Source organism: Lactuca saligna, chromosome 4, assembly GCF_052625555.1.
Source record: "Lactuca saligna cultivar CGN05327 chromosome 4, ASM5262555v1, whole genome shotgun sequence".
In the NCBI taxonomy this organism is placed as follows: Eukaryota; Viridiplantae; Streptophyta; class Magnoliopsida; order Asterales; family Asteraceae; genus Lactuca; species Lactuca saligna.
This window is the reverse complement of record NC_136420.1, coordinates 104,673,888-104,745,976: the sequence shown is the minus strand read 5'-3', so window position 1 is coordinate 104,745,976 and position 72,089 is coordinate 104,673,888. Positions and strand designations below refer to the sequence as shown.

General features: G+C 37.4%; 2 protein-coding genes, 1 long non-coding RNA gene and 1 pseudogene across 3 annotated transcripts; 2 read left to right on the top strand and 2 right to left on the bottom strand.

The window, feature by feature from the left end:
* The first annotated feature begins 21,199 nt into the window (after positions 1-21,199).
* Positions 21,200-24,740, top strand: LOC145042558 (AMP-dependent synthetase and ligase family protein). The gene is made up of 6 exons (XM_078991002.1): positions 21,200-22,284; positions 23,497-23,686; positions 23,840-23,985; positions 24,087-24,154; positions 24,264-24,366; positions 24,458-24,740. Exons 1-6 carry the CDS (start codon positions 21,259-21,261, stop codon positions 24,581-24,583), a joined length of 1,659 nt encoding a protein of 552 aa, XP_078847128.1. The 5' UTR covers positions 21,200-21,258; the 3' UTR covers positions 24,584-24,740.
* Positions 24,741-57,657: 32,917 nt separating this feature from the next.
* LOC145042557 (uncharacterized) lies at positions 57,658-62,647 on the bottom strand. Its single transcript, XR_013680687.1, has 3 exons — positions 62,533-62,647; positions 58,941-60,103; positions 57,658-58,827 (listed from the first exon to the last, which is right to left on the bottom strand). It is a non-coding gene; the product is annotated as an uncharacterized LOC145042557 (long non-coding RNA).
* LOC145042556 (uncharacterized) lies at positions 57,923-59,711 on the top strand. The gene is made up of 4 exons (XM_078991001.1): positions 57,923-58,348; positions 58,443-58,874; positions 58,965-59,244; positions 59,318-59,711. Exons 1-4 carry the CDS (start codon positions 57,923-57,925, stop codon positions 59,458-59,460), a joined length of 1,281 nt encoding a protein of 426 aa, XP_078847127.1. The 3' UTR covers positions 59,461-59,711.
* Positions 60,282-62,533, bottom strand: LOC145042555 (uncharacterized; annotated as a pseudogene).
* Positions 62,648-72,089: the final 9,442 nt, after the last annotated feature.

Here is a 72,089-nt window from a genome sequence, read left to right as displayed (position 1 = left end):
TTATGTTCCGGGTTGCGGCCCGATGCAGTATGCAGTATGTTTGTTATGATATGCTATGCTATGCTCAGTCAGTTCCGGGCTCCGGTCCGATGCAGGGGACACGGTCCCAGTCAGTTCCGGACTTCGGTCCGATGCAGTCAGTACTGGACTTCGGTCCGATGCAGCCAGTTCCGGACTCTGGTCCGATGCAGTTAGTTCCGGACTTTGGTCCGATGCAGGGGACAAGGTCCCAGTCAGTTCCGGACTTCAGTCCGATGCAGTTTCCGGGCCCCGGCCCGATGCAGTGGGCAAGGCCCAATATGTGTTTATATGTTGTTGTATGGTATGTGGTAAGTTGGGGGAGCTCACTAAGCTTCGTGCTTACAGTTTCAGTTTTGGTTTCAGGTACTTCCGCAAGCAAAGGGAAGAGCTCTGGGTGACGGCATCGCACACACCACCGTTTCAGCTTTAGTCCGGATTTGATTTAGTTGTTGTTTTTGGATATAGTATGTTACAGTTTCCGCACAGTACTTTATTATATTTTGGGGCATATCACGCATGGTTTATTTATATGATACTCTGATTATAGTTTTGATGGTATTAAAAACGAAATTTTTGGGTCGTATTTTTGGGTCGTTTCAAAGCCAAATCCAATAAGACATGAACATCATTTACAAAGCCTACGAGTCATCCATAGAAGCCAGTGAGAAGAAGGAAAGTGAATTAAGTCATCTTAGATTATGTATTGAGGATAAGAAGTTAAATGGAGTCTTTAGTACGAGAGCTTGTAATGTCACAAGATGAATATATCATTCTTAAAGACAAATGTGAAATCACTTATTCTGAATGAAATGTTTTAATTTCCAACAACAAACATCTCAATGCTAATTTATATATATATATATATATATATATATATATATATATATATATATATATATATATATATATATATATATATATTGCACAATTCTATTGACATTCTTGAAGCAACTGAACGGATGACTCACAACTTTCGTCATCCTTGGTCAAAAGATCCTGGTCTCAGAAGCGAGTTTCTGAAACCAATTGTCAGTTCCTTAAGGGATTTAAATAAATCTAAGTTTTCTGGGAGACGTTCCGAACATTAAACATTAGGACACCCCTGTCTCGCCATTGTCACCCTTCCTGAGACTCCTGACCAATTTTCTTCATTAATTCCTGAGTTTCAGCCTATAGTTTTCAAGTGTCCCGATTCCACGCACTTTCCACCTCTTACAAACCTGGGCCTGAATCGGACATTGGAACCCTACTCTAGTATTCCAAACCCCATCGTTCAAAATCTGAACCATAGCCTTCCTAACAACTATATTATTGAGGAAATTTTTCTGGAGACAACTGGACCTGAATTCTATGAGTGTGTTTGGGCATCTTTACATAGTGAAGTCGATGATTCATCAATCTCATGTGAGTCTGAACCCCAAGTGATTTCCAAAACAAAACTAGTTCCAATTTGTCACACCCCCAAACCAGTACGGTGGAAACCTTCGGGGGCGGAGGACGTCGTATTTAGTATCATAACAGTTCATAGTAAGGAAAGTACATACTACCATATATATAAAGGTTTCAAAATGTTTACATAATTGAATTCGTTACATGTTCAAATGATAAATACACAAAAATCTTTCAAAAGAAGTAATTAACGTCAGAGCGTTAATCCCCAAAAGTTGGTTTCCAAACCTGCTTAGCGGTTTCCTGAGAATACAAGTTATTTCAAAGAAAAAGTGTCAATAATTAAGTTGGTGAGTTCATAAGCGGTTTTGAGAAAATGTGTACCTTTCCAAAGTTCCTGCGTTTTCCAAGAAAATCCCTTATTTTCTTAATAAAGTATGAAATGCATATGAATGTTCGTGTTGGGAATTGTAAATAGTTGTACCAGGAAAATCCCTTATTTTCCTAAGGTAACAGGCAGTCTCTAATGTCCAAGACCGAAAATCGCAAGCAACCGACATGCTTAAAAAGGTTGAGACATAGTTTTAATTAATAAATCTATAAGAAGATCGCACATGTTAGATGAATGATAGCTTTAATAGCTTTTCATTCATAAAAGCAGGATACCATAATAATTGTCCATCCGGTGAGTTTTATAACCATACTAAACATAATATGCTTGTGGCGACGGTCTTTAGGCGTCGAAACGTTATGATAAACTGTCACCCAAAGGACTATCGCTAACAGTCAGGACGCGGGATCTTCACTTCCCGTATAGATCTATACACATTTGACACGCTCTCCAAACGGGAGACTCTGGTTATAATAGACAGGACTTTAGGTAGTACCTTTTAACAAAAAAGTAGCATTGAAGATGTAATCGTCTCACGCATTCTCAACTAAGTTTGTATTAAAATAATAGTTTTGTATGCAATGTTTATCCTCTTTCACAATGTTTGAAAAAGCATAAATCATAAGTTCCTTGAATGCATAAAATGGTTTAACAAGGATGGCTACCCTGGATACTATGCATTTTGTATAAATCTAATGCATGCAAAGTATAACAAGAGTTTTCATGTTTTCACTCGGGATCAACCATGTGTTTACTTGTATTCTCCCCCGAAATGTATTGAAAGTACATTATAAAGTATTTGAATGTGTATAAAAAGGGGTATGAACTCACTTGATTGAAGTGGTAGCTTGAAGAATTAAGACAAACAATCGAACAAAACTTCAACTAGAGAAAGCTGAATTCTCTGGAATTCTCGGGATCCTCGGGAGCATAAGACTTCCTTTTGATCTTGAGTATAAAAACCGGGGCTTCGGTAAGGCTTTGAGATGTATAAACGCAGAGCAACGACACTTAGATGGAAAGAAATGAGCATTAAACCCGGCACCCCTATGCTTCTATTTATAGGGAGGGTTTTGGGGTCTCACGTCATGAATATAACCTTGTTCACGTCGTAAGGTTGAGTCAGCCCTATCCCCTTCGACGATTTGATGTGGCTGACACTCTGGAACCCATCAATCACAGTCTCACGTCGTGAATATGGAGCTGTTCACGTCGTGAGGCTGAGTCAGCCTTGGGTTTTGTGTCCCGAACTTGTAAAATCTGTAACTTTTGCGTACAAGCTCCGATTTCGACGTTCTTTATATGCACCCATAGGTGTGAGAATGCTCTACAATTCTCGTTTAGACTTCGTCGGCTAGTTTTGACTTTATTTTTATTATATTATTTTTAGTAGGCCGGGTCAAGAAAATTCCGTTTAAATTGCATAACTTCTTCATCTGATGTCCATTTTTGTCAGTCTTTTTACCGTTGTATTCCTATGGTCAGGGTCTTCAACTTTCGTTTAGGTTGTGTTAGTTAAAGATCGCTCGATCTCTAATTCGAGTCTTTAGCTATCTATTGCTACGTCAGAAACTTTGTAAAATCATAACTTCCTCATACGAAGTCAGATTTGGGTGTTCCTTTTATGTATGTTCGCGGTTTAATGATATCTACAACTTTCATTTAGATACCTAAGGCTAAAAAGTATTTTATTGAAATTTCTCGTTTTATGCTTAACAACGCTTTATCGGTAGTGTTACGAATCTTTGATTGGTCATAATTCCTTCGTTATAACTCGGATTTTAGTGTTATTTATATTTTTGGAATCCTTATCATGATATCTACCACATAATATGCTCAAATAGAGTTTTTTGAACATTTCATTTTTGATGATATTCTTATTACTTCACAAAGAGATTACAAGACTCAACTTTTAGACATTATATTGACCTGAAATAACGAGTTGTTACACAATTAAGCATGTGTTCAGCAACCCTTTGGTAGGACAAACCTACAAATCTTTGCCTCATTCCAAAAGAAAACACATGTTGAATAGGAAAGATATTATCGATCCTAAGGTAGAAGCCCAGAATGCACACAAAAAGGAAGCTAAGTCTAGACAAAATTCTAGATTCCTTGACAACTTCAAAAAGAGTGTAGAACAAAAGAAAGCAGCCAGTCCCACTCATTAAGATCCTCAAGAGACCTTCAAATCCTTCCAGTCCTGTAGAACAAAAGAAAACCGCCAGTCCCACTCAAAATAAGCCTATCATAAGCACTACATCTGTTAGAGCCAACTCTCCTCAAACTGTTTTATCCGTTTTTATAGCAAAAGTGTAACAACAAAATTTTTCAAAACAATTTTTCATTTTTCAACACAGTAAAAATCAGAATAATATTCTCAAATCTCATGTTATCAATGATGGGTTTTGGTCATATGAACATTCCTATGTGCACATACAAACCCTAATACTTGGATATATGTTTCTGTAATTAAACATGCATTGAATCCAAGACTTCTAATGACTAGTTAGGTATAAGAACAATACAAAACCAGAGTTAGAAGCTTACCTTGAAACACTTGTTTGATCTTCTTGTTCTTGGAGCTTTAGAGTCACAATTATCACTCCTCTAATGGCTTACAAACACCAACTAGCAAAGAGAATGATTTGAGAGAGAGAGGAGAGAGGAGGAAATCGGCCAGGGTTTCCTTGCTGTAGAGGAGGTGTCGATTTCCCTATCCCAAGGGGTCTATTTATGCTTGTAAGGCTCCTAGGGTTTCACCCTTAAACCCTAATTGGATAACTTAGACTTTAAGCAATCCTAATCCTTTCCTTAGATATGCCTTGGACGAATTTGAGGCTACCCCAAGCCCTAGAATCCGTCCAACCTCTATCCTTTAAGGATTTATAGCCCAAAGTGTAACTATCAAACAATTGACAGTTTATACCCTCTTATTTAATTAATCTCTTTAAGTCACCAAATTAATACTATTTAATCTATGACTTATATTAATCAAATAACAATATTATTATTCCTTATATTATTCTCATAAGATATTAATAATATCTATTCTCTCATAATAAATAATCCTGCCAAGTTGCTATGGTGAAGGCAACCCAAAAGGACCATGCACAATCGGGTCAAATATTTGCCTAATATAGTTGCAGCCTTAGACACCATTCCAACAGTCTCCCACTTGGATAAGTCTAGTAACTATACGCACAAGTACAATTTGATTTGCAATCGTAGCTCTCAAAGACGCTGTCAAACTCTGATTTAATCAATCATGTCCTTTAGATAAGGGATCGTACAGTCCTTTGTTAAATATCATGCTGACAATTTTATGGAATAATTAGTCTAGCATTTGGTTTCTCGATCTCCGATTTATTTGACATAGAACTTAATCGAACACATCAATTCAGTTCTGACTGGGCCCGGCACATAAGTCAAATCAAATCATCGAGCGGCCGAGATATCGCTTTTTCCTTCTTAGGATAAAAGTCACAAATAAACTTCAACTTATATGCATTTACTTATTAATTAATCAACTATACACGACAATGCGTTTTATAACATCGAGTTACCAATGTGTTTTCGCATTATCAATGTACAATCAATTAACAAATAACAAACCATATATCTAGGTTTTAAGACTATATGATATTATCGTCTTGCGATCACCCTTTTTATCACATTCCATAAGGTGATTCTAGCAAGTGCGGGTTTGTTCCAATGCTCAAAACTAGTTCATAAGCACTCATGAACGTTGTCGCAATCTTTTGCTATGTCTAATACCATTTAGACAATCTACACACCTATTCATGACGATCTTCATTCATATCTACTTCCGACATATGAACGATTGTGGACAATTTGAATATTTCGATTGTTCTTAATAAACTCAATTATTCTGGAAGTCAAAACATGCAAAGTGAAACAATAGTTAAACAATCAACATAAGACAGTAACATTACTTATAAATAAAACTCCTTTATTTAATCATCAATTGTTAATTACATTTATCTATTACACGTTTCTAATACTATCTAATCTATGCTAATATCATCCTTTAGCCCAATACTCCTAGCATGCTGCAAGTGCTTAACCCTACTTAGTCCCTTCGTAAGCGGATCTGCTGGGTTATCTTCTGATGATATCCTCTTAACTACGAGTTGTCCTTCTTCTACACGATGTCTAATAAAGTGATATTGTCATGATCTACCATGATGTCTCAGTTCCTTGGTCAAGGCAACCGCTCCTTCATTATCACAGAAAATCTCCATGGGCTCCTTTATGGCAGGTACAACTCCAAGATCACCAATGAAGTTCTTCAGCCATATTGCCTCCTTCGACGCTTCGCTCGCTGCATTGTACTCTGATTCGCACGTTGAATCAGCTACGGTTTCCTACTTGGAACTTTTCCAAGTTACTGCTCCTCCATTCAGGGTAAAGACCCAGCCTGACTGCGAATGGTAGTTGTCCCTGTCAGTTTGAAAATTGGCATCACTATACCCTCGCACCTTCAAGTCATCACTCCCTACGAGGACTAAGAACCATTCCTTCATCCTCCGAAGTAACTTAAGGATATTCTTCACCGAAATCCAATGGACTCTGCCAGGGTTCCCTTGATATCTACTAAGCATGCTCAAAGCAAAGGCTACATCAGGGCGAGTACAAGTCATAGCATACATGATTGAGCCAACTGCGGAAGCGTATGGAACTCGGCTCATTTCAGCTATCTCAGCTTCGGTACTTGGACTTTGAGTCTTACTCAACTTAGCATTACTTTGTATCGGTAATTCTCCCTTCTTCGAGTTTTCCATACTAAAACATTTTAGTACCTTCTCTAAGTAAGTGTTCTGACTAAGTCTTATTAGTCTCTTACTTCTCTCTCTTACTGTGACATCCCCAAAATCACGGCCAGAAAAGACCGATTTTGTTTATGCTTTATAAAAATCAGAGTACTTCATTTTATAAAAAGGTTGCGGAATTTGTTCCCAGAAAAACATGGTAAATACGTTATTAAAACATTTTCGAAGAAACGTATTTATTTCATTTTAAAACATTTGGGATGTCATCGTTAATACAGGAACATAAGCATAAACAGAACTTACAATTATTCACACTAGTGGTCTACATCTCTTTAAATCTCTCAGTGTAATGTCACTTCATATCAACACCTGTGGTATAAATAAACTGAGTGGGTCAGGTTGGGAAACCTGGTGAGCACATAGGGATTTCAATCCCACAATGTTATACCATATATATAGTTTAAAATTCACAAAATATACAATTTCACCATACATATATATAAACAACTCTTATCCCACCCCGTCGATCCTCGCAACGAGGCTATCCATACTCTCGGACCTAAGATTAGTCGTTTTACCTACTCCATACTCTCGGATCAGAAATGAACGAATTTACCAAATCCATACTCTCGGACTAGGGACGAATGACTAATCCATACTCTCGGATTAAAGATGAATGATTATGCCTAATCCATACTCTCGGACTAGGGACAATAGCTAATCCATACTCTCGGATTAACGACGAATGATTATGCCTAATCCATATTCTCGGACTAGGGACAATGACTATGTCTAATCCATACTCCCGGATAAGTGACATATACTAACTTCTATTCTCTGAGTTTAACTCACTTGTACTCGTAAGAATATACTACCCAATATTCCTCATATTTAATTTAGGTCTACTCTTTATCCTAAATTATCAAATATAATCAGGTATGTTCTTTAACACGAATTTTAAGCAACATCAATTAACTCGCACATAAACATATAATTAATACTTCAATCAATAATTTTAAGCAACATCAATTAACTATGCACTCACCTGAGAAGGTGGTGACTCGGTACTCGGACAACGCTTCGTTTACTTTAAAATAATTTCCTTCGACGAAACCTAGTATTATCACCAATAGATTTTAGTTTATTATTCGCCGAGACTAATTAATAGTCTAGCTATTATTACTATTATATAAGCGTTAAAAAAATACTTATATAACCCATAATAATAACCCAAGTATTTATTATATGTTCTTAATAAGGTTCATATAATTAAATAAAAACTATATTAAAAATAGCGTAGACGTAGCTCACTTACAGCGGGTTTTATAGAAAACCAGGCTTTGCTTGGAGCAGCGTTTCCGAGCCGAAAATCTCTTCTTCTCGGAGCCATCGAGCACTCCGGGGCTTCCGCCTCGTGCTAGGGAGGTTCCCTAGGCTTTTCGGGGGATTTCGGGGCTAGAGAGAGGTTCTAGAGAGAGAGTAAAGAGAAGAAAGAATGGGAAAGGTGTGAAGAAAATGAGGGTGGGAGAGGTGGTATTTATAGGGTGAAAATGGCTGAACTTGGTGCCACATGTCACCATCTAGTGGCAAGACTTGGGGAGAAAGCAATGGCCAAGATTGTGCCACATCACCCATTTTCGCACAACACACTTCCGACTTCTAAAATCCGTAACTTTCACATACGACCTCCGTTTTTGACGTTCTTTATATCCACGCGTAGGTAAAAATAATATCTACAACTTTCATTTTGACTCCGTCGGCTAATTCTCGACCGATCTTAAATTTAACAGTACGAGGCGTTTAGACTGTTAAATGACCGCAAAGAATTCGTAACTCCTTCATACGGACTCCGTTTTCGTCTGTCTTTTTACCGTTGAGTTCCTATTAATGAGATCTTCAACTCTCATTTATTTCACGTAAGCCAAAAACCGCTCGAACTAAAATTCGAATTTCGGGTTGTACACTGCTAAGCCGAATCTTAGAAAAATCATAACTTCCTCATACAAAGTCAGATTTGGGCGTTCTTTTTATCGACGCTCTTAGTTTAACATATTCTACGACTTTTTTTTAGATTGCTAAGGCTAAAAAGTCTTCTATCGTAAATTCACTATTTACGTCTTCCGGTGCTATGCCGGTTTTGCCGTAAAACTTCGGCGGGCCATAACTTCTTCGTTATAACTCAGATTTCGGCGTTCTTTATATGTACAGAAACCTTGTGACATATTCTAAAACTTGGTTAAGACTATTCATTCTAAATAATCTTTTGTCGAAAAGACATTTTTGACCCCTATTGCCTCTAAATTGACTAGCCCGGATCTGCGGGCGTTACACTTACTATCCTTATTCCCAAAATATAGGAAGCCTCTCCGAGGTCCTTCATAGCGAAGCACTTCCCGAGCCAGGACTTAACCTCCTGCAGAGTCGGGACGTCATTTCCTATAAGTAATATGTCATCGACATATAGAACAAGGAAGCTTACTACACTCCTACTGGCTTTGACATATACACACGATTCATCTTCGCTTCGTACAAATCCAAACTCTTTGACTTTCTCATCTAAGCAAAGATTCCATCTGCGAGATGCTTGCTTAAGTCCATAAATGGACTTCTCAAGCTTACAAACTCTATCCGGATGCTTCGGATCCACAAACCCCTATGGATGAGCCATGTAAGCATCCTCAGCCAACTTCCTGTTAAGGAAAGAGGTCTTGACATCCATTTGCCAAATTTTATAATCATGAAATGCGGCAATAGCTAGCATCACTCTAATAGACTTTCGCAACTGGTGAGAAGGTCTCATCATAGTCAACTCCGGGAGTTTGAGTAAAGCCCTTCGCAACCAATCGCGCCTTATACGTGTGTACTTTTCCATCCACATCGGTCTTCTTCTTGAAGATCCATTTGCACCCAACGATCTTACGTCCTGGTACATTATCAACCAAATTCCAAACTTGGTTATCATACATGGATTGGATCTCGCTATCCATTGCCTCTTTCCATTTATCAGACTCTGGGCCTGCCATGGCTTCCTTATAGCTATTAGGTTCATCAAGGTTTATTAGTGTACTATCACTAATATACGTGTCCCCTTCGGTACTAATATGAAAACCATACAACTGGGGTTGAACTCTAACTCTTTCGTAACGTCTAAGAGGTAATGATACGTCAATTGGTTCAACCAGAGTTTCCTCCTCGGGTTGAGTGCCAGCGGCAGAGGTTCCTTCATTTATCGATTCTTGAATCTCTTCAAGCTCGATTTGCCTCCCACTGTCTCCTTAGCCTATGATTTCTCGCTCTCAAAAAACTCCTCTCCTCGTAACAAAGACAACATTGTCCTTCGGTCTATAGAAGAGATATCCAAAGGATTTCTGTGGGTAGCCGATGAAAATACATCGCTCACTATAAGGTTCGAGCTTGTTGTGAGTATCTCTTCTTACAAAATCCTTGCAACCCCAAACCTTGATATGTGCTAACGAAGGAGCTTTCCCCGTCCACATCTCGTGAGGTGTTTTGGCAACCTTCTTAGTAGGGACTCGGTAAAGGATATGGGCGGCAGTCTCTAAGGCATACCCCCAAAAAGAGATAGATAGTGAAGCATGACTCATCATAGAGCGAACCATGTCCAACAAGGTTCGATTACACCTTTCTGCCACACCATTCAATTGCGGTGTCCTAGGTGGAGTCAACTGTGAAACTATTCCACACTCCTTGAGATAATCGTGGAATTCAAGACTTAGGTACTCTCCTCCTCGATCGGATCGAAGCATCTTGATCTTCCTGCCCAATTGATTCTCCACTTCATTCTTGAACTCTTTGAACTTTTCAAAAGTTTCTGACTTTTGCTTGATTAAGTAGATATACCCATATCTACTATAGTCATCGGTAAAAGTCACGTAGAAGTTGTTTCCATCCTTCATGGTAGATCTAAACAGTCCACACACATCGGTATGTATGAGGTCTAATAGACCCTCACCCCTTTCGCACGTACCAGCGAAGGGTGACTTAGTCATCTTTCCAAGTAAACAAGACTCGCATATGTCATCTTCCCTAAGGTCGAATGACTCCAACACTCCATCCTTTTGGAGTTGGTCTATGCGTTTCTTGTTGACATGTCCAAGACGACAGTGCCACAAGGATGCCTTATCCATACTATTGGAAGAATCCATGCATAAAACACCATTTCCTAAGTTATCAACAATCATAACAGTTTCATAAATTCCATTACATGGTATAGCTTCAAAATAAAAGACACCATTCAGATAAGCTAAAATAGAACCATTCTCATTATTAAAAGAAAATATAAAGCCTTGTCTAAACAAACCATGAAATGAAATGATGTTTCTAGCCATTTCTGGCGAATAGCAACAATTGTTCAAATCTAAAGATAAACCATTCCTAAGCACTAAAGAATACACTCCAATCTTGGTCACAGGCGACGATCTTCTGTTCCCCATGATTAGATTTATTCTTCCATGCTCCACGTCTCTATTTCTTCTTAGTCCCTGCACATTAGAACAAATGTGGTAACCACAACCGGTATCAAGAACCCAAGAAATATCATGAGATGAATTGTTAGATTTAATTGTGTATATACCTGCGAAAGATGGCTTGATCTTTCCTTCCTTGATGGCTTGCAGGTACTCTGGGCAGCTTCTCTTCCAGTGTCCTATCTTGTGGCAGTGGTGGCACTCTGCCTCCTTCGGGTTAGGGCAGGGCTTAGCGGGATCAACTTTGGTCCCACTAGAAGAGGCAACATCTCGGGATTTAACCTTGCGATAGTTTTTAGACGAATCCTTCCTCTTCTTTCCCTTTCCTTGTCCAATTGCCAAGACAAGAGCGGCGGGCGGATTGGGAGTTGGTGCAACAGACTTGCCCTTGAAGTTTCTCTCAGCGACCCTCAAGAGACCTTGGAGTTTGCTTAGGGTGACTTCTTCTTTGTTCATGTGATAGGTCATCCTAAATTGATTGTAACTTGGAGGCAAAGAGTGAAGCACCATGTCGATCGCCAAGTCTTCCCCAAAGTCAACATTCAACTTGCGAAGACGGTCGACATACCTTTGCATCTTTTGCAGGTGCACGGTAAGAGACTCTCCATGACCCATCTTAGCGGAAATCATGTTAGTGAAAATATCATAACGCTCTTGTCTCGCGTTTTGATGGTATCTCTCCAATAAGTCTTGGTGCATTTCGCACGGATACATGTCCTCGTAGGACTTTTGGAATTCGGAGTTCATAGTGGCGATCATGATGCAATGTACCTTCGTTGCATCACGCTCGTGAGTTTCAAAAGCGGTCATCTCGGCCGGAGTAGCAATTTCAGGGTTGATTTTCTCAAGCTTCTCATCGAGGACATACTCCTTATCCTCATAGCGAGCAATCGTGCGAATGTATCTTATCCATTCGCTAAAGTTCGTTCCATCGAAGGTGACCTTTTGACAAAGGCTCATCAAAGTGAATGAACTCGCAGCAGCGTTGTTAGCGTTCGACATCAACAAATAGAAAGTAAAAAGATAGATTAGAATATGAATCCCTAATTATCACCCAATAAGAAAAATTAGGGCTAGGATCCAACAACAATATTTACACATTAGAAAAGGGATGTCGTAATCTAATATGCAAACAATTTGAAGGTAAGTGAATGACGATTCACTAATTCTCCACCATGAAAACATAACTTTAAGTCCTAAATGTATTGAGAATTCCTAGGTTTGGATGATATTCATTGAAACTTTTCAATGGCATGTTTAAATCTCGATATGCCCCTCTTGTTTGTGACTGGGATACCGAGGATCACAAAGCGGGTGTGCATTACCATGCAAATTCACATGGTGCCTTCATTGTAACGATCACCTATTCGATGTACCAGTAAACCACACACGCTCCATCGAACTATGATAAACAATGAATCACCATTTGCAACTTCGCTTAGAACCAATTAGTGTGCTGGTAAACCACACACGCTCCACTAACTTCTTAGCAAGGTGCAAAATGTAATTTCATGGGATTGCATCAATTCACTTTTCCTAAAGTAACTAAGATTGGAAAATTTTAAGAAAACATGTAGTTACTTTATATTTCATATTATACTTTTAATGAGAGGATGAGGTTTCCATATCCTACCCGTTCGGCTAACGACCCTCCACCGATCAAGCAAACGGTGGGTGTGAGTGTACACCCATTAAGCGCCATTTTATAGGCCGCAACCTTATACCCACCTTATATATCGGCTTCGTGAATGAGGCCTACTAACGCTAAGACTAACATTTAAGTTATACATATATAGATATTAATATTATATTAGTATAGGGCTGGATTTTAAACTTGTAAAATTCTAGGGTTTGAAATTTAAATTGTCTAAATTAAACTTTTAATCACAAAACATAAATTTCAAAACTTGAGGGAAGTTTTTAAACATTTAAAACATAAAGGATCAAATAACAAATAATTCAAATTAACAATTAATCACATAATTAATCATATTTGATTTATTTATGATTTCTTGAAAAACAATTTACCAATTTAATCAAAATAATTAATAATTATCATATAAGGAAATTAAATATTTTATTAATTGATAAATATCTTCAATTAGATCAAAAATATAGTCATATATATCATAAAATCGGATTTGGGTTGATCTAATATGATAAAGGTAAGTTTCCATAAGATAAATATGAAAAAATCCCGATTTTGGCTCTTCCCGACGCTCGGACTCGCCGAGTACCCAATCTGGACTCGCCGAGTCCACTATGGGACTCGCCGAGTCCATGACTAAGAATCACAAAATTCGAATTTTGCAGGTAAGATTCAAACAATCAAACAACAATTTAATAGAAACCAATCTAGTCTCTGATACCACTGATGGGTTTTGGTCATATGAACATTCCTATGTTCACATACAAACCCTAATGCTTGGATCTAGGTTTCTCTAATTAAACATGCATTGAATCCAAGACTTCTAATGACTAGTTAGGTATAAGAATAATACAAAACCAGAGATAGAAGCTTACCTTGAAACACTTGTTTGATCTTCTTGTTCATGGAGCTTTAGAGTCACAATTGTCACTCCTCTAATGGCTTACAAACACCAACTATCACAGAGAATGATTTGAGAGAGAGGAGATAGGAGGAAATCGACCAGGGTTTCCTTGTTCTAGAGGAGGTGTCGGTTTCCCTATCCCAAGGGGTCTATTTATACTTGTAAGGCTCCTAGGGTTTCACCCTTAAACCCTGATTGGATAACTTAGACTCTAAGCAATCCTAATCCTTTCCTTAGATATGCCTTGACAAATTTGAGGCTATCCCAAGCCCTAGAATTCGTCCAACCTCTATCCTTTAAGGATTTACAGCCCAAAGTGTAACTATCAAACAATTGACAGTTTATACCCTCTTATTTAATTAATCTCTTTAAGTCACCAAATTAATACTAATTAATCTATGACTTATATTAATCAAATAAAAATATTATTATTCCATATATTATTCTCATAATATATTAATAATATATATTCTCTCATAATAAATCATCCTGTCAAGTTGCTATGGTGAAGGCAACCCAAAAGGATCATGCACAATCGGGTCAAATACTTGCCTAATATAGTTGCAGCCTTAGACACTATTCCAACAATCAAATGTCATCACAATAAACATATCCCAAAATCAAAAAAATCATAATCTTTTGCCAGTGTGTACAAATCATGTCGGGGCCTTCCCACGAACCTCACTGGTACCTGAAACACATAACACATAACACAGTAAGCATAAATGCTTAGTGAGTTCCCCAAAATACCATATACAACACATATTAGCCACTCAAGGCTATAACTCTGTATGACCCTATGGTCAATGTGTATCAGTGGAACCCTCCAGTCCTATAACTCTATGGACCCTCTGGTCCTAACTCTGTGGACCTTCCGGCCCTAACTCTGTAAAACTCAGAATCATACATATCGCAAATCACATAGAAATCATACCATACAAAAGCATACAAGATACGCTGTCACATAACTCTAATTACCACTCTAGGTAAAGTACAGTAAGAAGACTCACCTCGGGTAACTCGGATAATCTCGCACACGAATATACTGATCTAGTCCTCGCCTAATCAACTAAACAATATCCTCAAATAAATGATGGCTCTCAAAGGCTAGATTAAATCCCTTTCTACTATCCTAAAGAAAAGTAAATGACCATTTTACCCTTCCTTGACCCAAAAGTCCAAATGTTGACTAAAACCCTAAAAGTAAAAAAAAAGTCAACAGGGAACAGTACCCGGGGCGTACCAACTCGTCTACACAGGGCGTACACCGGTGATCCAGAAACGGGGTCTCAGACCCATACGCTGCACGTACTGAGATTTACGCCCAGTGTAAGTCTCATTTTCATGCATTTATGGATTTTGGGTCTTAAACAGTTAAGATATAAACTCAAACTCTAGATCTGACTTTTCTAAGGTCACTTAACCCATAAAGTTGAAACCTTTAAGCATTTGCATGGCTGTAAAGGTCACCATTCACTTCAAACATATGACCTATTTCCCAAATAAGCCCTAACTCATGCATGACTTACTATTCACGTCTAAGATTGGATTTTTATGATACTACAACTCATATTACTCTGAAACATGGTAGATCTAAGCTTATGGAGACCATTTGCTCATAAAGTCTCCACCTTGGGACCAAAAACCCTAAAAATTGGTCTATGAAGCACAAAACAAAAGGGACAAGGAAAGCTTTGAGCTTTTTACCTCCAGGTGAAGCTTCTCCCTCTGTAGAACTTAGATCCAAGCTTGTACTCCAACTTCTAGCCTCCACAAGAACCTTCTCTTCTTCTTCACTAACACACAAAGGCACTTCTAGCTCAAGAACACCCACACATAAGCTTTAGAATGATAATATTGTCCTCCTAGGGTTTCTCTCTTCGAAAATGGTGGCTAAGGATAAGACCATATCATTCCTTTTATAGTCCTTAAGTCACATTAGGGTTTTGTATCTGGTACGGTTACGCCCGGCGTAACTTTGGTACGCCCATCCTACCTAGGCGAGTTCGCGTCCAAAATAAGCTCTTGAGTACGCGCAACGTACTCTTCAGTACGCCCAACGTACTAGATAGCCATGCATTTCCTTTAGGGACTAAACTTGAAAACCTGATAGAGAAGAAGGGTTAAGTAGTTATACCTGAATTTCGGGATGTTACAATTCTCCCCCACTAGAACCAGACTTCGCTCTCGAAGTCTCATGCCGTAAAAAACTCTGGATACTGCTCCCGCATCTCCGACTCCGACTCCCAAGTCAGCTCGGACCCTCTTCGATGTTGCCACTGAACCTGAACCTGGGGCACCTCCTTGTTCCTTAGAACCTTGATCCTCCGATCCACAATTGCGACTGGCCTCTCAACATAATTCAGGTTCGCATCTATCTGAATATCCTCCAGCGGCACCACTGTCGTCTCATTGGCAATACACTTTCTTAACTGAGACACATGAAAGGTATCATGTATCTGGCTCAACTCCGCGGGTAGCTCTAAATGATATGCTACCCAGCCCACCCTCGATCTGTGCGCCTCCTCCATCAGGATGGTACATGCCCCGCCTGCAAACGGCACCCAAATCTAACCCTGAAAGATCATAAGCCCTCGGCTATCGGTAACGAACTTAGATACCTACCTGATCACCCGCTCTCTCTTTCGGTTCTCCGACCTCACGACCTCTATCTGGGCCTCTCGTATGGTATCCAACACCGGAGTCATTACTGTCATCCTCATACAAATGTCTAGTATCGGGGCACTCTCCGCCCTCTGGCTCAGGGCATCGGCTACAACATTAGCCTTGCCCGGATGGTACAGGATCTCACAATCATAGTTCTTTACCACATCCAACCATCTCCTCTGGCGCATATACAGGTTGGGCTGATCCATCAGGTACTTCAAACTCTTGTGGTCCGTGTATATGATACACCGGACCTAAAAACCCAAAGGAGAAGTGGTCAAGGAGATGAATAAACTATTCAAGAGGCTTTGCATTTTTTTTCGCGAGGATACGAGAAAGTCATTCAATTTTAACAAGTCTTGAAAATTGTTAATTCTTAGTCCAAGGTGGACAAAATACGAACAAGACTTTATACTAAAAGAAGGGCAATCAAAAAGAACAAAAACGGGCTCCAGTTGATACACAACTTCTTCCGATGCTTGTGTTGGGCTAGATTTAAATGAGGAGGACGAACTCGAGCTAGAAGAAATTGTCCGACCAATGGGTAGGGACAAATCAAAACGGAAGGGGAAGAGGACTTCTTCCAATGCATCAGATTTAAGCATGGATGCAGACAAAATGCGAAAAATGGCAGCGACATTTGGTCAATAAAATCTGAATTTTACTAAATGTTTGGCATTTGACAAAGAAAAAGAAGCGAAAAAAGAAGGAGCATGAGGAAATGCAAGAAATGGACGATATGAAGTTCTTGATGAAAAACACCTATCATTTTTCGAGACTGGCCATCGAGCTAATTTTGAAGAAGGAGAGTATCATGAAAAAAGTTTTTTTTGTAGATCGTTTCGTTTTTTTAAATCTAGTTTGTGCTTTTTAGATCTTGGTTGTTTTCTAGGTTTTTTTAATTTAATTTTTACTTTAAATAAGAAAATATTTTAATTTTAATTAATTTTAAGTTTGTCATTAATTTTTTAAGGCATTATATTTATTTTTTGAATTATAAATCTTAAAACTCAATTAATTTTTATTTAAGAACAAACAAAAAATAAAAGATAGCAAAAGTGATCATTTTCTGTTTTTAGTGAATGAAAGACGAGTGAATGAAAAATTGATACAACATTCAGAAAATGAAAGGTGAAAGATAGGTATACCTTCCATTTTAACCATCTATGATTTCATGTTATAACAATGTTTTAAAAAGCGGTTTGAATCGGCCGGTCGAACTGACTGGATTGGAAACCAGGGAAGAGAATTATTCAACTATCATCGGTTTTATGTTTATTTCTAAACCGAAAGGAACCGGTCGGTTTTTACAAAAATTGGTTGAACTGGTTAAATTAAATCGGTCGAACCAGTTAAATTGAATAAAAACACATGAAATTAAAACATTTTGTATAATAAACTTTTGCGGTTTTTTCACATCTATTAAGATTTTTTGAATAAAAACACATAATAAATGTTATAAAGTTTTTGATGTGTTTATATTCATCTAAGACTTTATTTTTTTAATATATATATATATATATATATATATATATATATATATGGATTAATGTAAAACTTATGGTTATGTGTTATTTTAATGTATTTAGAGATTTATAATTTATTTTCATGTGTATTTTTAATTTTTAAACTTGTGGACGTTAAATTTTTAATTTATGTATGTATGTATGTGTAGGAAAATACGAAAAAATATGAAAACTATAGAAACCAGTTATTCGACGATTGAACCAGTTAAACCGGAGTCATCATTATGGTTTAACTAAAAAACTAGGGGTTATACAATTTCTATACTAATAAAAGAGTAGTTATGTTACCATGTGTCACCATTTTAAGTTTTGTAATTAATATTATGTCACTTGTCAATCTATTGATTTTCCTTTTAAATTTCAAAATTCAAAATTTAAATTTCTCATTTTAATTACATTAAATTAATAACATTTGAATAAAAAATAAAATAAAATTTATACAAATTATAATAAAATAAAGTTTATACAAATTATAAGATGATATAATTTTACATATTTATTTGAATTAACGGTTCTAATTTTATATATAACTAAAAAAGTATATCTTAATTAATAAGTTATTTAAAATAATTAATTAATAGTTTTTAATTTTTACTTACAAATTTTAATTAATTTTGTAACAGTGGTTTCCACGGGTTATAAACTAATTATAATATAAAAAACTAAAAAAACCCTTTGGAATATATCGTATTTAAAAGTGATTTTATTAAAATTAGGGTAAATTACACAGATGGTCCCCGTGGTTTAGGGTAATCTGCATGTTTGGTTCCTAAAAACTTTTTTTTTAACTCGGATGATCCCTATCAATTGATTTTGTTGCATCGTTGGTCCCTGACCAACTTAAAATGACCAATATACCCTTATCTATTATTTTAATTGTTTTATTTATTATTAACTAATTAAAAAATTGTAAAAGAAAATATTAATAAATGTGGGTCCCACCCACCCTTCATCTGTCTCATGGCATCGACCTCTTCATCTTCACCTCCTTTGCGCCATTTCTTCATCGTAACCATTGCTTCTCCATCTTCGATTCCGGATGACTACCGTCGGCCATCACCGCCACCATTCCACTACTATCTCTCTCTAGTCAACCCAAGTCCCCAACCATCACCGGGAACCCTTATCCACTAAAATTACTTCCTAACCCTAGATCTACCCCTACACCCAATCATCTCTTTCAACCTGCTTCCACATCCTCTCTAGCATTCAATAACCACCAGAAACAATATGGGTTTGACTATGAACTAGCAGGTTTTGAAAACAATGCTTTGGTTTTGCTAGTCATTAATCTTGATTGCTTCATATGAATAATGCTTTAGATTTTTTTCCAATCTTGAATGTTCTGATAGGGACAGAGACCATGGTGAAACTTGATGGCGACGAGAGGGGTAAGGGAAGTGAGTTCCATCACACACCCGCTGACCCGCAAGCCCATCGATGAATCTGGTTTTCCGTTTCAATGGTGGATTTTGATTTCACAACACCGACCTTCAACCTCAGTGAGCTACTTGGAGCGGTTATCTATATTTTCTAGCTGGAGAAGATGATTGTGCTTCATAGTGTTCTAGCGATCTCGTCGATTTGTGTTTGATGATTGTGTTTTGTGGGTTCTGTTCCAAACTCCCACCGCCAGAGCAAATAAATCAAATAATGGAGACTTTTTATTTCCTTTACCAAAATTTGATTTTGATTTATATTGTGAGGATTGAATGTCAGATATAATGTTTGTAATGATTTGAGTTTTAGGTTTCAATTTGTATGATTTTATGGTTTGTGGTTTCTAGGGCAAGAAATGGGAGGGGTTATGCAGGTTTTTGGGAGGGGATGCGAGGGAGGAGGAAGAAGATATGTGTGGTGGTGACCGGTGATGCAGGTGCCGGTGATGTTGGTGGTGGGCGATAGTGGATGAGGAGAGGTGATGTAGGTGGGGTGGGGGTTAAGTCACAAGCGTGGGTTTCATTTTAACTTATTTTATTGTTTATTAATATATTTTTATTTAACTCATATTTTAAAAAGGTTAAAAATTTTAGTAAGGGTAAATTAGTCTTTTTATAACGGATAGAGACCAAACTTGCAACAAAAATATAAAGTAGGGATGTTCCGAGTTAAAAAAAATTGTTAGGGACAAAACACGCAAATTACCTTAAATCATAGGGATCATTCATGTAATTTACCTTTAAAATTATTATTTTTAACGAAATGGTGTCAATAACTTTAGATATTTTGTAGTTTTGTTCAAATGTGGTTGGATATTTTTCTAAATTAATATTTTATTTATTTTTTTGTTGGAACGTGGTTATATTATTTTCTCATAAATGTTGTAATTTTGTTTTTGAAGTGAACAAATCAATTGGAAAATGTAACAAAAAAAAAATCAATAATATGTACGAATAAAAAAATATGTGATCCTTTTAAATCATTATCCCAATAAATAAATAAAAAATATTGTCGCATTTAAAAATAGTTTTAATAAAATTATAGTTTTTAACGAACTTTATGGCTGGGGTCGATAACTTTAGTTCTTTTGTAGTTTTGTTCAAATATGGTTATATATTTTTAGTAAATTACATGATTCGTCCCTGGTCTATATGTTAAATTGCGTGTTCAATTTCTATTTTTATAAATTAATTTGGATAATCCATGTATTATTTTTTTTTTCACTCAGGTCATCCCTATGGACATAAAATGATTATTTTGGCATTAATAATTTCTTTTTAAAAATTTATTTTATTAAATTATAATTTTGAGATTATATATATATATATACCCAAGAACACCCTAACCCCTTTCCTGATTTCCTTCTGCCCATTCGTTTCGCTCTTTTTCATTCGCCTCCATCCCCGTTTAAAACCCTAGATCCACCTGCATATCCGTTTGAAATACGAGAATCTGAGGTACAGAGAGGTGTGGGCAACGATGATTCGTTGATGGCGAACACTAGATGGTTCAACGATAACGACACATTTCGAAGCCATGGTCATCTTCTTTGAGTTTGCTTCTCGTTTGGGAGTTGACGTCATGTCCATGATTGCTCTACATTTCGAAGCAAACCACCTGAAAGTTAAACCTAACCCTTTCTTTCTCAATTCTAGTTCACTAGAGATCAAGATTAGAGAATTTCCTATCTTAATTTGGGCTTTATTTATCTTATATTCATTTTATGTCTCACAAATAATTAACCGTGTAAATTTAAACTAGAAGGAATGAAACCTACAACTTTTAACAAAATTAATTTTTAACCGTGTAAAGTAGAAGTATCGTCCAAGTTAATTTTTGAAAATAATGATCGAACCCAAGACTTAACATTTGGCTCAGGGACTAATCATGTAATTTTGTTGGAACGTAGTTTTGTTTTTGAAGTGAACAAATCAAAACCGGTATTTTCTGCACCGTGTATCTGATTTTTCTGACTATTCTCACAAGATTTCCATGGCGGATGCGAGCTCTGTGAATCCCCAAAATGGGTTTTGTTCAAAGACAAAGGTCTTTCACAGCCTCCGGTCTCCGGCACCTCTGCCTCCTCTTTCACAGCCCCTCTCCATCACCGACTACGCCATCTCCTTCCTTCGATCGGATCCCGCATTTTCGCCCTCCACAACTGATTTCCTAATCGACTCTGCCACCGGCCACCGTCTCTCCTACACTGACTTCATCCGTCAATTCCAGTCCCTCTCCGCCGCGCTCGTAAATAAATTTCCTACCCTTGCCAAAAACCAAGTCGCCTTGATCTTATCTCCAACCTCCATCCACATTCCTGTCCTCTATTTCTCTCTTCTATCCATTGGCGTCACCGTCTCCCCCGTTAATCCGCTTTCCACCAAATCGGAGCTAACCGACCTTGTTGGACTCAGTAACCCTGTAATCGCCTTCGCCACATCGTCCGTCGCTTCTAAACTCCCGTCCTCATTCCCTCTAGGCACAATCATCATCGATTCTCCTCAGTTCCTTTCCATGTTACGAAATCCTCACTCTAATTTCAGTTCTCAACTAGTAAAGCAGTCCGATACGGCGGGGATACTTTACTCATCCGGCACAACCGGACGAATCAAGGGGGTCGAGTTAACTCACAGGAATTTCATCGCCATAACATCCGCCGCACAAAATAACAGATTCATGAAAGACGGGAATGCCCCTTATGAACACCCGGTGTCGTTGTTTCCCTTGCCTCTATTTCACGTTTTCGGATTCTTTATGCTGATCAGGGCGGCATCGGTTGGCGAGACGCTGGTTCTCATGGAGAGATTTGATTTCGAGAACATGTTGAAGGCGGTGGAGAAATATAAGGTCACGTACATGCCTGTCTCACCACCGCTTGTGGTGGCAATGGCGAAATCCGACCTTGTTCCCAAATACGACCTCAGCTCACTTCTGTTGATCGGGTGCGGTGGCGCTCCGCTCGGAAAAGAAGTCGCGAAAAGCTTCTCGGCGAGGTTTCCCAATGTCGATGTTGTCCAGGTATTGCCGGTCACGCGCCTTTGTTGCGCGTGCTGCTATTGATTCCTTATCATTTATTAATGTCGCTGTCATCATAAAAAAATAAGTCTTTTGTTTGAGCTTCTGTGGCATAAGGCGTCGGCTCGATTATTTATAACCTTAATCGTAGATAATTTGTATTCTGTGTTTCGGTAGATTGATTTTGATTTGCATATGAACAGGTTAAATCTACAGGATACCAACTTTTAGAAAAATCTTAAATTTAAAAGTCTCATTTTTTAAGAATTTTTAAATACTAAAAGTTAAGAAACTTTATTTTGGCTTTGCTGTCAGGAGGGTAGTTTGGGTATTTTATATATAACTGAACTTATTTCCAAGTTATATGCCCGATTCAATTTTACTTAATGAAAAGAGTAAATGGATGTTTAAATTACACAAATAAAAGCTACTGGCTACCAAACATACTCAAAATAACCATTAGGAACTTACTTAAAATAGTAAAGTTGCTCTAGTTTGGTGTATTAAACCATTTTTATTTTTTTATTTTTTTGTAATTTACCATGCATAATGGTTTGTTTGTTAGAAAACTACAAGTAGATGGTTAGGAACTAACTTTTTGAACAGAACACACAAAAATGATCTTTTTTAATATAATAATGTGACAAAAGAAATATTTCAAAGTTTGGCTTTTGAGTATTTAAGTGTTTAAGTATTTGTAAATCTAACCACGTGAATGTTTGAAGACTGACAAGTAATTTGACTTTATGTTGAGTTTGATTTTGAAAAACTGACTGTGTTCTGATATGTAGCCATATAACAAAACAACCTTTTATGGAACCAATTATTTATTATACGAGTCCAAATTTAGTAGAACATATCGACATACAATGTGAAAGTTTGGAATAAATTTCAAAAAAAAAAAAAAAGCTTACCTACCGAAAGGGATATATCATTTCTAAAGAAATAAAATTCATGTTTTAAGTTTGGTCCATTTGGGGAACATAGGCCCATAACTTAATAATGGTGGATATAAAAGATGAGAGGATTTTCGAAACAATTAAAAGGAAAAAAAAATACAAATTCTAATAATTCACTACATAATATTCTATTTTAAGCAAAATACGCCTAAGCTTACCATAAGAATCTTCGTCATTTAAAATAATATGTGCATTTATTTATCTTGAATAAATTGAAGAAGTTGGTTTTTATAAAGTGTGGTGAACGTGCATGAAGGGATACGGTATGACCGAGACTGGGGGAGGGGTTACAGGAATGAACGGTCCAGATGAGTGTGAACATCATGGATCTGCGGGTCGATTATCTCCAAATGTAGAGGCTAAGATTGTTGATCCTGAAACGGGTGAGGCTTTATCTCCTATGCAACAAGGTGAATTGTGGCTACGTGGGCCCATGGTTATGAAAGGTAAATCCAAACAAACCTTTAAGCCATAAATGTGTCATTAAAACGTAATCTTCTCATTTATATATATATATATATATATATATATATATATATATATATATATATATATATATATATATATATATATATATTTTAACGAGAGGAATGAAATAGGTTATGTTAGAAATAAAGAAGCAAGTGCTGCAACTTTGGATTCAGAAGGGTGGTTAAAGACGGGTGACCTTTGTTACTTTGATTCAGATGGTTTCCTTTATATTGTTGATCGATTAAAAGAATTAATTAAATATAAGGCTTATCAGGTAATCTCTTGCTTCAAAATCCAAATACATATATATTATTTTTTATACTTTTATTTATGATGATAATAATTAATTAATGGAAAAAAATAAAAAAATTGCAGGTTGCACCAGCTGAATTGGAGAGATACCTTCAAGCAATTCCAGAAGTTGCAGATGCAGCTGTAATTCCGTAAGTAGTAAATTGCAAAAATATTCACATTGATTTGTTTATTATAGCATCCTCCTGCTTCTATGTTTTCCTATTACAAACTTTTTTTTTTTTTTTTTTGAAAAATTAGATATCCAGATGAAGATGCTGGAGAGATTCCCATGGCATATATAGTGAGAAGACCTGGAAGCAAAATAAATGAAGCTCAAATCATGGAGATAATTGCAAAACAGGTATGTTTAATGTTTTACTTTTTTAATGCAGAAGTTTTGCAATAAAATATTAAACAGGCTTTATATTTGTTTTGAATTTTGATGTTTTCAGGTGTCGCCATACAAAAAGATTAGAAAAGTTGCATTTATAAACACAATTCCAAAAACGCCAGCTGGAAAGATATTGAGAAGGGAATTGGTTAAGCATGCTCTATCAAGAGCTTCATCTAAACTATGATAAACCAATTTTTTTTTTTTTTTTCATGGAAACACAAATGGGACAGGTTTAAATTTTAATTACAGTTTGTTTATGAGTGGGGGTATATATATACCTAAAGGTTAGGTTGCAATTTACTGCAAGAAGCGATTTTTTTTATGGTAAGTTTTTACTAACATATTAAGACCTATATCAGTTTACTTTTTAAATTGGGGTTGTAATCAAACCACAATGATCAGGTCGACCACATTGATCTTAACGTGGAATTTAAAATTTAAAATACCCAATAAAGACTTTCTTTAAACTGTACTAGTTATCAGTTTATATATATATATATATATATATATATATATATATATATATATATATATATATATATATATATATATATATATATTTATCATATTTGTAATATTAGGTATAGAACCATAAAAAATGATTTCATTTTAATTTAAAAAAACATATTTTTCTTTCATTTTTAGTTTTTTTCTATTGCCTTTCAACTCATATTATATTTGATTTCATATTTCATCACAAAATCTATTTGTTACGAATGTGTTTATTATTAGACATTTAGTAAGTTTTATAACTTCCTTTTGACACTTATCTTATGTATATTTGCATGGTTTTTTCCGTGATGAGTTATGAAAAGAGGCTTAGTTGGTTTTTTAATGAATACTTTTAATATTTTATTGTAGTTTTCTGTATTAAATTTCAATATGAAGACTACAATTATTTTGTAGAATATTTTTATACATGGTTTGTGATGTAAAATTAAATTTATAAATTCGATAAAAATATATACAAAGCGTAGCATAAGTTCTAACAGATGATGCAAGAAAGATGGTAGAAAGATTTGATTGGATTTTGTTAAAATTGTATAGTTTTTTATGATACTATACCAAACATTATATACATAATAGCCACATATTCCCCAATCATATATATATATATATATATATATATATATATATATATATATATATATATATATATATATATATATATTAATTTTTATGTTTTTATTTGACAAAATTGCAAAAATGGTCCCTATGGTAAGTAAATTTTGTGGGTTTTAGTCCAAACCACGAGTTTTTTGGATTCATGGTTATTTTGGAGTGGTTTGTATGTGAAAATAGTACCTTCAAAAATCGAAAATTGGATTCATGGTCATTTTTCTTTCATTTTTCTTAAAATTTAATATTTATTTATTTATTTTAACAATTAAAAAAATAATAAATAACCCACCACTCTCTCTCTCTCTCTCAGTCTCTCTCTCTCTCTCTCTCTCTCTCTCTCTCTCTCTCTCTCCCCCTCCCAACACCCAAGAACACCTTTATAATCTCAGGAACACATCTTCATAATCTCAAGAACATATTCATGAACTTAAGAATATCTTCCACAACCACCACCCATTGACCACCGTTCGCCACCACCACCACCACCACCCTTTGACCACCGTCAGCCTCCACCACTGTCTGCCACCAACTTAGTCTGCCAGTACCACTGTCTGCCACCTCCATATATGGTTCCACCATTACCCATGATCCCCTTCCCTTCCATTGTTTACATCCTCCGACAACCTCTTTTCAACCATCTCTGGCAACCGTTCACCTCTGAACATGACCATTGTTCACCTGCAACAAACACCACAGCTCGCCTCCACCAACAACAACCAATCACGACATCCGCCACCATTGTTGAAATCTAATTCTCTAACCTCAAATCAAAACCAAAAGCTTAAACTTAAAATCTAACCTGCAACTCAAATTCTAACTTAAATCTAAGCATGATAGCTGATATTAAAAAAGAATCTACCACCTTACTTCAAATCCCACCTTGATTTACACAGTTAAAACAAGAACATTCTTGTTGAAACAATTAGAATTTTGAAACCCATATGATGAAGGTTCAGACCCAGATACTTAAAATCTAACCTGCAACTCCGATCCATCCCTTAGTGTTCTTGATATCACATTCATCAAGCTAGAACATTCAAAACATTTGTACATACCACAAACAAGGCGTTTATGCCAAAATTACCCTCACTACCAACTAGGGCTGTCAAATCGGGCAGTCGTGTCGTGTTTTTGTCTGACACGACACGACACGACAAGATTTTGTATAACACGACACGGCATGATGTCGTGTTTTTTTCATTAACAAGAAAACGAACCAATTAAAACACAACACAACACGATAAAGATAATATTACATAACTATTAGTGTATTTCATTCATACTTAAAGATATATAACACGATAAAAACGACAAATACGAAAACCCCGACAACCACATGTTTAATTGTGTCAATTTATGAACACGAACACGACACGACACGACATCGTGTTTTTTAATCTTGACACGAACACGAATTCGAATTTTGATTTCGTCCCGATTTCATTTTGTTTCGTGTATTTTTGTTGTGTCGTGTCATAAATTGACACCCCTACTACCAACCCTGAAAAATCCGTCACCACAAACACAGTAAATAGAGGTGGACAAAATCTTGTTTCGACGAAAAGGTTTCAATCGATATCCAAACCTCAAATCTGAAACTTGAAGAACACCACACACCACCGATGATGTATAAATGGTGCATATCTAAGAGTGAGGGTAACAGAGAGAGCGGGCTAGAGGAACCACATGTCGCCGGAAAAGAAGATTGAGATCAACCACATGTCGCTGGAGAAGACGCCTGAAATAGACCTCCACACTCCATTACCCCCACCTTCAACCCAACGCTTAATGTGTTCTTCGAATATTAAGCAATCAATGATGGCTTTCGAGGTGCATATTACCAAGGCAGAACAAACTACAAAAAACCCAGAACTCCAGAAACATGAACCCATAAATTAAATTGATTCAAGAAGACGAACACTAAAATCGATTTTAGATCTAAAATCGTTCGTATAACTTTGATTTCGATCCCCTTTATTTTTAAGAAACCCTAGATCGAACATAAACCAGGTTCATTTATGGCAGATTTGGAACATAAAGTTTTGATGTTTGATTTCCTTTTCTAATCTAGACTTATATCTAGTGTTTGTTCGATTTGAGAGAGAGAGAGAGAGAGAGAGAGAGAGAGAGAGAGAAATGGAGGGAGGTGGGTCCTCTATTATTTTTTTAATTGTTAAAATAAATAAATAAATATTAAATTTTAAGAAAAATGAAAAATAAATACCCCAAGGGTATTATAGTCATTTCAATTTTTGGAGGGACTATTTTCACATACAAATCATTCTAAAAGGACCATGAATTCAAAAAACTCGTGGTTTGGACTAAAACTCTAAAAATTTGCATACCACAGGGATCATTTTTGCAATTTTGTCTTTTTATTTTATTGTTATGTATTTGTTAATTTCAACTAATGAAAAACGTTTTCAAAAAAATGAATTGTTAAAATTTATTCATGAAAATGTGTGGCAAACTACTACATGTCAAGAAATTGTTGTTTGGCAAAAATAACTTTGCATCCGAACAAAAAGAATATAGAATATGATAAGAGTGACATCATTCCTTTTAAAATTAAATATTTCTTCATTTGTCTCTTTCTTTTATTTATTTTTGATGAAACCAAATTAAAAAGATCACCATTAGGAATACTCATAGAGTTTTCAAAAGAATTAAATTGTTTTAACCCTCTCTTTTTTATATTGTTATGGGATTTTTATATTTTAATTTAAAAATCATTATTTGTATTCAATGATAATCCGTTATATCATTGATGTAATGCTTTATAAACATTTATAGAAACTATCTATTATTTATTAGTAAATAATTAAAATAATTTTTTTAGCATAGTTAATTAATCATACTAATTAATTTTTAATTATTTATTTATACTTTAAATAAATAATAAATTAATTTATTAATTTCTAATTACTTATTGACACTTCAATAAATAATAAATTAATCTCTCATTAAATTTTCTTGCTACACAATCTTGAATAAAATGTATAATCCATATAGACCCATGAAACTATTATATCATTAACATGTTGTGATAGTGTGCATACTTCCACTTGCACATGTCACAATATTTGTGTAGCTATTCACTATTCACATAAAGTGTGAATCATTGAAAAGTACTAAGATCATTTGATATCTTAGGTTCGATCTAGCCCAAGGTAAGTAATCAAATGTATTAATGCATAAGAAATGAACGTCTAGCAATCCAAAGGAGATCTGAAGTTAAATCTATTCCAAGATGTGAAGTAGATTCGAAGCTCCTTTTGATCTGAGATGAAGCATGTTCGAAGTTAGAGTCTGTACAAGCATTTAATGTTTTTTGTCTTTTCTTGATGTACGAGTTCTTACGTCTTTTTCAGCAAATCTTTTAAGTGTCAGATTTGTCAAACTCATTGTATTAACTAGTCATTAGATTGTACTTCAGTTTGTACCATGTTCCTCCATTACTATTTAAGGAGTGAATGTTTCATGATTTAAAAAAAAAAGAATAGAACTATAGATATTCTCTTCACATCAATTCTAACTCTCTTGCAAGTCAATTTCTTTCATTCAAATTATTCTAAATTGTTTTTACTTTGATTATACTCAAACTTACTTCATTTTTTCTACGTGAATACTTGGTTGAATTTCATATTCAAGTCTCAACTGGTTTACCATACTTGACTGGACCAACTAATTAGAAGCAGACATTGATCTCAAAGATTTACTCAAGGTTTGAGTTTCAAACTTTGCCCGCGCATTGATTCTTGTTCTCACAATTAGTATCAGAGCTTGAGTGGTTGTCCTTTGAATCCATAAGAACATATTATAGTTGATCTGCGATTACCTTGGTATCTCAATCATTTTTGTGCTCAGGATAAAACTTCTTCTATATATCGATTCTGATCTAACATCTTAACTTCAAGGGCTTCTCCTAATTCAACTCAACAAATATATTCAATGCAAATAGCAAATAGTATGGGTTTCCATTTCCCACTCTCCGAGCCTTAGGCATGAATAGACTGCCTCACAGGGCCTACTACCTATCCAGACCACTCTCCAGGCATTCAGCCTGATTGGACTACCTCACGGGGCCTGCATCCTATTCAGACCGTCGTGGGTATCTTGGCCTTCATCACAAAGCAGGACCGCCTAAACCCCTCCATAATATGTCGACATATACAACAAATAAACATAGACACATATCCATCAAATACAGGTAATCATACAAATCTACTAATCTATCATATAACTAGCATAACATCATCCTATATACCAGGATACATAACCTAGTGGCCGATTTTTACATTCCAAAAATACAGTCTAAAAATTTCTTTTTAAAACATTACTTAAATCATAATTGTCAAACCATAAATAAATCCTAACATAATTCAGAGTGTTAATTCAAAAACATATTTCCATTATCATAGTAAAACATCTTAGGCTGACTAATCAATGGTGTGTGCCATGCGATCACCCCGATCTCTTCCCTCCGCTACCAGAAGTACCTGAAACCAAAACTGAAAACCGTAAGCACGAAGCTTAGTGAGTTCTCTAACCTACCACATACCCTACATAATCACATATTGCATATATTGGGCCACACCCGCTACTCCGGGCCTCGCCCGCTACATCGGCCCCGCCTGTCTTTGAGCCCCGCTCGGATACAGATCTATTTCTCTTAGGCCCCGCCTGTCTTTGGGCCCCGCCCGCTAAACACATAGTACATATAACAATGGCATATAACACATAAACTGAGCATACCCTACTGCATTCCTGTACTAAGTCCTCGCTTGTCTTGGGCCTCACCCCTGACCTGCTACTAGTGAGTCATGGAACCCCGTCCTAGCTCCAGCTGTAAGTGAGATACGGGCCCTTTCCCACACTCACTGCACTCCTATCTCGGGCCTCGCCCCTGCTCTGTTACTAATGAGGTATGGAACACCGTCCACCCTCTGCTATTGGTGAGATACGGGACGTCGCCCACACTCACCTACCTACCAGGAACATACATGTATCACACAGACAAGTATAAACTAGCATGTAAACCGATCCTTTGGCACCTGTCCGCTAACATTAGACCTTGGTCTTGAATATCATACTAGCATGCAGTGCCTAGGGTTAACCCCTAGGTCTTCCTACTCATATCTACATGGGTTGGTATTGTGGCCGTAGACTCATCCACACAAAGGGAAAAATCACCTTGCATTGTTGAAGCTGACTGATACTCTTCTGACTGCTATCTGACAACTCCCCAACCGCTACTCCAATAGCTCCCCGAGCTTCAATATCAATATAACACTTAGTCCCAAACTAACCTCCATAAGTCAAACTAAGCAAACCCTCATCAAAGTCAAAGTCCTGGTCAAAGTCAACCTTCTAGGTTGACCCTACTTGCCGAGTCAGCCTATTGACTCGCCGAGTTCATGAATTCAGAAACCCCTACAATCGCGACTTGACTCGCCGAGTCACCCCGCGACTCGTCGAGTCCTTCAACTTCTGAGTCCTAGTCCTAGTTCTGACCAACCCATTGAGTCACCGCATTAACTCACTGACTCAACTCGCATCCAAAAGAGGTTAGGTTTTCGACCCGACTCGCCGAGTCCAAGAACAGACTCGCCAAGTCCACCTTCATCATTTTCATTCTGTCGATTTCAATCCATTCCATTGCTTCCTAATCGTAGATCTAGACTCCTAAGGCTAGCATCACACGTAAAGTTGCTAACTTTACGTGCATGCAAAGGGTTATGAAGTTAAAACACCAAATCCAAGAAAAATTGGTGGTCTATGACATAGAATGGAGCCATGGATGGAAAAAGCTAACAACTCTGAGCTTCTAGAACTCAAAAGTACTCAAATCTAAAGTCTTCTTCGTCCTCAAAGGCACAATACTCGGATTGGCCTTGGAAATGGCCCAAAAGTGACAAAATCTAACTAGGAAAGGGGATCTAAATAAGTAACAGCCAAGGTCTGAGCTTCATACCTTCAAATGATTTGAAATATCACACCAACTTTGGATCTACTGCCCCTTCTTGAACCACCAAAGGTTCCTTTCTTCCTTCTCGCTTCAAATCACCCAAAAATGGCAAAGAAAGCTTGAGAGCACTTCAATGGAGGCTTAGGGTTTCGAGAGTAGGTAAAGGGAGTGATGGAGGCTGGGGTGGAGGCCTGAAATGATGCATAAATAGGGCACCAAGTCCGGAAATTAGGGTTTCCCAACCCAGACCTAACTCGCCGAGTCAGTCCCTCCGACTCGCTGAGTCGGTCACTTAAATCTCGACGCGGAACCCAATCCGACTCGTCAAGTTCACACATGGACTCGACGAGTTGACCCTTTTGACTTAGGGTTTTCCTTTCCTTTCTTGGTCGTCCGGATTCCGGGTGTTACAACTCTCCCCTACTTAAACTAGACTTCGTCCTCGAAGTCTGCTACGACGAGCTGCCATGAAATCTGTTCTCGACACTCTTATCCGAAGAACGCATATCCTACCGACCATATCCATTGGCCTTCGGCCCATTTCTTCCACAAAATAATCCATGAAGATAAGAACCCCGAGAACACTCTAATTATCATCAATCCTAAAAACACGGCTCTTACCTAACCGATCAACTAACTACCCCATACAAAAATCTCTTATCAATATTGCCCCCGACTGAAAATATTGCTGTCTCTTATCCACCTTCCGGATGAACTGAGACCACCCCTGTCCCAACCAATGTACAATCATTTGGGTCACCGGACTCCCACCGGTTACTGAACCTAATCTCAATCGCTTCGTCGCTCCCAACGACTCCTGAAGGAAACTTCCGCTATCTACTACTATTCTAATTACCTTGCCACCTTGGCTCTACAAATTCTAGGATACTCGATCCCCTATCTTGACTGCAAGGTCTCTACCAAGTCCCACATGCACTACTACTCACATACGGGCCTCACCCACGGGTCTCACCCTCCTATACCTTGGAGCGGCCCCTCCCAAGGTCTCACCTCTTTAGGGCCATGCAAACCAACTCCCTACTAATTTTCTATAAACTATCCTTTCCTGATTCCTATCATGCTAACTAGGAAATACGGGACTCACCCGAATTCCGCTAACTTGGAGATACGGGCCCTCATCCTCACTCCTCTGACTTAGGAGATACGAGCCCTTGCCCACACTCCTCTAACTTAGGTACTAACAAATGTTGCGACAAACCCATAGTCTCACTATACTCTCCAGGATACCTCTACTACCGACTGCCAATCTGAAGGCATCCCATGCCGATCGCTTTCACTATCTACGCCCTGACCCGCTCGAACCCTACTGACAATCCTCCCACCTATTCTTTCCCAAACCAGACATCTGCAATTGTGAAAATGCGAACTCCATGCTGAGAAGTTTCCCAAACTCCCAACTCACACAACCACTTGAGTCGTTTGCCTTCCTAATGAGAATGCAAACTCATCCTGAATCCACGCTCCCTTTTGCTCCTGAATCTCTAGGAGAAATCTCCCCCACTTTGATTCAACTTGATCCTTACAGTTTATTACATGGATAGGATTTCCAGCCCTCCCAACCATCCAATAACTAACCAGCTGATAACCCAATACTCACTGTTGCTAATGATCCACAACTCCATAGTATCAATTTTGATCCACCTTTGAAGATTAATAGAATACTTCCAGAATCCCAATCACACACTTGCTACAATGACTGCATCCTGATAACCTGCTCTAAAGGGATACCTTCGAACTACTACTCTAACTTTCCAGGGCATAGAGATGGCATTTAATCCGAACACAAATAGGAATAATTCATATACAAATACTCATCAAAATGCAGTACCATAACAATATAATCATGAATAAAAATTAATCAGGAGAGAAAAAGATACGTACCTACCACATCATATGTTGCTCACGGCTCCACTGTAGATAGCTGAAAAAGCCCTGATCTTCCCCGTCGTCGCCTCAGCTTGGCCCTGACGGCCATCAGTGATCCTCAAAGTTGCAGGGGTAGGTGCCATCACCTGTCCTGCTGGAAACAAACTCGGACACTGAGCCTTCTTGTGGCCCCTCTGACTGTAATGGAAACAAATCAGGTCTGATCCTTGGGTGGTGGTAGCAGTACAATCCTTGCTGAAATGACCACTTCGGCCGCACTTGAAGCAGCCAGAATCACCACCACTACCATTCTTTCACGCACCCTCATGCATCCTGCCACAACGACTGCGGCCTCGAACACCCCTCGATATCCCATTTGGCCCCTTGGGCCTCTTGTCGGAACCTGTGGCTACCTGAACCTCATCTGGCTTCCTCTTCCTCTCCATCTCCAAATCAATCTCTCTCTCTCCCTGGTACGAGCAATCATATCCTCCAGTGTCTTACAGTTGGAACTGCTCACAAACTGCCTGATGTCACTCCTCAACATCTCATGATATTGAGCCTTCTTCATTTCCTCATCTGCCACATACTGTGGGACAAGAAGGGCCCTCTCTCTGAACTTGGCGGTGATCTCCGCCACAGTCTCTGTCGTCTGTTGGAGGTCCTGGAACTCTCGTGCCAACTGTTGCACCTCAATGACCGGTGTAAACTCATCCCTGAACCTAGCTAAGAAATCACTCCATGCCATCGCATCCAATGCGACATCATCACCCATGGCATGACCAACCTCCTCCCACTAATCTCGTACTCTGTTCTTCAGAAGACAGGAGGCGAGTCTGACCTGGTCCCCCCTCAGGACACTGGCTTGAATGAAAAGTGTTGGCAACATCAGCCCACCACCTGCTGCTAGTAATGGGATCCCTAGCCCCATGATAATCTTGTTCTCCACAAGCTCTGAACTCTCGAAATGTCAAGGTACGCGCCCCAACCAAAGCCATCATCTCAGTGCGAAAAGCTCCCAGCTTCTCATCCAAAAGCTCTAAAATACCTTCCTTGACCGTACCAAAGATCACATGAGTCTGGTCTAGAATACTGTGCGTGATCTCAGCCGAAACAAACTCCCTCATTTGCTCCTCGAGCTGCTTGGTTCCTAATCCCGAGCCTGATCCCTCCTCGCCGCCTAATCCGCCCACTGGTCTCTCACGCAGTGTCACCATGCTGAAAACATATCACAATAACTATCAGAATACTCATCACTACTAAGGGAACATACACACACACTACAAGTTTCCCGGTCTCATCTCGGCCTTTCCCGAATAGAGTACGGATCCTCTGCTTTCAGTAGTACGGGCCCATACTACCTTCCACATCTATCCGCACTTTCCTCAAGAAATGCTTCAACTCCACTAGGTCCCTTTTACTACTACTACTACTCCCAACACTAACTCATCCTAGGCTTACCCTAGGGGAACCTCTGACCCAAACCAGTCCTCAGCTGCTGAAGGTCTTTTTGTAATACCAATTAGCTATCACCTGAATACCATCACATATAACGAGGCTTGAATAATCCATTGAGTAAGGGACTCATCCCTATAATGGTTAGACTCAGACAAGAGTTGCGCAACAGGGTCAAATCCAATACTCTAAGATTATTCAACCCTGATTACATGTGACTTAACGTATTCACCTAACAGCTAACTCCCATCACTCAGAGTCCCACAAAGCACAGAGCAAGCAACATTCAGACAAAGAAAAATCTAATCACAACATAATCTAACAACCATATTCACATATCAAGAATCTGTACTAGCATGCGACATAAGCTCATATACTCAGGCATAACCTAAACAAGCTATCCTACTACTGTCTAACCAATACTATCATGTAGCCCAAAAGCACATATAACATGCACATAAGGCATCATCCCTAGATCCTTAGTCCTAATCTAGCATGCTGTTCTACTAACTGAAAATCATAACATAACTTGTATGGGTAATTTGGAAGAACTTACTTGAGCTTAGATGATTGCATGCACCACACCCTTTTCTCCTTTTAAGGTTCTTTTCTTTTTAAAATTCCTTTTTCTTTTTCTAAAACTCTTTTCTTTTCTCAAAACAATTCATATTTACAAAAATTGATTTTCTTTTGGAAAAATTTATAAACCAATTCCTCAGTTTGAGTCCAAACACACCTGAAAGTATGTCCAAATCCCTCAAACCAAGGCTCTGATACCAACTTGTAACGTCCCAAAAATACGGTCTAAAAATTTCTTTTTAAAACATTACTTAAAACATAATTGTCAAACCATAAATAAATCCTAACGTAATTCAGAGTGTTAATTCCAAAACATATTTCCATTATCAGAGTAAAACATCCTAGGCTGACTAATCAATGGTGTGCACCATGCGATCTGTTGGAATAGTGTCTAAGGCTATAACTATATCCGGTTGTGCATGGTCCTTTTGGGTTGCCTTCACCATAGCAACTTGAAGGATGATTTGTTAAGAGAGAGTAAATATTATAAGGAATAATATATGGCTATTTGATTAATATAAGTCATAAATTAATTGGTATTAATTTGGTGACTTAAAGAGATTAATTAAATAAGAGGGTATAAACTGTCAATTGTTTGATAGTTACACTTTAGACTGTAAATCCTTATCCTAGATAGGATGGACGATTTCTAGGGCTTGGATAAGCCAAAATCGTCCATAGGGTTATCTATGGAATGGATTTGGATAGCCTTAAGAGAAGATTATCCAATTAGGGTTTAGGTTGTAACCCTTAAGGAGTCTACAAGTATAAATAGACCCTAGGGGTGAGGGAATTCGACACACAACCTAAAGTAAGGAACCTCTGGCCGAATTCCTCCCCTCTTCTCTCTCCTAAATCATCTTGCTTGCTATTGGTGTTTGTAAGCCATTAGAGGAGTGACATTTGTGACTCTAGAAGCTCCAAGACAAACAAGATCAACAAGGAACTCAAAGGTATGATTCTAGATCTGTTTCATCATTGTTATTTAACCTAATTAGCTATTAGAAGTCTTGGATTCATAGCATGTTTAATTAGAAAGCCTAGATCCGAGCAATAGGGTTTTGCATGCGCACATAGGAAAGTTCTTATGGCTAAAACGCATCAGTGGTATCAGAGCCTAGCTTGGTTTTCTTTAAATTGTTGCTTGATTAACTGAAACAAACCTGCAAAATTCGATTTTTGGGTTTTTTGAGTCACTCACTCGGCGAGTTCCAAGGTGGACTCGGCGAGTAGGCCTGACTCAGCGAGTCCCCTTGTGTACTCGGCGAGTCCAGGCGTCAGGAATGGCCAGATTCGGGATTTTTTCATAATTATCTTATGGAAACTTACCTTAATCATATTAGATCAATCTAAATCCGATTTTTTGATAAATATGACTATTATCTTGATCTAATTAAAGATATTTATCATCTAATAAAATATTTAATTTCCTTATATGATAATGATTAATTATTTTGATAATTATCTTGAAAGAAATCTTAGATAAATCAAATAAAGATAATTAGGATATTAATTGTTAATTGGAATTATTTGTTATTTGATCCTCCATGTTTTAAATGTTTTAAACCTACCCTAAAGTTTTGAAATTTATATTTGTGATTAAAAGTTTTAATTTAGACAATTTAAATTTCAAACCCTAGATTTTAAAAGGTTTTAAAATACAACCCTATACTTATATGATATTACTAGAATAATATATATATATATATATATATATATATATATATATATATATATATATATATATATGTATAACTAAATGCTAGTCTTACCGCTAGTAGGCCTCATTCACGAAGCCGATCTATAAGGTGGGTATAAGGTTGCGGCCTATAAAATGGCGCTTAATGGGTGTACACTCACACCCACCGCTTGCTTGATTGGTGGAGGGTCGTTAGCCGAACGGGTAGGATAGGGCAACCTCATCCTCTCATTAAAAGTATAATAAGAAACACAAAGTAACTACACGTTTTAAAAAATTTCCCAATCTTAGTTACTTTAGGAAAAGTGAATTGATGCAATCCCATGAAATTACACTTTGCACCTTGCTAAGAAGTTAGTGGAGCGTGTGTGGTTTACCGGCACACTAATTGGTTCTAAGCGAAGGTGGCAAAGGGTGATTCATTGTTTATCATAGTTCGATGGAGCGTGTGTGGTTTACCGGCACATCGAATAGGTGATCGTTACAATGAAGGCACCATGTGAATTTGCATGGTAATTCACACCCGCTTTGTGATCCTCGGCATCCCAGTCACAAACAAGAGGGGCATATCGAGATTTAAACATACCATTGAATAGTTCAATGAATCTCATCCGAACCTAGGAATTCTCAAAAACACTTAGGACTAATAGTTTAAGTTTTGTAATGGAGAATTAGTGAATCGTCATTCACTTACCTTCAATTTATTTGCATATTAGATTACGGCATCCCTTTTCTAGTATGTAAATGTTATTGTTGGATCCTAGCCCTAATTTTTCTTATTGGGTGATAATTAGGGATTCTTGTTCTAATCTATCTTTGTCCTTTCTATAGATGTCAAACGCAAACAACGCTGCTGCTAGTTCTTTCATGTTGATGAGCCTTTGCCAAAAGGTCACCTTCGATGGAACGAACTTTAGCGAATGGATAAGATACATTCGCACCATTGCTCACTATGAGGATAAAGAGTATATCCTCGATGAGAAGCTCGAGAAAATCAACCCCGAAGTTGCTACTCCCGCCGAAATCACCGCCTTTGAAACTCATGAGTGAGATGCAACGAAAGTACATTGCATCATGATCGCCACCATGAACTCCGAATTCCAAAAGTCCTACGAGGACATGTATCCATACGAGATGCATCAAGACTTGTTGGAGAGGTACCACCAAAACGCGAGACAAGAGCGTTATGAGATTTTCACTAGCATGATCTCCGCTAAGATGGGTCATGGAGAATCTCTTACCGTGCACCTGCAAAAGATGCAAAGGTATGTCGATCGCCTTCGCAAGTTAAATGTTGACTTCGGCGAAGACTTGGCGATCGACATGGTGCTTCACTCTTTGCCTCCGATGTACAACCAATTTAGGATGACCTACCACATGAACAAAGAGGAGGTCACCCTAAGCAAACTCCAAGGTCTCTTGAGGGTTGCTGAGAGCAACTTCAAGGACAAGTCTGTTGCACCAACTCCCAATCCATCCGCTGCTCCTGTCTTGGCTATTGGTCAAGGGAAGGGAAAGAAGAGGAAAGCTTCATCGAATAACTATCGAAAGGTGAAAGCCCGAGATGGTTCCTCTTATAATGGGACCAAAGTTGATCCCTCTAAGCCCTGTTCCAACCCAAGGGAGGCAGAGTGCCACCACTGCCACAAGATAGGACATTGGAAGAGAAGCTGCCCGGATTACCTGCAAGCCATCAAGGAAGGAAAGATCAAGCCATCTTCGCAGGTATATACACAATCAAATCTAACGATTCTAATCATGCTATTTCTTGGGTTCTTGATACCGGTTGCGGTTATCACATTTGTTCTAATGTGCAGGGACTAAAAAGAAGTAGGGATGTGGAGCAAGGAAGGATCAATCTAATCATGGGGAACAGAAGATCGTCGCCTGTGACCAAGATTGGAGTGTATTCTTTAGTGCTTAGGAATAGTTTAGTTTTAGATTTGAACAATTGTTGCTATTCGCCAGAAATGGCTAGAAACATCATTTCATTTCATGGTTTATATAGACAAGGATTTAGATTTTCTTTTAATAATGAGAATGGTTCTATTTTGGCTTATCTAAATGGTGTCTTTTACTTTGAAGCTATACCATGTAATGGAATATATGAAACTGTTATGATTGTTGATAACTTAGGAAATGATGTTTTGAATATTGATTCTTCCACTAGTATGGACAAAGCATCCTTGTGGCATTGCCGTCTTGGACATGTCAACAAGAAACGCATAGCCCAACTCCAAAAGGATGGAGTGTTGGAGTCATTCGACCTTAGGGAAGATGACACATGCGAGTCTTGTTTACTTGGAAAGATGACTAAGTCACCCTTCACGAGTACTTGTGAAAGGGGTGAGGGGCTATTGGACCTAATACATATCGATGTATGTGGACCCTTTAGATCAACCACGAAGGATGGGAACCGCTTCTATGTGACTTTTACCGATGACTATAGTAGATATGGGTATATCTACTTAATCAAGCAAAAGTCAGAAACTTTTGAAAAGTTCAAAGAGTTCAAGGATGAAGTGGAGAATCAATTGGGCAGGAAAATCAAGATGCTTCGATCCGATCGAGGAGGAGAGTACCTAAGTCTTGAATTCCACGATTATCTCAAGGAGTGTGGAATAGTTTCGCAATTGACGCCTCCTAGGACACCGCAGTTGAATGGTGTGGCAGAAAGGCGTAATCGAACCTTATTGGATATGGTTCGCTCTATGATGAGTCGTGCTTCATTACCTATCTTCTTTTGGGGGTATGCCTTAGAGACTGCCGCCCATATCCTTAACCGAGTCCCTACTAAGAAGGTTGCCAAAACACCTCACGAGATGTGGATAGGGAAAGCTCCCTCGTTGGCACATATCAAGGTTTAGGGTTGCGAGGCTTTCGTAAGACGAGATACTCACGACAAGCTTGAACCTCGAAGTGAGCGATGTATTTTCATCGGCTACCCGCAAACATCCTTTGGATATCTCTTCTATAGACCGAAAGACAATGTTGTTTTTGTTGCGAGGAGAGGAGTTTTCCGAGAGCGAGAACTCATAAGCCAAGGAGACAGTGGGAGGCAAATCGAACTTGAAGAGATTCAAGAGTCGATAGATGAAGGAACCTCTACCGCTGGCATTCAACCCGAGGAGGAAACTCCGGTTGAACCGATTGACGAATCCTTACCTCTTAGACGTTCAGATAGAGTTAGTGTTCATCCCCAGTTTTATGGTTTTCATATTACTACCGAAGGGGACACGTATATTAGTATTGGTACACTAGTAAATCTTGATGAACCTAATAGCTATAAGGAAGCCATGGCAGGCCCGGAGTCTGCGAAATAGAAAGAGGCGATGGATAGCGAGATCCAATCCATGTACGATAACCAAGTTTGGAATTTGGTTGATTATGTGCCCGAACGTAAGACCGTAGGGTGCAAGTGGATCTTCAAGAAGAAGACCGACGTGGATGGGAATGTACACACATATAAAGCGCGATTGGTCGCAAAGGGCTTTACTCAAACTCCCGGAGTTGACTATGATGAGACCTTCTCACCAGTTGCGAAGATTAAATCTATTAGAGTGATGCTAGCAATTTTCGTATTTCATGATTATGAGATTTAGCAAATGGATGTCAAGACCGCTTTCCTTAACGGAAAGTTGGCTGAGGATGTTTACATGGCTCAGCCAGAGGGGTTTGTGGATCCGAAGCATCCGAATAGAGTGTGTAAGCTTGAGAAGTCCATTTATGGACTTAAGCAAGCATCTCGCAGATGGAATCTTTGCTTCAATGAGAAAGTCAAAGAATTTGGATTTGTACGAAGCGAAGACGAATCTTGTGTATATGTCAAAGCCAGTGGGAGTATAGTAAGCTTCCTCGTTCTATATGTCGATGACATATTACTCATAGGAAACGACATCCCGACTCTGCAGGAGGTTAAGTCCTGGCTCGGGAAGTGTTTCGCTATGAAGGACCTCGGAGAGGCTTCTTACATTTTGGGAATAAGGATACTAAGAGAAGGAAGTAAGAGACTAATTGGACTTAGTCAGAATACTTACTTAGAGAAGGTACTAAAACGTTTTAGTATGGAAAACTCAAAGAAGGGAGAACTACCGATACAAGGAAATGCCAAGTTGAGTAAGACTCAAAGTCCGAGTACCGAAGCCGAGATAGCAGAAATGAGCCGAGTACCATACGCTTCCGCAGTTGGCTCAATCATGTACGCTATGACTTGTACTCGCCCTGATGTAGCCTTCGCTTTGAGCATGGTTAGCAGATATCAAGGGAACCCTGGCAAAGCACATTGGATTGCGGTGAAGAATATCCTTAAGTACCTTCGGAGGACGAAAGAATGGTTCTTAGTCCTTGGAGGGAGTGATGACTTGAAGGTGCGAGGGTATAGTGACGCCAGCTTTCAGACCGACAGGGACAACTACCGTTCGCAGTCGGGCTGGGTCTTTACCCTAAATGGAGGAGCAGTGACTTGGAAGAGTTCCAAGCAAGAAACCATAGCTGATTCAACGTGCGAATCAGAGTACATCGCAGCGAGCGAAGCGTCGAAGGAGGCAATATGGCTAAAGAACTTCATTGGTGATCTTGGAGTTGTAACGGCCATAAAGGAGCCCATGGAGATTTTCTGTGATAACGAAGGTGCGGTTGCCTTGACCAAGGAACCGAGGGATCATGGTAGATCTCGACATATCGACAGAAAATATCATTTCATTAGACATCGTGTAGAAGAAGGACAACTCGTATTGAAGAGGATATCATCAGAAGATAACCCAGCAGATCCGCTTACGAAGGGACTGAGTAGGGTTAAGCACTTGCAGCATGCTAAGAGTATTGGGTTGAAGGATGATATTAGTATAGATTAGATAGTATTAGAAACGTATAATAGATAAATGTAATTAACATTTGATGATTAAATAAAGGAGTATTATTTATAAGTAAAGTTATTGTCATATGTTGATTGTTTAACTATTGTTTCACTTTGCATGTTTTGACTTCCAAAATAATTAAGGTTATTAAGAATAATAGTAATTATTCAAATGGTCCACAATCGTTCATATGTTGGGAGTAGATATGAATGAAGATTGTCATGAATTAGTGTGTAGAATGTCTAAATGGTGTTAGACATAGCAAGGGTTGCTGCAACGTTCATGAGTGCTTATGAACTGGTTTTGAGCATCGGAATAAACCCGCGCTTGCTGGAATCACCTTATGGAATATGATATAAAAGGTGATCGCAAGACGATAATATCATATAGTCTTAAAACCTAGATATATGGTTTATTATTTGTTAATTGATTGTGCATTGATAATGCGAAAACGCATCAGTAACTTGATGTTATAAAACGCATTGTTGTGTATTGTCGGTTAATGAATAAGTAAATGCATATAAGTCGAAGTTTATCTGTAAATTTTATCCTAAGAGGGTAGAAGAGATATCTTGGCCACTCGATGATTTGATTTGACTTATGTGCCGGGCCCGGTCAGAACTAAATTGATGTGTTTGATTAAGTTCTATGTCGAATAAATCGGAGATCGAGAAATTTAAATGCATGACTAACCATTTCCATAGGATTGTCAGCATGATATCTAACAGAGGACTGTACGATCCCTTATCTAAAGGACAAGATTGATTAGATCAGAGTTGACAGCGTCTTTGAGAGCTACGATTGCAAACCGAATTGTACTTGTATAGTTACTAGACTTATCCAAGTGGGAGACTGTTGGAATAGTGTCTAAGGCTATAACTATATCCGGTTGTGCATGGTCCTTTTGGGTTGCCTTCACCATAGCAACTTGAAGGATGATTTGTTAAGAGAGAGTAAATATTATAAGGAATAATATATGGCTATTTGATTAATATAAGTCATAAATTAATTGGTATTAATTTGGTGACTTAAAGAGATTAATTAAATAAGAGGGTATAAACTGTCAATTGTTTGATAGTTACACTTTAGACTGTAAATCCTTATCCTAGATAGGATGGACGATTTCTAGGGCTTGGATAAGCCAAAATCGTCCATAGGGTTATCTATGGAATGGATTTGGATAGCCTTAAGAGAAGATTATCCAATTAGGGTTTAGGTTGTAACCCTTAAGGAGTCTACAAGTATAAATAGACCCTAGGGGTGAGGGAATTCGACACACAACCTAAAGTAAGGAACCTCTGGCCGAATTCCTCCCCTCTCCTCTCTCCTAAATCATCTTGCTTGCTATTGGTGTTTGTAAGCCATTAGAGGAGTGGCATTTGTGACTCTAGAAGCTCCAAGACAAACAAGATCAACAAGGAACTCAAAGGTATGATTCTAGATCTGTTTCATCATTGTTATTTAACCTAATTAGCTATTAGAAGTCTTGGATTCATAGCATGTTTAATTAGAAAGCCTAGATCCGAGCAATAGGGTTTTGCATGCACACATAGGAAAGTTCTTATGGCTAAAACACCAAATCCAAGCAAAAACACCAAATCCAAGCAAAAATGGTGGTCTATGACATAGAATGGAGCCATGGATGGAAAAAGATAACAACTCTAAGCTTCTAGAACTCAAAAGTACTCAGATCTGAAGTCTTCTTCATCCTCAAAGGCACAATACTCGGATTGGCCTTGGAAATGGCCCAAAAGTGACAAAATCTCACTAGGAAAGGGGATCTAAATGAGTAACAGCCAAGGAGGCTTAGGGTTTCGAGAGTAAGTAAAGGGAGTGATGGATGTTGGGGTGGAGGCCTGAAATGATGCTTAAATAGGGTACCAAGTCCGGAAATTAGGGTTTCCCAAACCAGACCTAACTCGCCAAGTCAGTCCCTCCAACCCGCCGAGTCGGTCACTTAAATCTTGACGCGGAACCCGCTCCAAGTCGTCGAGTTCACCCATGGACTCAACGAGTTGACCCTTTTGACTTAGGGTTTTCCTTTCCTTTCTAGGTCTTCCGGATTCTGGGTGTTACACCGACATTGGTGCCTTCAACCCACGAGTAGAGTGAGGAAAACTCACATGAACCACTCGACAGAAGCCCAACAACTACCTTAGCATCAGAAAAACCAATCCAGACTTCCTAAATTCCAACCGAGACTAATTCTTAGTTAAATACTCAATTCTACCCAAGTTTGACCAAAAGTCAAACTAGTCAAAAAGTTAGCATTCAATGTCAACATCACATTGTGACCATTCCTTGGTCATGTCATAAGAATTAAACGACAAAACAATTGCGACTCTGGGCACTATCACGTCGTGACACATCCTATTTCACATCGTGTATAATAACCGTCACTTGAGGTAATAATTATTTAATATTTCTTTAATTAATTTTTGGGCTAAGTGTTAAGTAAAAGGATTAATTGAGTGGACCATTAGTGAGTGGGCTGAAGTGTTGGGTTGCCTAGAAGACATACACTGGGCGTAGCCTTGGTGTACGTGGGGCATAGAGTAACATTGTATACAGGAGACGCATGCACGTACGCACAACGTACCAAGGAGTACACACAGTGTACGTGAGCAGATTCCAAATCCTAATTTTTAGGGTTTAATCCATATAAATATCACATTATGACTCAAACCCTAGCCTCCTTACCATCCCCTCATCCTTAGAAACCCTAAATAGCATCCCTTTCTTATTAATGTGTGTGTTTCGCCTTGTGAAGCTTGTTTTGGAGCTTAAAAGCTTGAAAGAAGGAAGGAGAAGATAGTCAAGAGGAACTTGAGTATCTTGAGCTCATAGATCCAAGATAACATCAACATATGGGACTTATTGGAGGTATAAAGCTTTTAACTTTCTTTTGAATGTTTAGGTATAGTGTAGTGTTATTTTGGGATATTTTTAGTTCCAATAATGGACCTTTATGAATTAAGTTCGTTTATAGGCCAAGCGGTGCCACCCTCAGTGATATTCATGTCTCATAAGCAATAAAGTCTCGATCTTTAAGGCCCTTTTATGACCATGCATGAGTTTGGGGTCATTTCCATGAAAGTTAGTTGGTATATTCCAAGTTTGGGATCACTTGGTGGGTTATAAGCCACCAAGTAATTGACTTTATGAGTTAAGACGTGTTATTGGACTCAGATCTGTAATTTGGACTTAGTGTCTTAAGGGAGTAAGCAGTTTTGAAGAAGATGGCTAAACAGAGTAGTACGTTGGGCGTACATGCCGGTATGTGCAACGTATAAGCCATGCAAGTTGTACGCGTAGCGTACAGAGGAGTACGCTCAGAGTACTCTCATATTTTAGGCTTTGCGACATTTGGGCCTCGGTTTGGGCCAATATTTGGGCTTAGCAGTTATTGGGCCGCAATGGGCAATCAGAAATCAGATAATGGACCAAGGACATGTTTAGGCTTAAGGGAAGGCCCATTTGAGGAGTTGGGCCCAATTTAGAAAATTGGGCCATTAGTAGGCTTAGGAAAGTTAGAAGGAAGTTGGTCTAGGTTATGGTCCAAATTAGTGTCTAAGCCCATAACTATAATTGGTATGTACTTGACCCGAGAGTAGCATGGTTCATTTGGGTTGCATGGTACCGGAACAATCTGAAGGACGAATAATTGAGGAGAGGTTATTTATGTTTTATTAATATATTATAAGTTCTAATATATTAGTATGAAATCATATTATTTAATTAGTATTGATCAAGAATTAATTTGGAAATAATTTTGTGATCAAAAGAGACTAATTAAATATAAGGGGTTGATTTGGTAAATCATTCATTCTTATAAAGTGGGCTTATGATCCATAGTTCTTCATGTTGGGCTAAACCCATGTGGTAACCCATGCATACTCCATGGAGGTTTTAACCCATGGAGCATGAGGGATATGGAAAGTTATTAGGGTTTACATGGTGTAATCCTAGTTTTCCATACTATATAAGAACCCCTCTAGCTCATGAAATTGGCACTAGTGGAAACACAAGAGGGCTAGCCGATTTTATGAGTGCAAGTGACCTCCTCTCAAGTTCCTCCATTGTTGGTGGTGTTGTGTTATTCCATTTGAGGTGCAACACTTGGGGGTACTAAGTTCTTAAAGGTCCAAGCCTTCCAACTACAAGAAAAGGTATGGCATCTAACTTGTTTTATTACCCAAGTATCAAAGTTTAGTATGCTAGTTAGGGTAATACCTTGGAAAGTTCAAGTTTGAATGTATAATAGAGAAAACATAGATCCAAGGTATTTAGGGTTGCATGCACACCTTAGGAGTGTTAGAATGCTCAAAACCCAACAGTGGTATTAGAGCCTAGTCTTGTTTTCAATTATACTTGATGCTACTTGCTTGGAAATGCTTTAAATGTCAAATTTCAGCTTTCTGGACAGTAGACTCATCGAGTCCACTGGGGGACTCACTGAGTCCAAGCACAAACTCATCCAACTTGTCGAGTCAGCTCCTGCACTCGACGCGTTAGTGCTCCAGAATGCATTTTTTCGATGTTTTTGGCTAGAATTGGACTAGGATCATTACCCTAAGCTGTTTTGAACTTATAAACTTGTTTTTGATGTGTTAATGATCATGCTTATCCAATTTATAAGATAATTGTCAAAGTTTCATGTTTTGTATTAGTTTATATGGTTAGGCTAATTACATGAAATTTGTTTGATTTGGATTGTTTTATTCTTATGAGTTTAATTTAGATCATAGACAAATTGTTTGATTTTATTGTTAGAATTTTTGATCTAAATGATTTTGATGAATTTCATAACTTGTCCTCAAGTTATGGAAAATGAAAATTTTCTTTTAAAGAAATCATTAAAGTGATAGGTTATGAACTTGAAGAGTCTTTTTCTCATAAATGGTTTTTTATGAACTCCATTACTTGTCCTCAAGTTATGGAATGTCAAGAGACTTTTCATAAAATCTTTATGAAACTCATAAGTTATGGATTCCAAAAGTTTTGAAAGTTCAAAACTTTCCCTCGAGTTTTGGAATTTGTAAATGTAAAAGTCTAACTTTTGAAACATTTAGTTCCAAACCCTAGAATTTTAAAAATTTAAAATTCAATCTTTATACTATTATAATATTATAGGTTATATATATATATATATATATATATATATATATATATATATATATATATATATATATATATATGTGTGTGTGTGTGTGTGTGTGTGTGTGTATAAGAGTAAAGTCAGTCTTACCGTTAGTAGGTCTCATTCATGAAGCCGATCTATAAGGGGGTAGAAGGTTACTGCCTATAAAATGGCAGTTTAATGGGTGTCTACTCTCACCCACCGCTTCCTTGACTAGTGGAGGGTCGTTAGCCGAATAGGTAGAATATGACTCTAATTCTCCCTTCACTAAAAGTATAATGATAAATATAAAGTAACTAAACACTTAAAAATCCCAAATCTTAGTTACTTAGGAAAATGTGAACATGGTGCTAACCCATGAAATTGCACTTTGCAACTTGATAAGTCGTTAGTGGAGCATGTGTGGTTAACCAGCACACTAATCTGGACTGACAATGTGTGGAAAAGGGTAGCTGGATCTTAATCATAGATCAATGAAGCGTGTGTGGTTAACCGACATATTGATTAGGTGGTTGTAACATTGGGTGTACCAAGCTAATTTGCATGGTTATTCACACCTTCTTTGTGATCCTCGGCATCCTAGTCACAAACTTGAAGGGCACACTCGAGATTTAAACATGTCATTGAATTGTTCAATGCATCTCAAAGGATTTAGGAGTTTCAATTCACTTAAAACCTAAAATTCTTTTTCGTTTTTTGTGGTGGAAATTGGTAAATCGCCATTTACCTACCTTTAAATATTTTGCAGTTTGGATTACGACATCCCTCTTCCAAATTATATAATATTGTGTTGGGTCCTAACCTTAATATTTCATTCGGGTGTTATATTAAGGACTAAATCAACTAACTTGAATTCCCCCATTGTAGATGTCTAGGTCAGACAACTGTGGTCTTCCCAAATCCTTTGGAACAAGCTTTCCTCTTAAATATGATGTATCACGGTTAGATCGTGGAAGTCATACTTCATTTCCTCCACCTTTTCCAATAATTCTCCGTAACCCACAAGCTCAAAGACTTGAAAAATTCAAGGTCACTCAAGCCCTACTTGCAATGAAACATCAAGATGGAAGGCCTGCGTGTACTCATGTCTTGGAGATGAAGTCGCATATTGACAGGCTGAAAGCATTGGGTGTCGTTGTGTCGAGGAATTTGGCCGTTGACTGGGTTCTTCAATCACTTCCTGACTCATATAGTGAGTTCATTAAGGACTACTATGTGACAAACCACGACATGACCCTTATTGATCTTACCTATTTGCTTGTTGCTGCTGAATCAACAATGATTTGGTGCACTGGAAAAACAAATTTGATTGGAAGATCTACTTCTCAAACTTCCATGGACATTGATAATGGTAACATTGGAAGTCCAGAAAAGCTTTCTCTTCCCAATGGAAAAGGATCGGCCATAGTCAACCCGGTTGACCAAAAGGCAAAGAGAAAGGCTAAGTCTGAGATAGTCTCGTGTATCATTCCTAAAGAGTCTATATGTTTCTATTGCCAAGAGAAGGGGCACTTGTTACGAAGCTGCCTTGACTACCTGAAAGATCTAAGAGAAGGTAGAATCAAAAAGTTTGACTATGCTTTAGGTAAGTCCACTATCTAACTCTGTTAAGTTCCTAATAGATGATTCTTAATACATGATGTGACAAGGCTGCATATTAACGTTTTGTAGGATCATGCAAGGGGAAAGAAGCTTCAAGGAAGAGTATGTTGAATCTGATCGCGAAGATGGATTTCAATCGCATGGTTCGAAGATCGGATTTTTGAGTTGCTTCTTAGGAGTTATGATAGATTGCTAGGAAATACGTGATAACATAGTTTTCATTTGTAATTGAATTGTAAGGAAAAGTTTTTTTTCCGCATTTTATAAATAAATAAAATTTTGTTTTATTTTATCTCCTTACAATGTCATTTGTGAAATTGATGTTTGTATGTTTCTATGTTAGCAATATGAATTTGATTCTTTCAATTGTGGTAATGCCAAAATTTTCCAAATAAAGAAAGATTCTCATCACCCAAGTTTCAATTGGATAGAAACTTGGAATCATACAACTTGTATTATGAATGAGAATTTTCATCTTTGGTAAATTAAGACTAATTCCTTGTTCACATGTATATGTAAGTCAAGTGAAAGACTAGGGGATCGGGTACACTGGGTGTGCGTTGGTCAAGATCCACCATAAAGATCAATAAGATTATTTTTCATGATTTACTAAAGTTTAGTAAATAAGGTTATGCTTACAAGTTTAAGTATAATTCTGAAACATTGGAAAATGTTCAATGTGTGGCAGAACGAATGAGAAGAATCAAATTAGGTAGAAAGATAAAAGTTTCTCCAATCTGAAAGGATGGGAGAGTACTTTAGTATCGTGTGTTATGACCATCTTAATGATTATGGAAAAAGATTTGAATGAGAGAATGGACTGAAGGGACTTAACGAGTTGGTAAGCCAACTCGACTAGTTGAGTTGGGTTTTCCTGTTTTTGGATTCAGAGTGAACTTGACGAGTTGGTGGGACAATTTGATGAGTGGTTAGGATTTTTTCCCGATCTTCTGGACTCTTCATGGACTCGACGAGTTGGCTAGCAACTCGGCGAGTTGACTCAGGTTTTCGTGATTTATTAGGCACTGAGGAACTCGACGAGTTCATGAGTTACACTCGACAAGTTGGGTCAGCTTTGGTTGTTGACTTTAGGGTTTTTGTAAAGTTGTGGATTATGGAGGCCATGAAGAGGCGAAGTCTAGACCATCAGTTCGAGTGTGAGATATATTGCTTTACTAGGCGAGGTGAGTCTTCTCACTATACTTACCAGAGTGGTGATACTGTGTGACCAGAGGGTCTTATCTGAGTATTAACCGAAGAGTCTTATGTGCTTATACTGAGTTATGTGATATATTATGCATTCTATCTTTGTGATTTATTTTGTATATTATTCTGTGCCTTATTGAGTTAGGTCCAGAGGGTCCAAACCGAGTTGTGAGACCGAAGGGTCCTCACTGAGATACAGGATTAGAGGGTCCAACCCGAGCTGTGAGATCAGAGGGTCTTCACTAAGACACATGACCAGAGGGTCCTTATCGAGTATAGCCATAAGAGGCTAATTATCTATGTGAGGTATGTTGGGGAACTCACTAAGCTTCGTGCTTACAGTGTTGTGTGAAATGCGTTTCAGGCACCTCTTAGGATCGCGAGAAGGCACCGGCTTGATTGTACACACCAGCTAGAGTTTATGTTGTTTTGAGGATTTTAGGATATTACCAAACATTTTGTTTTCTTGTGTTGTGAACAACTTACACATTTGGGTTTTGAAAAATGTGAGATTGTGTTTTATGTGGTTTTAAAAATAAAAATTTTGTTTGAAAATTTAGAGTGTTACATGAAGATGGTGCATCGAACTCGGTACAAGTAATACCTCTATATTTTGAGGGCAGACACCACTTCCCCCAATTCCAAGTCATGAGTGGGGTCATTCGCATCATGAGGATTCATTTGCCTCGAGGCATATGCGATCACATGCCCATCTGCATCAATACAACCCCTAATCCTGAAATAGACGCATCACAATACACTAATAAATCATCCAGACCCTCGGGTAGTGTTAGAATCGGGGCCTCGCATAATATTTGTCTCAGGGTATTGAAGGCCAATTGCTGATATGGGCCCCACTGAAAAGTCGCATTCTTCCTGGTCAACCGGGTCAACAGTACGACGATCTTGGAGAAATCCTGAATAAATCTCTGGTAGTACCCCACTAAACCCAAGAAGCTACGGACCTCAGATGTGTTCTTCGGAATTTCCCATTACATCACTACCTCAATTTTGGCTGGATGAACCAAAATACCCTCTTGGTTGATGATGTGCCCCAAAAACTGCACCTCACGCATCCAAAAGTCACACTTTGAGAACTTGGCATAAAACCTTTCTGCCCTCAGGGTCTCCAATACTTCCCTCAAATGTTGCTCGTGCTATTACTTGGTCGTAGAGTAGACCAAGATGTCATTGATAAAAATGATAACAGACTGATCTAACATCGTTTTCCACACCTTGTTCATGAGGTCCATGAACGTTGTTGGGGAATTGGTGAGCCCGAATGGCATCACCACGAACTTATAATGACCATAGCGAGTTTTGAAAGTCGTCTTCGGTATATCCTCATCCCTGATCCTCATTTGATGATACCCTGACCGAAGATTGATCTTGGAAAACCAAGATGCACCCTGAAGCTGATCGAACAAATCATCAATCCTTCGAAGCGGATAACAGTTCTTCACTGTCAGCTTGTTCAGCTCCCGATAATCAATACACATCCTATGTGACCCATCCTTCTTTGCACAAACAATATTGGTGCTCCCCAAGGGGAGTTGCTCGGACGAATGAACCCTCAGTCTAACAGCTCCTGAAGCTGCAAAGACAACTCCTGCATCTCAGATAGAGATAGGTGGTACGGTGCCTTGACTATCGGGGATGCACCTGACACCAAATCGATAAGAAACTCCACTTGCCTCTCCGGAGGCACCCCAGGCAACTCCTTAGGAAATACATCCTAAAAATCTCGCACAACCAGAACGCTACTCAAATCTGACGCAGCCTTGACTCTCGTGTCAAAAACATATGCCAAATATCCTGAGCAACCCTGCTGGAGAAGTCTCCTAGCCCTCGCAGCTGAACAAAGGGTTGTCCCATGCGAGGTTATCTCCCTATAAATAATCAATTCTCCCCCACTTGGAGTTCTAACCCTCACTAACTAGTGCTCACAGTCTATCAAGACCCCATTAAGCCCCAATCAATCCATTCCGATGATCACCTTCATCCCTTGCAACGGTACCGGAACCAAATCGAAACCAAATCTCTCCCCAAACACATTCAACACATTGTCCCGATGTACCCTTGCAGCACTCACGGTGCGATCGTCCGCAATCTCCACAATGAGCGGGGAATCCAAAGTCCCCAGAGCGTCCTAGAACTTCTTGTTGAGCGCAAGAGATACAAACGATCGAGTAGCTGCGGAATCAAAGAGAACATGAGCCGACATACCATTGACCAAAAAGGTCCCTATACAATATCACATATACATAAACATAACAAATAAGATAAACAACATGAAGTAAATTACATATCATCCACGACATCCGGCACAACTCTGGCCCCCTTAGTAGTCAGTTGAAATGTGTGGCTCTTCACCGCAGGAGCTTCCACCTTAACAGGGTGGCCATCAGTGATCCTCATTGTAGCGGGCGCAGGCGTCGCCACCGCTCCTCCTCCTCACGTCAATCTCGGACAATCGGCCTTTTTATGACAGGTTTGGTTGTAGTGGAAACAAATCAAATCGTTCTTGGGGTGATCCCTGCTCACATGGCCCGACTGGCCACACGTGTAACATCCCAAGCTTGCCGCGTGACAACTCTACTGTGCGGCTTTCCACACTTGGCACATCGGCTATAACCCTGTTGGCCCCTATTGGAAGAATCATAGGTCTTAGGCTTTTTAGCCTGACCTACAACCACCTGAACCTGCTCCGACTTCCGCTTCGTGCGGAGCTCTAACTTAATCTCCCGTTCCTGGGCCTTCTCCACCATATCATTCATAGTTTTGCACCCCGATAAACTCACGAACTCTCGAATGTCATCTCTCAGCATGGAATGATATCTGGTCTTCTTCATCTCCTCGACCGCAGTGTACTGCGGAACCAACAATGCTCACTCCTGAAACTTGGTGGTGATCTCCGTCACAGTCTCGGTGGTCTGCTGTAAATCCTGAAACTCTCTCACTAATCGTTGCACCTCGATAGACGGTTCAAACTCCTGATCAAATCTCCTCACAAACTCATGCCAAGTCATCTCAGCGACACCTGCTAACCCCACCTCGCAGGTAACCTCCTTCCACCAATCCCTGGCTCGATCCCTCAACATACAAGATGTGAACCCCACCTTTATCGCCTTAGGGAAAAAACTCGTGCGTTGGGCATTCTCCATGTCTTCCACCCAATGTTGACTCGTGATGGGGTCCCTGTCCCCAAAGAACCTGGGCATCCCACACGCCTTGAACTCCCAAAACAAGGGAGCTCGGTCCCGAACCTGGCCTGCAGCAATCTCGGCTCGAAAAGACCTGAGCCGCTCCTCCATAATCTCCATAATACCCTCCTTGACGGTCCCAAAAATCACTAGGGTAGCATCAAGAATGCCACGTGTCACCTTGGCTACGATAAGATCGCGCAACCTCTCATCAATGGGCTCTACATCGGAGCCCGACCCAGATCTCGATCCTGATCCTGAACCTCGAGTGATCATCACCATCCTCGACTGAAAATACCACAAAACAAAATGATAAGGATATACGAATAAGGAATCCCTCGTCCTTACTGGTCTCTTTAGAGCTTTCAGGTCTACCATTGGTTCGGGTATTGGTCATGTGCTTTCAGTAGTACGGGCCCAATACTATCTTCCACACCTACCTGTACCTTCCCCAAGGCTCTACCTAAAAACCATAATTCACCCTAAAACAATAACATGACTCTCAGAATACTGCATAACTCAAATCTTAGGCTACCCTAAGATTTTCTCAATTGCCATCAACCAGAACTCAAATTAATCATAACAGGTTACCCTATTCATGCAAGTTATACATAAATGAATCACATAGACCTTGGTATAAGCTTCTACCTTAGACCACTATCCAAACAAGGAACAGTAATAAGGTAAAATTCATCATTCTAGGGCTATGCAATCCTAAATGTATACAACTTTTAAAGTATACACATAGCAAAATCCATCCAATTATCAATTTTCAAATATAACTATAACATGGCTAACATGTTAGGGAAACACTTACTTGAGCTCGGCCGATTACGCGCATTGCACTCTCCCTTTTTCTTACAAAGAAATTGGTTTCAAGAGATTTTTAACTTTTGATTTTTGAAAAACAATTTTACCATTCCCTCAGTTTGAGTTCTGACACACCTGAGAGTGTGCCCGAATCCCTCAAACCAAGGCTCTGATACCAACTTGTAACAACCCAAATTTTTCAATAAAAAATTTCATTTAATTTACAAACTCATATTCATTAATTATAAAATTCTAATCACAATTCTCAAAAATCCAAATCATCAAATAAATTATTCAAAATATCAGAGTGTTTATAATAAAACATCAGTGAGTGTATGTCGCGTCATTATGCCAGGCCCTGAAACAACCAACAAACTGTAATCTGATGCTTAGTGAGTTTCCCATAACCTATCCCACATAATCACATATTCCATATAAACCACATGAGCCATGCATGCAACATATAAGGATGCCATGGACTCACTCCATGGTCTTATTCCAAGATGTCGTGGGCTCGCCTCGTGGTCTTATACCTATGTGTCATGGGCTCCCCCCATGGTCTTAACTACCTGCCATAGGATCCCCCCATGGTCTTCATATAACTATCCAACAAGATACTAACACATTCACATCTATACATACTAAACATGTCGATGACACATTCTCATTAATTACCACAACTAACTAAATGAGCCTACTTTGGTGCCTTCGACCCATTGGTATGGTGAGGAGACTCACCTCAAATGTTGACGGTAGTTGAATAGGCCATGGCTCCGAGTATCTACTCTACTCAATCCCTAAACATAAACAGCTCCTTAGATTCAACTCAATACTTCAAACCCTAAGGGACAACATGAGTCAAAGTCAAAGTTAAGCTCAACATTCTGAGTTGACTCAACTCGTCGACTTTGGCTATCAACTCGTCGAGTTCCCTTGTTGACTGGTCGGATCGCGAAATGTTCCACCAACTCATCGAGTTCACTTATGAACTTGTCGAGTTGGCCAGAAAACCAACTTCTTAATGCATTAAGTCGTTTCCTTTGAATCCAAAGACTCCAAACCTCAGATCCCTTTCAAAAATGATGTCTAGAAGGGTAAGTTTCCAAGTTTACCCTCAAGGACCATCCATAAAGCTTCAAACTCAAACCCTAGGTCCTTTTAAGAGGGTCTTGACCCATTAAGCCCTTAAACTCTCACTCAAATATTCCAAAACAAAGATCTGATGTCCTAAGGTTGGCAAATCACATAAAGTTTCCAACTGTATGTCGATGCATGCTAGAAATACCCTCTAAGGCTCACTTCTAACTTCATAATGGATATATTGCATGAATGGGACATAGGGATCAATAAAGTTTGCAACTTTAAGCTTCAAGAGGTCATGAAGGGGTCAGATATACCCTATCAACCCTTAGAATCCTCTTCTTCTTGGACAACTCCACCAAAGACCCAAAAATCAAACTTCAACTTCAAGTAAGGAGATCTAGATAACTACATGTCAAGGTGTCGACATTATACCTCAAAGATGTTGCCCTTGAAGAAGAGTTTCTGGATCTAAAGCCCTTCTTTCAAGCTAGATGCCTCCCACCTCCAAGCTCCTTTCAAGAATCACTAAAAACCACTCTTTAAAGCTCACCATACTCAAGATGCAAGATGGAATATGAATCTAGGGTTTCTCTGTACAAGGGAGGCTGGTAGGGAGTCCAGCCACAAGAGGTAAGTCCTTTATAAATGGTGCAACCCCCAAAATTTAGGGTTTTCTCCCTCTGCACCAACTCATCCAGTTAGGGCTCCCAAACTCGTCGAGTTGGCCACTTAAAATCTGTGGCTAGAAATGTTCCAACACGACGAGTTGGAGCTCGCCAACTCATCGAGTTCCATTCCAAACTCTTGAAAAATAACTAGAATTGTTTTATACTTGGACCAAGCGTTACACAATGCGTGTCTTGAACCCATATTATGTCAAAAGGGGAATTCATGACCTCCTTTCCATGCATGGCATCAAAACTTTGGTTGAAACCAGATCCAAGCCACTACAAGGTCTCCTTGATCTGGAGATTCATAAAGTTGCAAACTTTATGAGATCCCTCCATTCATCAACCCACAACAAAGAGAAAAGGGGACATATCTCAAGATTTTATGACTATGAGTGATAAAAATCGAGACTTAAACACTTACAATGGTCCAGGAGAGTGCTACACTGAAGTATGATGCTTGTTAGCTGAATCCTTGCTTCCTTCTTTCACCTTCTTCCTTCAAAACACCAATTATCTTCACAAATGGGAGAGGAAAAGATTAGGGTTTCTTCTTGAGCATGAGAGGGCAAATGGAGGCTGAGGTTGGACAAACCCTAGCCCCAACAATCCTTAAATAGGGGAATAAACCCCAGAATATTAAGGTTTCACACACAACGGTCAACATGTCGTGCCCAGAAGGAAAACACGTCGTGTTGCTCAGCCAAAACACACGTCTTTTTGCTCAGCCAAAACACACGTCTTTTATTGTCTAGACACGGTGTGTTGGAGGCTAGACACATCGTGTTGGTGCCTCCAACACGCCGTATCTAAACCCCATGATTGCAACCACCAAACCAATTACCATGACATGAAAGAATTAGAAGTACCTGAATATCGGGCTGTTACAGATTTGTTGTGATCGACCTCATCCAATCACAGCTAAACAACAATCTTCACGTGGCGACACTCGATCTTTTCCAAAAAAACCAACTTTTGACTCCTTAACACTCTAGATCAATCAATCTTGGAAAACAGGTGTTACATAGACCGGCTAGAACAAGATAGAGTATCATCAAGTTGGAGAGCTCAAGACGGATCACAGGTACAGGTGGTGCGACGGTGAATGAGAAGGATATGTTTTTGTAGTTGTAATTTCGTTTTCGTGTTGCCCTATTTTTTTTTTTACATTCTAAAACTCTTTTGTTTACCTCGTTATCTTTTTTAGAGGCAAAATTGTTTCCATCATTTAAGCAAATTTGTGGTTCCGTTTTTTGTTGAAATGTCAAGTGGAAATATTATATATCTATGATGGTCCATATTGTCCTCACCTTAGGTTTGCCCTTAAACACTTACTCTATTTAAGGCGCATGAAAAAGAAGACTAAAATTGTTAAAATATCAAAATCAAAATTACATAAAAGAAAATAAAAGAAATTGAATGAAAATTACTAGACATCAACTATACTTAAAGATAGAAATAGAAAATATAATTCATTAAAAAAAAACTTAATTACATCTTATTAGATGCTTCTTAAATTGTTGAAGTCATTTGTTATGTCCATGATTTACTATTAAACTTATTTTTGTTATAAAAATACCATTTTGAATCGGTTTAGCTTATTTACCTATTCAAAAAATACCATCAAACTCACATTTTTATATCAAAAAATACCATTAACTAACATTTTTATATACAATTTACCATCAAATTAACTTTTATACATATTTAGTCACTTTCATCTTTTCCGGCCATCATAAATTTTTCGCTCATCTTCTTTGATACAATTTAAAAGGAGAAAGGCCACACCATTTACATGTTCATTTTTCAAACAATGCAAGCATACAATTTCCTTATTCTCTTTTTCGGTGAAAACGCCCCCACCCCTCCCTTTATTCATGTCATTACTCATAATTCTTTGGTGATAACGATAAATTTTAGTAGTTCAGATGATTAGATGATTTTAATAGTAAATCATGTATATAAAATAAAAAATGTCTATGTACAAAAATGATATTTATTACCATACAAAATCATTTTCTCTGTTATTATCTTGGCATTTTCAGGAGAAAAAACACTGGAATGATCAAAATACAATAAAAGGGTATATGAGACAATGAATATTGAAATTTGAAGATAGTCTTGGGACCATTTTAGTAGTTTCTCACTTTCTCTACCAAAGTCTTACTTCTCCTTTGACAATTCTCTTCCCAATTTAGAAAAAACGCCCCGCTCCCTCCACTTGCATTCTCACGCACGCGCAATCATGGCGATGCCTCCGTCGGGAACTGGAAGCAGCTCGTCGCTTGAAGCACCTCTCGTTGACGCCTCAAATGATGCCGACGATGCTCCGCTGGAACTAGCCTTGCAAAAACTCGAATCGTTCCTCGGAGTTTTCGGTTTCTGTCAGTACTCTCCTCTTAGCACCGCCGTCTCGTGGATCGTCTTCTTTGTTGTGGGTGTGGTGGCACCGGTGCTCTTGATCGTCTACTCCTTCTGCACCGACTGCTACAAGTACCAAATCAGGAGGTTTGAGCTTGAGATTCTCGTTTCTCAGGCTATCGTTGCCGCCATTTCTCTGCTCTGTGTTTCTCATAATTTGAGGAAATACGGTGTCAGGAAGCTTCTATTCGTTGATCATTACGATGGATACGCTGTTCTGTATCGGCAACTCTACATCCAGAAGATCTACGTAAGCTCGAACTTTCCCTATCTCCGTAATTCTGTTAAGTTTATATGTGAACTGTGCTAAGATCATCTCTCTGTCATTGGCTCTGATTCGCTAGGGCTTTTTCCGAGGGATTGCTTTGTGGTTATCGGTGTGTTTTTTACTGAAGACTGCTCGTGAGATCACTTGCGTTGTTTATCTGCATCATGGTTCATGGTGGCTATCTGTTGCGTATCTGTTAGTCTCCCTAGTAACTTGGTCATACTCCGCCGTAGTCTTCTTATCAGGCACCGCTTTGTTCAATTTGGTTGGCAATTTACAAGTGATACGAATTGAAAACTACAGCAACATTCTAGAACGAGATTTGGATGTTTCTGTTTATATTGAAGAGCATATGCGTCTCCTCCATTATCTATCCAAAATTAGCCACAGGTTTCGAGCGTTTCTTCTTCTCGAGTTCTTGGTTGTTACAGGAAGTCAAATCTCAGCTCTCTTACAGACAACTGAAAACCAAGGAATCATAAACTTCATAAACACAGGCGACTTTGCTGTAAGCAAAAGTTACTTATTTCCAGTTATTAAACTTCGATATAGAATTCTAGATCTAGTTCTTTACATCTCTGAATGAAAACATATGCAGGTATTATCGATTCTTCAGCTTGTAGGAATCGTTCTTTGTTTATCTGCAGCTGCAAAAATTTCTCACAGAGCTCAAGCACTTGGATCTGTTGCTTGTAAATGGCATGCACTAGTGACATGCGACTCAAATGATTCTTCTCAATCTGAAATATTAATCGACAACAACTTGGAGGCTAATCGTAGTTCACAGAATGAGCTGGAATCAGGGGATTTTGTGCCATTTTCTGTTCATAACAAGTTCGCTTCTTCTACTTCATCATATCAGAAAAGACAATCATTTGGTAACTTATGTGGTAACAATTCTTGATTTTTATGCTTTTTTTTTAGAATGATTTTTATTATGTTGTGTTGTAGTGGCGTATGTACAATCAAACATGGGTGGATTTACTGTTTTTGGATGGATCATTGATCGAATGCTGATTAACACCATCTTCTTCATTGAGCTATCGTTGATCTTCTTTGTGCTTGGTAAGACCATTACTATCACACTCAGGTAGACATGATCTAATTCGACTCCTCTTCATACATCTTCGCTCTCTAACATGGTATGAGCAAAGCAACAACTAACAATGGAGCAGACTTATTTTTGTTGGTGTGCTACTTGATAGGGATTATATGTAATCATATAAACTGAAAATAGATTTTAGGTTACAAGGTTATATCTAGTAAAAGCAAGGTTGTACCATGGATAATGGGCATAATTTGTGTTGTAATTGCTAATATTATATTAGGACCCTAATTATTCTTATTATTATATGGGTAGTTATGATTAGATATTGTTTTTGAGAAATTAAATATCCCTTACCTTTTCTTCTTATATATCTTACATTTTCTTCCTATATATTTTCCTATCCATATGAACATATATTTTGATAAAATTAATTACAGTTTTAAACACTTGTCATCATTTCAAATGAATAGATTGTCATCATTTCAAATGAACAGAAAGAAAAAAAAAACGAGGATATTTAATTTGTCATTGTTTTTGCGGTTAAACTTGTGTAAAATTACCTTTTTACCCTTAGTTTTTGTTTCTATTGTTATTGTTATTACCCATCATTTTTTTCTTCATCTTGAATCTTGTATTCTTGTTCTTGTTGAGTAACGCCTTCGTTTATAGCGAGACTCAATATGGATGTTCTGAAATAAAAGACATTATGAAAACATGTCAAAACCAAGATGTAAGAACGTGTAAAAATGAAGCTGTACGGAAGCAATGTAAAAACAAACATTACAAAGTTGTAAAAACAGATTTTGTGAAGTGATGCAATAATCAAATTACAACCAAAACTATAAGAAAAACTAAAACTTGAGCACATTTGTGAAAGAGTTAAGTTGGTGTAAAACCATCAAATGCATTAATAGTTGAGCATATCAAGTCATACATTATACATTACACCTAAAACAACAAACATGTAAAAAACCCTATTTACAAATCCTGACACATTCAGCAGGAAGAGGACTCTCACGAAACCACCCATGATTAAGCGCTTCTTCAGCAGTAATCCTCTTCTCTGGATCATAAGTCAAAAACCTATTCAACAAGTCAAACCCCATCTCTGTAAGCACAGGTGTCCCCATAAAACTAGCTCCAGGAAACCTCTTCCTCAAGCTATTACCATTCTGCTTCACAAAAGACGTTTTTACCCCCGGCAATTTTGAATACCCGGGCCATATCTTCTCATTCGGGGTCCCAAGTGTCTTAAAAATCTTATCAATCTGCTCAATCTCCCTATTCCCATCAAAAAGCGGCTTCTTTGACAACAACTCCCCCATTATACAACCCACAGACCACATGTCAATGGCAGTTGTGTAATTTTTCATCCCCAACAAAACCTCAGGCGCCCTGTACCAAAGTGTCACCACCAATGCGGTATACGGTTTCACTGGACTCCCGTATTGCCTCGACATACCGAAATCACAAATCTTTAAATCACCATTGTTGTCCAAAAGCAAGTTTGATGTCTTCAAATCTCTATGAATCACCCAATTCTCATGAAGAAAAGCTAACCCTTGAAGAAGCTGGATCATGAGGCGTTTCACTTCACTTTGACTGAATGGTTGCTTTGTTTTTTCCATGTAGCCTTTGAGTTCGTGATCTATGTATTCCATAACCATGTAGACGCCATTGAAATCGTCTGTAACAACTTCTTTCATTTTTACAACTGATGGGTGTTGGAAAGATCCTAGAATTGTGATCTCACGTAACGCTGTTACAGGGAAACCTTCACGCTCTTTCCCCATTTTTACTTTCTTTAATGCGACTATTTCTCCGGTTTTTTTGTCTCTGGCTTTGTATACAACACCGTATGTGCCTTCACTTATCTTCCCGAGTCTTTCATACTCGAACACGTTTCTACAGGATGGCATCATGCTTACAGGAGATTCGATTCTTTCATTATCATCATCATCATCTTCTTCTTCTTCTTCTTCTTCTTCATCATCAAGAGACTTGGACTGTTGATCTTCCTCGGCAGATAAACATGACATTTGTTCAATCATGTCTTCGATGTGTTCTTGCTTAAATTCACCACTTTCAGGGCTTGAATTGTTGGTGTTTGATGCCATTTGAGGGGAGTCTTTGAAAGCCCACTTTGATTTGGATAGGTTTCGTTCCTCCACGTATTCTCCATCTTCGTGCTCAGGTTCATGATCATGTTCTTCAGGTGTGTTCGTAGCCAATGAGCTTGATACTCTTGATACTCCAACTTCATCTGAAAGATTGGATACAAGAGATTCGACAGGAGAAATTTCGATCTTTGTGTCTGCAATAATATCTTGAAACTTCCATTTGGATGGAGGAGATTGAGAGGGAACAGTTTTGGTAGGAAGGATTTTGTTCTCGGAGGATATCTTCACCTGCTTCTCAGCTCTATCCCAGACAATAGGTGAGAATTTCCTTTTCTTGGTAGCGTCAGAACTTCTTGAGTTGTTTCCAGAAACATCATCTGCTGCTTTGTTTCTGTTTTCCAAACCATGATGATTTGGTTGTGAAGACGTGCGACGATAGTCCCTGTCATAATCACCATCAACGTATCGATGTCTTCTTTGATCATGATCGCTAACAAAAGATCTGTGATTATATCGATTGTTATAAGAAAGAGTTTCTTCCTCGGAACGACTCGAGTAGCTTTTCCTCGAGATCTGTCGTCCTGCCGCCATAATTAGCAACACCAACAACTGATTTTAAGCAACCAAATAACAGAACAAAGAGATAAAAAGATGAAACCCTAGCGGAGATCTAAATATCCGGCTAGGCTACAGCCCCCAAAATTCAACAAATTCAATCGCTTTTCCTTTTGAAAACAAAATTTGTAACGAGAATCCCTAATTCGTAACCCCGAACAAAATCCCAAACAGAAAGCAACAGGATATTGTTCGATTCAATACAGAAAATACAAGGAAACCGAATATCAGAAATCAATGTGAATATAGCAGATCTGTCAAATTGATTATGCGATGTATGAAATTAGACAGTCAAATCGGTGACGATCTTCGTCTTTCGAACCTCAAATTAAGATTTTGTTTTTTGAGGCCGAAAATCAATCAAAGGCGATGATATTTCTTACCGGAACAAGATTCTTCAGACTCCGGTGAACAACGATGGTGGAAAAATGAAATCGACGGCGAATACCGATCGAGATTCGAACAGCCTAGCAACCTTATCCTTGAGCAACAGCCGCCCCCAAATCGATTTCTTTTTTTGCCCTCAAATAATGTTGCTTGACAATTCAAATATACGGTGTGAAAACGCGTATATGAGGCGGTGACCTAAGAAATTTTTTTGCGTTTGGGCTTCCAAGTAGGGCCTTTTATTAGTAGTATATGGGTTTTCAGCCTTACAATTTTAGCTGGGCTTAGCAACTTCTATTTCAATATAATGATTATAAATACCATTCATTAAAATTAAGCTAGACCATGGATAGCAATATGACCCGAACCGTACAAGTACAAGGCAAATTAGGGTTGCAAGAATGATTTAAGAGAATGGTGACTGATGAGGTGAGGGGAAATGAGACTATACTGGGGTTTAAATACAAGCTAAACCTTAAAAATCGAGGTTCCATATCTAGCAAGTACGCCCCACGTACAAGATGTATGCCTAGTGTATTACGGTGAATCCCTAGTACACTTAGCATACACGTGTACGCAGCATGACGTACTCCCCCACAGGCTAATTTATGAAAATGCCACTAGGGCCTTTTTACACACTTTCTTGAACTTAGGACCAAAATGCAAGATAATTAAATTATATGGTTAAAATTATAAGTACCTTATCATCAGGACGTTACAAGCTATCAACAGGTACTACAACTTTAGTTTAGGTTGTATTGGCTTATTCTGATTTTTATTTTTATCTCTTATTTGTATATCATTTAATGATTTTGCAAATTTCATATATCTCTTGTATAGACTCCGATTTTGACATTCCTTTTACCAAAGTTCGTATTTTAAAGAGGACTATGGTATCGTTTTGGTGATTTTATCCAAAAGTCAACCATTCTCTCAACACCTTTTGACGTTAATGATTTTAACTACGTGATTGATTTTTATATATTATAAAATTCATATCTCCTTCATATGAACTCAGATTTCTATGAAATTTATACTTCGGGGGTCGGGATGACGTGTACTTTCAAAATATATATATATATATATATATATATATATATATATATATATGTGTGTGTGTGTGTGTGTGTGTATGTATGTATCGGCGCACTAATATTTATGACTTATGGATGATTTGGTTGATTCTTCTATTTATCTTCATACAAAACTTTGTATTTCTATCTTATAGTGATACATATATATATATATATATATATATATATATATATATATATATATATATATATATATATATATATATATATATATATTACGTGTTAAGTCTATTATATTCGATGTTGGTCACTTTTTGTAAATAATGATCGGTGCCAAAACTTGCAATTGTTACAATCATAAGATCGAATCTGGTATTGCATAGGAAGGTAAACATTATGGATTGGAGAGTTCTTTTGGATAGATTACCATCTAGAGTAAATTTGTCAAAAATGGACATGAATATTCCATCTATTCTACGTCCTACTTGGAACTTAGAAGCTGAAGAAATGGACAATCTTTTTGTTAAATGTGAATTGCAGCTAGAACATAGGATGTTATTTTCAAGTGGGTGGAGATATCCCAGCTTCATTTTGACTTTCTCCACGGTCTTTTTTTGGTTATAGATAATTTGAGTATAAATTCGGAAAAGAGAAGTATGGTGGACTTCATTGTATGCACTACTTTATGGGCTATATGTAAGTTATGCAATGACACACTTCATGAAGTTGGAAAGCTGAAGAAACATGGGTTGCTGCATTGCATTAGAGAATTTTCATTCCTTTGGTTCTTTGATTGAAATAGAAAAATCTCTTTTTTTTATATGATTGGTTGAAAAATGAGATGAATTATTTGTAATTGTTTGTTCTTTGTTCCTAGCTCTTTGCTATGCTATTTCAATATATATATATATATATATATATATATATATATATATATATATATATATATATATATATATATATATATATATATATATATTTTGAAATAGCATAGCAAAGAGCTAGGAACAAAGAACAAACAATTACAAATAATATATATATATATATATATATATATATATATATATATATATATATATATATATATCACAAATAGTCTATAGACGAAGTTTTACAAAATATCATAAATACGCTTATGCAAAATTCTCTCAACTTGGTGTATCTACCAAACAAATATTCACAATAAGAACCAATGGAGTGCAAATGTTTTGTCCAAATGGACCACTCATATAAAAAAATGTATCATAAACACGATTTTGGAGACATAATCAAAACCATAAGTACCATTTGTTAATTTGTGTTTTAAGAAAGTTACACAAAATATACAAGAGCGGAGCCAAAATTCTAGAATAAGAGGGCTTACCTCGTATTAAAAATATTGAAATGCATTTATAAGCTTTTGATTCCTTCTTGTTTACTATTAAAACAATTAGAATAAAACACAAATAACACTTGGTATTTTTTTATTCAATTCTCAATCGTCCATAAATATGAAAATAGAAAATTGGTAGAAAAAATTCACACATATTTATTATTAACGATAGACAATAAATAAGCCACTAAACAATCAATAGTTTTTTTTTAAAAAAAAAAAACCCATGTTTGGATCTCTCATTCAACAACCATAATCAATTAACAATGGTTTGTGGTTTTAATAAATTAAAACAATAAACTAATAAAAAGGTAAACAACAAATCAGTTAACCTTAGAAAATTGGTAATTCAAAAATAACTCAATGAATATACAATAAAGTTATCAAAACACTATGTCTAAACATTAAAAACTAAAAATAATAAACAATTGAAAGTTACAGGTAAGGAAAACACCATCAAAACACTATGTCTAAGCATTAAAAACTAAAAAAAATAATAAACAATTGAAAGTTATGTGTAAGGAAAACACTCTTTATGGATTGATGTTGAGTAAAGAAGGTATATACAATATACCTCATCATCAAAGTAAAAGCAAAGCAGAAAGATAAAACAAATAATAAAATGGAGATTTAGAGACGATTTCTTACTAGGGGATTAAAGTTTTGGGGTGGCAACACCGTAAGGAAAGGAGGAAGAAGAGACAACGACAACACTGTGTAAATTAACTCTTAGTCTTGAGATAACTTCTCATAATTAATAGCGATGACATGTTTTCAATTTTCTTTCAAATTGATTTTCATAACAATTTGTGTTGATCATTTACACTAGGAATTGGACTTTGAGAGCATATCAAATGCAAGTTCTTTAATACTTATTATGGGTGGGGTTTAGAATCATTGACCAAATCAGGGATATAAGCACATAACTAATTAAGATTTAAGGTGTAATCATGATTGTAAATTAGCGGTGAGCTTTAATTGGTATCAGCCCCAATTAAACGAGACATGGTAGGCTAAATAGAAACCAACCACCCGAAAAATAAAATTAAATAAATAAATAACAATCACATGAAATCATTAGGCCCACTAAAAGGGTAGTATTGCAAATATGGAAATAGTCGTACGAAAAGTGGAGTATCCGTGACCATGATGACCCACTCACCAGTCATATTGTAAAGATGCAAAATTGGCATAAATGTCCTTGCCAAAGATATCGTGGGAGAATCTTTGAAAAAACAATAAGATATCGTAAGACTTACTACTTTAGGATATGTAATCTATTGGCGGTTCGAAGAAAACGTTATCTTCACTTTTTTTAGAAAATTAGATATATGTAATATTATAACACCAATATATCACTTCAATCATAACACCAAGAGGAAACAATGTTCCTCATTTTAGATCATCTATTATACCTATTACATATCATATATGTGCTGGGTATCATATCAGTATCATATTCATCTACCATTAACATGAGATATCTACCATTAAACACAACACTCAAACTTATTTTTTTAATTAAATTTAATTTAAAAATACATAAAAAAATCATATAATTGTTTTTTTAAATATTAATTTTCATTAACTTAAAATACTAAATTACAATAATTAAAAACTACATTAAGTAAAACGAAAAAAATAAAAATAACTTTAAAACTAAAAATTACATTAACCAAAATAAAAAAAACAATAAAAATAACATTAAGAATTAAAATGCTAAAAATACCAAACTTCTAATTTGTGTTTTTTTAAGCAAGGTTATTCTATTTTGAAGAATTCTTCAATTTTTGTCAAACTTTGACATGTCTAAAACGTTGATGATTTGTGTTTTCATATTGCTCCATGGTCACATTAATCGGATCGATATCGGCTTTGTGTATTTTGTTTACAGCAAAGTTGTAAATTCCATTGAGCTCCAAACATTTTGGCCTCATATCGCGCCACTTCAAGCATATTTCATCAACATTTTGAATTGCACAACCTATTAAACCATGGAAAATACTTTCAACATTTATCCAAAAAGAACCGAAAGTAGTTTTACCATCGTTGTCTTCCGAAACTATCACCAATGCTTGTGCTAATTTCTCTTCTTCCTCTTCTGACATTTCTTATTTTTGGGAGGCATAGTTTTTGAAGGATCAAACAATAAAAATGTATCTAAAGGGGAGAAGAATTGTATGAAAATAAGAAGATGAGTGGTAGTATTTATAGGTGAATGTTGAAGAAATAGAAAAGAAGCCGTTCGGAGGGGAAGAAAGTGGTCAAACGAGATTTAATGCAAGAAATTAAACTATTGGCCGTTTGGGTTCGTTGTCGGGAGCACGGAGGGCCACGACCACGACCCACCACGAACCACCAGGGTGGTGTGCACGATCGTGGTTCGTAGCCACCTAGACCACGACCTACTTCGGGGTCAATATACATGTAGGCCTTATAACATATTAAGTAGAAAGAGAAAGAGAGAAAATGATTTGATTGGTTGATAAATACAACAACCAATTAAACTTCATGTTGCATCTTGTCTTTGTTACAACGAGATATGCCATAACACCCTCTTAACAAGAAGAGGGGGGGGGGGGGGGGTGTTCATCTTGTTATGGCTAGGTTATGAAGTGTCACATCAACAATAATATCACTTCTCATTGCCCATGAGCGTCTCACTACTAAAAAAAACGTTTATAATCGTAAAAATGGTTTCGATTGCGGAAACAGAAAAAGTTCGAAACCATTGATTACCTTTTGAATCAAAGCAACGACCATCTTAGTATTACGACTACCGGGGGAGAAGTAAAGCTTTGTAGACAGGTTCGCTTCCTCGTCGTTTCTTTCTAGTCATTGTAAGTTGTAACAAAGAATAAATTTTATACTAAGATTTCTTTGGCAAACCAGCTTAAAGTAACATATCAATAAATTAACTTATAAGTTATTTTATAAACTACAATAAATTATTTTAAAGGTTTTTTCAAACATGAAATTACAATAACTTAACTTATTTGTACAAAACGTGACCTAAAATTTATCCTTGATGGTGTATTAAGGATATGCTTGACATAGATCTTTGATAATTTTGTAGAGTTTTTAGCTTGTAGTTTTTAAGAAAAAAACTAAAAAAATAAAAATTTGTTATATAGTAAGTCCTTTTAGTGTTTATTTTAAACAAAAAATCATAAATCAAAAACTAATTTAAGTAGTTTTTAGAACTTTTAGCATTTTATTTTCATCAAATTTATACTATTAAAAGCTACCTATTTTTCTAACTACTAGCCGTCAACCCACACGTCATAAATTATTTGATAATACAACTTTTTTTTGGAACAAACGCAATACTTAGGCTTGGGGAAGTGGCTGCGGTCTCTACCGCAGTCTCTTTCCACCTCAGCATGAACATCGCCCTTCCACTGCGGTTTGGGTGCGGTGGAGGCCGCACTGCGGTAGTCCCTAACCGCACTCCCTTTTCTTTTTCTCCTCATTACTTGCTCTCTCTCTCTCTCTCTCTCAATCAATCATCTTCTTTCTTTTATTTTTTATTTTCTCTCTACTAATCTTTTTCCCACTCTCCCATTGCAGTTGATGAAATAAGAAAAAATATAAGTTGGCATCTACGTAACATAGGAGGGAGTGTGGTTTCGGTGGCACCACTTCCTTGAGCCTTATAGCATTTACAATACAATTTTTTTTTTGGGAGTTATTAACAATATTGGATAAACTTTTTCGAAACAAAACCTTTCAATGACGTTAATTAACAATTTTTGATGAGTTTAATTATTTAGTGGGTTTAATGTCTATAATAAATTGTAAATAGATAAACTATATAAGTAATAATAAAATTATATAAACAATATTAACGAGTCTCATAATTAAACTGATGAAAAAGCATTGGAAAGATAAAATAAAATTATTTTCTTTAAGCCTTTTTTTATAAAAGCTTTCACAAAAAAGCTTTTTGATTATAGTAGTTTAAAGATATTGTTTTGAAAAGTACTTTTAATATGAAATTTATTGATAATTTATGATAAAAAGTAGTTTTTCCATTAAGGTTTTCTTTGGTTAGGGACTATCGTTTTTCCTTAATAAAAAACATAATAGCTAATCTGTTAGATTTTTTTTTAACTAAAATCAAATAAAGATTTCTAAATAGCTTTGATTTTCACAAATCACCACTTGCCAAAATTTTAATGGTGATAATCATGGCCCGTGAAAAATAAGGATCGCAAAAATCATATATTTTTCATAACTTTGAACTTTATCTACTACTGGTGGTTAAACAATCATCACATCATTTGGATTCACCCAATCACAAGAGGAGGCATATAGAGGGTTCATTTCCTTATCGTATATCCGTCAATAATAATCAACATGGTAAGCTTTGATAGCCATTTCAAAACAAACATCGTGTTTTAAATTTTTTAACACACTAATGGGATGACAACATGGAGGCCATACACCTGCCACTTTAGACATGTGCATGTTTTTTTTCCCAATATCACAAATGCTTTTAGTCTAACATGTGTGACCTCAAAATTTTCATTTGAAATTGGACATACCCTCCGGTTCGTAGCTTTTCTTGCTTGCCTCCCAACCTTCTTATTTGCTCACATTATTATATTACTTGTTACTTTACTCCTACTGCATAAGCTACCAAAATATAATTATTATGTTCACTTTTCATATACAATGGAAGAAAAAAACTATATATTGTTCGTTCTTGCAAATTATACATTCTTTATTCCGACACTTGTAACACCACTGTTTTATTGTCATTAGGAAGAACTCAACGAGCATCATTACCAATATCTTATGAGCATCTTTCTATTAGCATTGACGGATTTCACATTGTTTTATTTCTTATAATTATAATGAAGTCCAAGGTTTTGGATCCAGTAAGTACTTCCATTTGATAGGTTTGTTAGTAACTCCGTATAGTATTCAAAAGCTTCTACTCTATAAGCTTTTGTAGTCTTTCAGAATAAAAGTTTTTGTCACCACACTTATGTTGTATTTGTCTACTACGTTTGACAAAATATGATGACCACAAACACCATGATACACGTTGGGGAATATATTTGCAATGGGCACAACAATGGATGACACGCTCCAAAAAATGAATGTCAATGGTTCTATGTAGTCGACACACTTGTATATATTTTTTATTTTTTTTGTAGGAACCATGACCATGAATACATGCACTCACTCTTGGCCATTCCATATGTAACATGCAGGATTTGGTTGTTTCCGTCCACCGCAACTACCAATAACATGGTACCCATGAATTCACCTTTAATTTTGGCCCCGTCTATCACGAGGCCACATTGACAAATGTTGCAAAATACCTGTAGCTACAACATAATCATAATAAGTTAACAAACAAATGATAACTATATAAACAATAAAATTAATCAATATACATTGTCATAACTAGCAAAATTAGGGTCAAGATTATATTCATGTACAAACAATTCTTCTATGTAACCTTGTTGCATTAGATTATTGAATTTCAAAAAATGGCAATGTTACATGAATACATATGTGCATACACTAAGAATCAAGTCGTAATATCCTCTTATAAGCCCTAGTTTGATCTAATAACTAAACAAAAATCAAATTTTGGGTTTTTTCTTAGAAACTCTCGACCCAAATACCCCCTTGACCGAAACCCACCCAAATGGGTCATAAGAAACCCGAAAGCCCACACCACAAGGATCGAAAACCTTAATGAGGAGTGTTTTCGGCCACCCTTAAACCAAAAACCCCTCCCTTAAATTAAGGAAATAAGTTTTGGGTGCAACACCCAATGGTTGACCAAACCTTGCCACCTCATTGCTTTACATTTCATTACCCAACAAACAACCACACCATGCACATCAATACCTTTCATACTCCCATGCATGACCTCCAAGTAACCAACAAGTAACAATCAAAGTCATTTCTCCCTCTCTATTTAAGGGTTAAGCTGAGAGTGGTTTATCCCCACTCTCACCACTTGATCTTTGCTTATTATTTCCCTTTTCTCTCTAAGAACAAATCCATTTTTCAAGCATCATCAACACAAAAATTGGTCCTAGGAATTTTTGGTAAGTTCTTGTAAAACTCAAGTGTTTTTATACCTTTTAAGGTTAAGATCGTCATATTTACACACACATTTTCGTGCACTAGGTCATTAGAACACTAGAATTTTCGAGACTCCTTCAAGCTTGTGCAAGGCTAGGCTCGAAACCACTCCTCTTTTCCTTCCTACAACTCACGAAAACAACCAAGGTGAGCTTCATACCCCCAAGTTTTCGTGTTTTTCATGCTTTTAGGGGGGGGGGGGGGGGGGGGGGGAGAGGGGAGGGGAATACAAGTCAAATTTTGTTTACCCAATGGATATTTGCATGCATCCATTTGTTTATGGAGTAGTCTGCTTATGATGTCGAAAACCTCATACATACACACATAAAAATTGTAAATTACAAGCTTGATATATGCTACAACGAGTTTGTCCATTGGACATTTGCATGCACTATGATTGTTTGTTAAATATGGAACAAATTCTTGTGTAAAAAGGATGATATCATTTGATAACTACATAAAAATCGTGACCTATGTGTTTGTCATCATTTTTATCACATAAAAATCGTGTTTATGGGTTATTTCACACAAATATATCGAAAACATAAAAATTTAGATGTCCAAATATGTTTGACTCTTGGACACTTGCATGTCTCCCATTTTGTCAAAGCGAAATTTGCATAAATATTTGTATAAAATGTTAAAGATATCATTGATTTGTTATAAAACTCGTGATTTACTAAAGTAACCAAAATAAATTATTTTGGTATTTCGAAATTTCAAACGGAAAAATAGAAGATGTGCAAAACCTACAAATTCTTGGAGATTTTACTAAAAATAAACTCTTCAAAGTAAAAATGGTCGTAATTATTGTCGTCACTATTTTGATGGGGTTAAACCCAAGAATATTATGTTATTTTACAACATATCTTACTACTTGACATAATTACTATTGACCATTTATATAAAGTTTTGAAAATAGTTTACACAAAAGAATATACAAAAACAAATTGATGAGAGTATTGTTTGCATGTCATACAACGTACGTTAGGAATCTGATAAAACGCGTGTCGTAAACAACACATCATAAAACAAA

Coding starts and splice junctions, on each gene's coding strand:
- LOC145042558 (XM_078991002.1), top strand. CDS start 21,259: ATGGCGGATGCGAGCTCTGTGAATCCCCAAAATGGGTTTTGTTCAAAG. Junction 22,285..23,496: donor CCAATGTCGATGTTGTCCAG/GTATTGCCGGTC, acceptor ACGTGCATGAAG/GGATACGGTATGACCGAGAC. Junction 23,687..23,839: donor TGGGCCCATGGTTATGAAAG/GTAAATCCAAAC, acceptor GGAATGAAATAG/GTTATGTTAGAAATAAAGAA.
- LOC145042556 (XM_078991001.1), top strand. CDS start 57,923: ATGGCGATGCCTCCGTCGGGAACTGGAAGCAGCTCGTCGCTTGAAGCA. Junction 58,875..58,964: donor TAAACACAGGCGACTTTGCT/GTAAGCAAAAGT, acceptor AAACATATGCAG/GTATTATCGATTCTTCAGCT. Junction 59,245..59,317: donor TCAGAAAAGACAATCATTTG/GTAACTTATGTG, acceptor GTTGTGTTGTAG/TGGCGTATGTACAATCAAAC.